Genomic DNA, 72,089 nt, shown 5'->3' on the forward strand with positions numbered 1-72,089 from the left:
CTGCCATACGCACAATACGCCTGTCATCACGTGAAGTGGTGCACTGAGGTGGATGCGATCGAACACGTAGGTCCGTCGTACCCTCCTGCATCCAACGATCACATATCCGCATTACAGTTGTTTGGTTTCGTCCAACACGACTACCGATTTCCCTGAAAGATAATCCACAATCTCGGTAGGCCACTATCCTTCCTCTGTCGAACTCGGATACTTGATCAAAAGATGATCGTTTTTTTGAAAAAACCACAAGAAAAACACAATTGCCGTACTTCAAATCGTCGAAATCTCCAAGCCTTAAATAGCGCTTTGAAGTGGCGCCACAGGCGCGCGTGATGTGCGTTTGCGCTGAAATTCTAATCATTTGCATATCTCACCTCCGCTAATGCATGTTGTAAATTTCATATTATTTGCATGCTTCCTTCAGGGTGTTGCATTTACGGTGGCCAGCAGTGTAATATGACCAAATTTCATACACATGCGAAATCAAAAGGTTATATTTAAAGTCCCAGATAGATGGCGCTAAAAACAAAACTGATTAATTTAGCACACACATAACGAAACCAATACTTCCCAGAAAAGTTTTTCCACTGGAACGTATTAAAAATTATGTTAACCGATATTTGACTATCAAATTTTTATATAATTAAGTGCAATAGTATTCAAGTTTATTAAATAATAATCAAAAATATAAATTTATGTAAAAGAACAGCTATAATATATTGCTAAAATATGCACTAATTCAGAAATTATCGTTTTAAGTTAACGGCAGATGTCACTAATATTTCTTATTTTTCTTTTGAAATGCGCATCAATTGAAACTAAAATGGTTATGCAGTCGGGCAACTCCATTGTAAGCATTTGGATGGTACAGGTAGGGCTGTCTCAACATCACCATGGGCCTACCCGGCAAAATGATATTCAGGGGTCTGTAGTTAGCTGAAAGTTACCTGCTTATAAATTTCTATACTTTCTTTTCTGAAAATCGCAGCATCAAATCTCGTTATTACGAGAGCATCATCCCCCTTTTGCACTTGAGCCCCCGGGCCGTGACCGGGTGGGCTCATGCGTTAAGACGGCATTGGCTACAGGTCTGGCAATAAAGGACGTATAAGATACATAACACTGTATCAGTTCTTTCGATCATTTCCAGGGGAATTTTCTTTCGTTATAGTTCTTTGCTTGCTGATTGTGTGAAAAAAAAAATTAAATTAAATTTTTCCAATTTCTTAGTATATTTGGGGCCGAAAAAATATCATCCCGTAATACAAAACACCACCTGGGGGGGGGGGGGAATTTCTGTAATTAAAGGGAGGCTGCAATGTCTCCACTCAGCGCTTTATGCTACTAATGCGTGTTATAAGGAATTGGCAAGTGCGTTTTTGGTGTATTGGTTAGCGCACGGTATGCAATGGGATCCGGGTTCGATTCCCGGAGGAGGCAAATCATTTTTTCCTCTGAATATTCGTTCCGGAATAACATCCAGAAAATTCAATTTCTCTTTTTTTTTCAAAGTAAATACTAATATCGGGGGCGCCAACTTTTCACTGCCAACATAATCTGCAGCATCACGGACCGCACTAGGAACAACACTCCGATGTGTGAATCGCGCCATCAAAATGACCCGGAAAACCCGCAGATGTTTGCTCGCCATATGTAATATGGTGAAAAAACGGGCAATTTAGTCATTAAAATTGAACCTTGAGCCCCATTTCTTCATAAATTGATACATATCCATTTTTTTTTCCTTGTTCCCTGCTAGTAAATGCGATGCATTAAAAATTACTGTTGCTTTTGCAAATTGACGGTGATTTTTTGATGACAAAAAGAATCATCGTGTCTGGGTGTGGAACTCCCTTGTTCAACCGTCTAAGTATGAGCTCGTCCATGACACATTGTTGCTCTTTATTGGAGGTCTGCGTAGCCTATTCGGTTGCAAAGTTCGAGGTGTCATGTGAGTTAGCATCGAAAAAATGTCGACACTTTCACCAGAACATCAAGTATGCATTCAGCTACAAATACAAACAATACATACTGCACACGCACAAATACAGAGGAGAGATATTAAAACTCAACTTGCTCAACGAGGTGGCAGAAAGAAATTTGGTAAAAATTACCATGACAAACATTAAGAGCAATACGTGTGTACGAAAAGGCGGTGCACTTCGCGAATTCACCAAGGGTTTCAGTCAAAGTCCGAATCGCAGGAATGATTCTGATTTGGCTGGCCTTTTCGCGAAAGACCAAAGATCCCAGGCCAAAACTCGATATGCTTATGTAAGACTGCCCGGTAAGGACCAAATCCCTTTTTTAAAAAATCATCGGCGTGTGATTACATGTTACAACAACTATATTGGATTTGCTCTATATGACGGGAGAAAAAGTAACAAAAAGCGAAATTTGAAAGAAAAGCCCCATAAAAATAATTTTATATGTTTTTTTCTGCCAAATTTTAGAGAATGCAAAAAGAATTATACCGCATGCTGTCACAACTAACGTCGACATAATTATCACGAAAAAATACGCAGACTCTAGATGATCCCGAATCATGTCTTTTGTTATCGACTTTGGCCAGGGCTCACCATCACTTCACGAACTGGCCAGGTCAATATTTAACTTAATTGGCCAATTCGCGAAGAGACCGGCCCCATCGCAAATTGGTCAATTTCGGGCTTCGGCCGTAACATATCCAGACAAATACGCATCGAAATTTAAAGGGTCCACTTTAAAATGGCCATAAAATGGAAACTGCTGGACAAAATGTTATCAAACGTGGTAATAGTTTACAGGAGGTGATGAGATTCAATTTTCTGCAAAAAAAAGTTCAAACACACAGATATAAAAACTGAATAGATTTTTAAAAGAAAATGTATTTTTCATTTCACAAGAAATATTTTTTTTAATAAGAAATATTATTCCAATGTCTTCGATCATCTTTTGTATGAAAATTCTTCAGAAGCATAAAAGATGTGAGTGATTAATGCCGATCTGAGTGTCATCGTTGGAAAACATATATTTTTACATCATCGTCCGGAGTTTTCTTATTTGCACCAGCTCTTGAAGCTTCAGGAACTCAATTACGAATCCTTCTTTTTTACCTCCATTGGCTCACCTGCAAAAAATAAATTAAAGATATATTAATGAGATCCACTGTGTGTGTGTATGCGTGTGTGAAAATTAACACTTTCACCGGCAATCATGCATAACACCCAAGCATGATGCATCGTAATAAATTCATCTCACTCATGAGTTATTATGCATAATCATCATTTCGTTTTGGTAAATATGATATACCGGTCTGATTGCCGTGATAAAATTTATTACCTAGATTGCGAGCCAAGAATCTGAACCGGATATAATGAACTGTGATTTATCTAATTTTTTCTGAGCATCTCCAAAATAATTCTTATAATTAATTCCTGCTTGATGAATTCTGCAATCTCGATATAACGAACACCTATTTAGTAAATTTTAAGATCGTACACGAGATACATGGTGTTCTACATGTGGCATTTTCCTGGGTATATGACATTATGCATAATCACCTGTAGAAGTGATAAATTTGAAAAAAAAAGATAAATACAGTGAAGCAATTCTGGACGTGTGGGGTGTTGCATTGTCCTTCTGAAATTGTCCAAGTCCGTCGGAATGCACAATGGACATGAATGGGTGCAGGTGATTAGACAGGATGCTTATGTACCTGTCACCTGTCAGAGTCGTATCTAGACGTATCAGGGGTCCCATATCACGCCAACTGCACACGCCCCATACCATCACAGAGCCTCCGCCAGCTTGAACAGTCCCCGGTTGACATGTAGGGTCCATGGATTCATGAGGTTGTCTCCATACCCGTACACGTCCATCAGCTCGAAGCAATTGGAACCGAGACTCGTCAGACCAGGCAACGTGTTTCCAGTCCTCAACAGTCCAATGTCGGTGTTGTCGGGCCCAGGCGAGGCGCTTTGTGTCGTGCATCAATGAAATCTCAACAGTTAGAATAACATGAAACGCTGATGCTAAGCGATTCATACTTCAGGTTTTTTTTTGCTTGATGAATTATAATCAGAAACAACAAATGACCGTAATTTCTGGAACACGAATATTTATACACAGGGTGCATAGCAAACAGGTGGTACGGCATTTTACTGGTGATCCGCTGATGCTAGAAGTATACTGCCAGTTGGAAAAAGGTTTCAAATAATGTCTAGGATACTCAGGTATGTCAACCGTGTTTGTAGGGGTTGTATAGTTATTAAAATAAAAAATTAACTTTTTATAAAGTTCCCGTGTGCCCCAAAACCAAATTGAAAAGTTGTTGCCCTGTCTCTCTCGATGCCAACAAAAACAATTCCATGCTTCTACGTGCAATATTCACGGAGATATTCGAATTCAAAAATGGAGGAAAGTTGAGGGAAAAAACAGCGTTAAATGCACGTAAAACAGATACGTCATCATATTATAAGGGAAGGGGGTGTATAGTTATTCAAATAAAGGAATGACTTTCCATTTAATCACCCTGGCCTAAAATACCCAATTAGAAAGCTATTGCTCTATCTCACTTAAGGCCAAAAAAAATTGCGTTTCAGGGTGCAATTATTTCTGAGATATTTCAATTGAAAATTTTTAGAGAAAAGTTGGGGAAGAACGGCATAAATGAACGCTTATTTATGCTGTTTTCTCAATGTTTTAAATGCAAATTTCTCTCCGAACATTGCACTCAGAAACTTGAAACTATCTCTGTGGGCCTCATGAGAGACAGGACAACAACTACAATGTTTGAACTACGAAAATGTAAAAATTAGATCAATCCATTTATTCTATTTTCAAATCTAGAAGAAAAATTGCTACCGCAGGTAGTCCCACATCGAGGGGTTAGCGCACCAACCTCTCGATGAATGTAAAGAATAGAAGGCTGCTGTTCGGAATCGGAAATAAATTGTATGTACCGGTCTAACTAGCCCTCGCGTGCAGAAAATGATCGTTGTGCGACAAGAATGATCAAATCTAGAAAAATACTCCGCGAAAACAAAGGGAGCAAAGAAATTTTAGAAACGGAATATAAAAGAACCTCTCGATAACAGACATCCTTGGAATCAAAGATTTTATCCGCTAACGAGGAGTATATGTTTATGGATAGTGAACTACATGAGAAACCGTCGACATAAGTATAAAAAAAGTGCCCGTTAACGAGAGGTGTCCACTAACCCTTTATGGGATGTTGCACTGTTTTCTTTTTCTTGTTTCACTGTGATTCTGAAACATTCTAGAAAATAATGAGAACTCTTCCATATGTACAATCTGACCTGGTCAACCTCATTTTAAAACATATAATGATATGAGTGGAGCGTTTTAATTGCCGACAATTAGGTTTCACATTTGTCGATTTCATACTGGAAACTACCGCGAGAGCGAAGCTTTCTTTTTCCTCTGATTACATAAAAAGAACAAAAACCACAACTTGGCTGAAACTAAGAACATAAAAAAATTATTTTATTAAAAAAACGTACCTATAAATTTACCAAGAAGTTTTCCGACACTTTCCAGATCTTGCGTGATATAAATATCCCGAGGGACATCGATTCCTACTTTGACTAAAGAAGAGTTTAAGTGAATATGGTTCACCGATGATAGGAAAAGGGGAGCGTTTCTCTCTGCGTGCTTGGTCACTCATCTTGTAACTCGCCATACCAGAGCTAAAAGCAGGCGTTTTCTCCAGGGGATCATGATAGATAACTGTACCGTCTATTAACAGATTCATCGGTTTGCAAGAAACAGAATATTTCGAACATAACAACGAAGTAAAAATGGTGAGAGCAAAGATGAACGCTGAAACTGTGGAGCATTTCATAATAGATTTTTTTTTTTTGTGTAGTTCTCTACTGATCATACACGATAAATGCTTCCAAAATCCAAAATTTCCGTGGAATAATTACGAAAATTAAAAACTAGTGAATGAGTAAGTTTCAGAGTAGATATAAGGGATAGCGAAAAAATTAAACAATTATATATTCGCTGAACGGAAATCCTCAGCAAATCTTGAATAGAACTATGCTGTATTTGATTTCGAGATAAACAGGAATCGACTTTCCTGTTTCTGCATTCAAGGTAATCCCCGGGAAATGACATCATTAATTTATTGATGTTATCGGTTTTTATTAACTCGCTCCGCTAACTAAGTTATCTAACAGATGTAAAAATCTCAGTGTACAGTATAATCGTAATAATTATAGTGTAGAACGAATGCAATATTATACAAACACTAAATCGATACATCTGTGAAATTCACTTCCGAATCGGAAGATAGATGGCATCTCTACGAATATAACACACGTGCCTCAGATAATCATACACACAGTAGAAACTCACACGGATCTTAAATATTCTTATTATTTATAAATTAAGGGGTGCCATGACCTTTGAAATCGATTTCTCTAAAAATGGCTTTAAAAATATTTTATTCAATTGCAAATCAAATGCAAAAAAAAAAATTCATTTCAATTGATTGGTGTGCTTCTTTTTTTTTTCAAAATTAATAAGAGAAGTATTGAATTATAGTGTAATGAATTATAAGGAAAAAGAACACTTTGAACGTGATTTTCTCATATTGCAGTTATTGAAAAACAAAAGTTCTGAAATTTTGCAGAAATGTTTATTCGACCCGTGTTAGTGAAATGAACCTTAAAAGTGGATATCGTTACAATTTTACGAATTTTTAGAGTATGAAAAAAGAAGAAATTTCAAATACTTGAATTAAGCATTTCTTAAAAATACTTCTGCAAAGTCGTTTTTTAAAAATCGACTTCAGGTTTCGCGACACCCCGTAATACGAAATTTTAATTCATTATTAATCCATAATCTATTAAATAATATTCTATACTCTTTTTTGCGTTTCAGTAATCTTTGATAAATGTTTTATAATCCTAATTAGTTTTTTATATAAGAAAAATGTAAGTTAATTTTGATATAAAGTATTTTTTTTTTTATTTTAAACATTAAATAACTTAATATAATCAATCTTTCCAATTGTATATAATCCAATGTTATAAGATTTACCATGAAACTCTCCGGCACTTTCCTGATCTTTCATGAAACATAGATCCAGAGGGACATGGCATTCTAAATGCGATAGTCTTGGGACGAGAGAACAAGCTGCTGAAAGAATAGAAGTTCCCACCTTGACCTATGGTTGACGAGCGTTTCTTCCGACGAAATAGCTCTGTAATCATGGATCTTGGACTCTTCGCATCGAAAACCACTGTTCTTGCTTGGTTCGGAAGGGTATCGCCGAAAGTTACCACCCTATCCGATAATAAAGACTCCGCTTCTTTACAAGATACCGGTTTGGCCGAAAACAACAACGATGCGTTAACGATGAGGATTCCGAGGAATGCCGGCGCTATAAAGCTATTCATGATAGTAAAACCCCCTTTGACTCGGTTGAACTCGACTGGATCACTGTTAAAACGTGCACCATCTGAAGGACACGTGGAATGCATCCTCTTCCCATTTCCCTGTCTTCTTAAAATAGGGGAAAAAGGGAAAGTCGTCTGACGGGAAATTCCATCACTTCCTCAGGAAATGTATTCCACAAGTTTAAATCTGCAGGTATAATTACCATAAACTACAACGCGATCTTCTTCAAAAACTTATGCAAGACAAGGAAGATAAGTTACAGGAAGATAATTGAGATCGCAAAAACCATAACGAGTGCGTAATAGAAATCCTGAACTGAAAAATAAAGTAAATCTGGTCGACGGGAAATGTAAATTTTCATTAAAAATGAAGAGTAACGGAATGACAAGATTCAAAATGAAACAGGGAAACGGAAACTTCAAGGGGAAATCACACTGTATCCGTAAAGATTCCCCTATAGATATGACGCAAATAATGTTATAGCTCACGAGTTATGACATCGTTGGGGTTTTCGTTTTCTGATAAGGATTGGGTTTCTCCTTGAATGAGAAACAGGAATTTTTTTTTCCCACGGGGTAGGGAGAGATGTACCCTAGATCCGCCTTTCTCAACCTTTTTAAGCCCAAGGATCAGTAAAATACCTGAAACAATTCGACGGAACACTTGTGTCCCGTATTACGGGACATTCCAGTATTTTCAGTTGTTCCGAATTGTTTTATACATTTGTCCAGTTCTTTCACGATGCTTATTTAAATTTCTAATGTTTACTGAAATAGTGAATAAACAGCGTTTTCATATTTTTCATGATAATTATGGCCATAAATACGAATATTCATCTTACGCATTTTTGTCAGGATCAACGTTTATTCCTCAATTTTTCAATGATTTCAACTACAATTAGGGATTTTACCGAATCGTGGCAACGTTTCTGGTGGCAATTGACGACGTCCCGTATTTTATCTTATTTAAATTCCAAGTTCTCCCTTATTTTTCTCAATGAAATATGAGAAAATTATTAAAGCTAAAATAACATCGTTTGGCTATAATCAGTGATATCTTGCATTTAGGATCGTAATTTCCGGAATTTTCCTTGATAAGGCATGGTGAACCTAAGTATGAAGGTACAATTTGAAGATATGGATTTGAACCCATATGGATATTGATAATATAAATTACAGTTGAATAATTTTTCATTCTGTTAGAATTGAATTACCAAGTCTGCCTGCGGACCACCTATGCCATCGTCGCGGACCATAGGTTGAGAAACGCTGCCCTAGATCAGTTAGATCTGAGGTTTCCCGCTCCATGTAGAGAGTAGCAAATGATCTCTACCTTATTTTTTCTTGTGGAAACCACGACTCACATTAATATTTTCTTGAATCTGACTAACTACTGATATTTCATGTGGCACATTGCACCAACTAATGAAAAAAAAAGTTTAAGTTTTAGAATAGAAACTCTCTCTCCTCTGTTTCTTTCACCTTCACAACACACACACAAACATTTCCCCATTTTCTACTAAACGCGTGTACACACACACACACACACACACAATTCTATGCATTTCCTCTGTTCACCAAATCCGCATGGTGTTGTCATATTGAAGGAGAACCAGGAGGAGTCTTCAACGTATGTCCCCGCCGGCCACATTTGGCCCTTGGAGCTTTTTGCTGCGGCTTGCCGATCATTTCCAAAAAACTGTTGTAAACATCCAAAAACGATTAATTCTAGAATTAATGAAAGAAATAATGTCAGAATTGGCGAAAAAAAACTTTCATTAATTCTAGAATTAATCGTTTTTGAATGTTTACAATAGTTTTTTGTTGTAAATTTATTTTACTATATTATTGTAAATTTATTTTACTATATTATTGTAAATTTTGCCAGCAAAATAAGAAATAATGTCAGAATTGGCGAAAAAATACTTATAAGTCAATGAGAGAAATACATTCGTAATTTCTGATAGAAATTTCACAATTAATAAAAGAGTAATTGCGTAATTATTGAAAGAAAGGAGTTCAGGATATGTTGAGACGGAAAATAATGTCGGAAATACCATAATAAATGATTAAAAACTCATTTCAAGTGGTTTTAGATAAAAATCAATGTCGGAATCAATTTAATCAGTAATTAATCAAAAACTTTTTTTTCAGAATTAGTGAATAAAATCATTTTAGAACCAATTAAAACTAATAATAAATAAAAGGAATAATTTCAGAATAAATAAAAGCCTTCTATTATTTTTGTCCCCATTCAATCGGGCCTCATTGGCCCCCCTACTCTGTTAAGACATCACTAAATTACATACATTTTAGGAAAAATTTAGGGGGTATGACAATTGTAGGCGGGAACAAAGAGCACCGTTATAAAATTATCAGATTTTAAAGTTGCGGAGGTGGCAAAATAATGTTTGCCCCGGGCGGCTAAAATTCTAGTTACAGCACTGTTCCCAATACATTATATATACTGTTAATATGACTGTAAAAAAACAACGAATTAACATTCATTGAAGGACCTACTGGTCAAATCAATAAATTTGTTTATTATTATTCAGCAAAGTCAGTTAAATTAAAATATCGTTTTTTCTGTAAATATTCAGTGAATCCGACTTCTCAAAGGTAACTTTTTCTTACAAACAAATCATAGAAAATGAATACATGCATCGATTACTTTTGAAGAGAGCTACTATGGATTTGAATATTAATTCATTCAAACAATTCATTTATAGATTATTCAATTAACAAAACTAGCATTAATTTTATTGTTACAAAACGAACACGTCAATGTCCTGATGCTCCAGTATAAGCAAAACATCGTTTGAAGCAATCAAGCAGAAATTTTTATTCCTCCCTCTCTATTTTTCAAGGTTGAATATCTTATTCAAACATCGATGGATGTATTTTGGATTCCACCATATTTAAGGTATCTAAAAGAAGAATCGACGTCATTCGCGGAATTAAAGCTTTTAGTACCAATCGCTTCTACCTGCTTTTCATTGAATTATAGTATTATTTATGCATGAAATTATTTTAATTATTTTTTAATAATTATTTTAATTATTAGTAACTTTTACATTACACCTGTCTCTTATGATTTGAAGAAAAAAAAATTGAAACATGTGGCATTTACCATCGGCATCGTCTCCATCTTTCTCTGTACATGTAGTTTGGAGGACATCGACGACCCTTTCTCAGTCGTTTCCCTATCATGCGACCAAATCCTCGCAACAAAGGAGGGAGTATAATGGGAACCAAAGGTTGAATCATTGCAGCAGAACGTTGCTTGTTACCGAGTTGCCCGTCGACCTTCGAAGTCACGAATCCCTCATCAAAAGCATACACTCTCCCTAATTCTGGTGAAAGGGATTTCCCAGGAGCAACGCCGCCATCCAGGAATGAATTTATCTCTTTGCAAGAAACTGGTTCCATCCAAAACAGCAAAGAAGCATTAACGATGGCAACGAAAAGCGAAGCTGTGAAGCCATTCATGACGGATTCCTTTATGATGCGGGAAGTTTCACTTTAAGATGGCCCATAAGTTCTTCGATGAACTTTGAACAGAACAGCAGAGAAAGGGCATTTAAACAGGAAACAGGATTGTAATTTTCTTGAAATAAACGGGAAACGACATCTCACATCCGTAAGAGACATCCGTTTAACGTCAGATTTAAAACTATGCTCAAGTACAAACTAAAATATAAGTTGCCCTTGAAATTTAATATCCAATGCTATCTAAAACGAAACTTAATTTAACACTAGCTAGTACAAACCAATCTGTAAACCAATCTGAAAAAGATTCATTTGCAGAACCGGAAAAGCTGCATTGCAATTCGAACTTCCTTTGAACTGGGAAAAACCTGTCGCCTTAACAGTTTTGAGTAAAGCTCCGGCAAGTGTCGATGACATTTCGCGGAATATCTCAGCTGCACCAGGAAGGTGACAACTCCGAAAAAAGTCAATCCTAATTGAATCGTCAGTTTTAAGAAAGGAATAAGTCCAAAAATCGAGTTTTTGAGAAATTGAAAAACACTGTATGAGTGGTACATTAACTGTAAACCTTACGCTTCTTCAAGGTCCTCATCTTCTTCAAACTATATATGCCACTCCCAGGATTAGTTTTTTTCTTATAACTAAAGTGTACAGCGAAGCTTGGAGGTACTTTGGAGTATAAAAAAAGTAATTTTGCCAATTTTGATCTTTATTTACTTCTAAAAAATGACGATTCAATGTACGATAAAAAATTTAAAAAACAATAATTCCATGAAAAAATTTGAATTATCCAAAGAAAATACCTTATACACGTTATGTTAATCAATTTCTGTTAATTAAAATGCTTTTAAAAATTGGTAAATCAAAATTTCTCCGGAAGAAATTTTTTGTGCCCCACCCAGAAGCCTTTTGTGTCACCTTCAAAGGTCTATCCTACGTACGCCCCTGCATATGAAGATTTCCTCTTCTCCAAAAATGGTCATTAGCCCCATCAACTAGGACCATGATAGTGATAAGAACCGAGAGACATCGATTCTTATATACTCTGTCATATTCGGTGATATAACCACATTGCCCCAGGGAACTTAACCATTTATTAAGCTTCAACAAGATATACTAAGATCAGAATAATTAACCTGTTCCATCCAATATACAGCATGAGGACGTTGGGGTTTCCACATAAGTTTTAATCATATTGATCTTGATCACATCGTTTCAGATCTGGGTTGCGCTCACCTCCAAAATAGGAGCCAAACGTGATCTCAACGAGCGAATAAAGGTATTTAAGACTACTTATACAAGGATGACGTCACTCTCCGCTACCATACGAAGGTTTTTTAACAACTGGCTGTTGCGAAGATATATTTTGGAAAGAGAGAAAATTCAACTGCCCCTGCGGGGAATCGAACCCACGCCCTTTCACTTTCCGGTTGAACGCCCTAGACCACTAGACTACAGAGGCACCGAATCTTTCCTTGGAGTTCGTGTACACTGAAAGGGACCGTACATGAACGGTCGGACTCAGGCCAAGCTCGCAACTGCTGACGCTGCCACCAGATGGCGACTTATACAAGGACTTATACAATTCCAGTTCGGAAAATGCAAGAAATTTTCAGGCACGAACGAGTGAGAGAAAGAATGAATAAAATTTTATTTACTATGATGCAGATAAAAAGATGGTTTGAATGCGCAAATTGTGTAAGATTCGTGTATTTGGCTATTATACGTGATATGCATAATTAAAATTGGTTTCATAGATTGAAATGAGATTTTGATTTTTTCTCAGCCCAATAATGAAGGAAAGACTTTTTTGTGGCTATTTTACCGCTTGCCTCTTCATAATATCCAGAAAAAAAGTCTTTCTTCCATAAAATTGGTATGTTCTGAGCTGTCTACAGCCTAAATTAGCCATTAGAAAATTATGAACTTTTTAGAGCGTCATAATAAGAAGAAGAAGTTATGAAGTCAGTCACACATCACTTATTTTATCAAGAATTTAATTTTTAAAATATCAGTCAATCATTCATAGATGATTTTGAAGTTCATGACTAAAAATTTGTTCATTTGAGCGGATGTGACCAATAAGCTTATTAGTTCCTTTTCAAGTTTTGTAAAAAATCTTTTATCAAACTTTTAACGTGTCATCCCCGGCCGTTTATAGTATAAAAGTTTCATAAAAGTTATTTTATAAAACTTAAAAAATGTAGCCAGTAAGAAGACCGTTGCGTTTGTGCGATACGTAATGTAACTGGTACGATTACTGGTTACATTACAAGTTCGGTAAAAGAACTTTTATCAAATTTTCATAGTGTAATCCCGGCCTTAAATACAAATGACTCTCTCGAAATTGTAAAAATATTTTATTGAATATCGTGGTTTTTTTTTTTGTTTTTTTTTGCTTTTGACAATTGATTACGAAGCGATTGCAAAATTCATTTGAAATATGTTATTTTACTTTCATTTTATAAATTAACTTTTCACTTAAACAAAGAACTATATTACTCATAAAATATTTTGAGAAGTTATATCTAAACTTTTTCCCCAGGAGAATTCGAGATGACTATAAAGAATCGCTGTTCGATCAAGTAAGACATTAGAGCTCATTTTTAAGCAGTACACGTACAAAGATCGTAACAATCTTTACTATTATCAATAAAAGATAGGGTTTATAGCTTTGCGATTAGAGGTCTTGTGCCTCCTTAATGAACCCGACCTTCAAGCACATTAGTATTCGAATAGCGACGGATCAATGATATCAGGTTTTCCACCGGGTTTTTCCAAGCATTTATTATATTAGTTATGTATTAATTACGTTATCGATGCAATGAATGCTTATATACTACGTATTATCTTTCTCCCTAAAAAAATATACAGTTTTGGTCTATAATAATGATAGGGGTTTTGAATTGCAATAATGCTATCGGGAGAATTCCTAGCTCCGAGGTTATATTGGCAGAATCCGGGAAAACCATGTGTAAATTGATATATCAGTGATTCTTTTTTTTAAGCTGTTATTTGTACGAGTAAAGTTGAACTTAGTTAAGAAGGCTAAAAAACGTCTTCAATTAAATGTACGTCTTTAATACGTATATCTATTTATTTTATTCTTGTTCTCTGTTGAACCAATTGAGGGCGATAGCTTTCCTAATGAAAGTAAAAATTTTAGGTATTGTGATCATTGTAATCTATATAGGGGCCGTTCAAGTATTACGTCATCATCGATGGGGGGAGGGGGTTTCCGATTTGCTGACTTTTGTTGACAAGGGGGGAGAGGGTTCGGATAATGCTTACGTCATCAACCACCCTTTATGAAAATATGAAATATTCTTAATGACCTCTTACTCGGTGCGCCAAAACGAGGAAAACCTTTCGATAATTTGTGGGCACTTGAAGTAACATTCCCCCCTATTGATAAGTGCCCTACAGAGACACTTTAGTGATCTTTAAATATTTCGCGGATCCAAGTGATCTGGAAACGTGTACGGGCCGGTTAAGTGCTCTGGAACTGTGTCACGCATCACTCAAGTGATACGTAATTAGATGCCGCGGATCACTTAAATAATCTGAGAATGTGCCGCGGGTAACTTGAGTTCTGAGACCCGCACTGGGGGGGCCACTTAATTGCTCTAAAACTACGTCACATGTCCCTAGGGATCCCTAAATGTGTCACGGATCGCTTACGTGTTCTGGAACTGTGTCTCAGGTCCTTTAAGTGATCTGAAAATGTGCCACGGGACACGATCTGTAGATGTGCCGCTTAGTTCAGTTCTACAAAATTAGGTTTGAGGAGGGCAGGCCGCATCAGATAACCCCCTCCCCGGGCCATATTTGGTACGCGGGACAAGGGCATTTATGCGATTTATCATTATATGGCTTAGAGGGTGGGTCGCAATGAATTTATTAAAGGTAAATATTGAGTTCATAGCCTTCAAATAACATTAAAATTAACAGAAATTGATTATAACATATAAAGGTATAGTCTTCCGAAATTTCAAATTAAAAAAAAAAAATTTTTTTTTTGTATTAAAAAAATAATTTTTTGAACGTGTACGTCTCTGATCCCACCAATATGCGTTAGGATTCAGAGGGGCAGAGCTGGTGACAAAATTTTGCTGACGAGGGGGGGAGGTGTCAAAAATGGCTGAAAATTTGCCTACGTAATATTGAACGGCCCCGTATATATAATTGATTTTCTGTCTGTGTGTCTGTATATATGTTGTCTATACAAATCAAAAATTTTAGATCTACCAAAATTTTGCATATATATATATACCAAACGGGACCCGTCTTGAACGATATGTTACTTTAAATGTTTGTCAGAGGTGAGCAAATGCCCGAAATGGGCCAAAAACTTTCGGGCGGCAATGGTTACTGGGCTTCAGCAATCACTTCCGCAATGCTTACTTAGATTACTGTGGTTCCCTATCAATGCAAATACAAATACAAATACAACGCCACAACAGGCAAAATGCCCAACGAGGTGGCTGATAAAAAGATGCCCATAAAAATATGGTTGTCATATGTTTCAAAAACACAGCAACCCAATTAAAAATGCAATTAACACAAATTACAAACACTATATACACATGAAAAAATATTATACAATGCCCATAAAGAATACTTATGGTTGTCTTATTCTAAGAATGGATAGCTTCTCGATTTACCCCAACATGTTTATCGTATTTCTTTTTAAACGTGTCAATTGTGTTACAATTTACTACCTCCGGGGGTAAGCTATTCCATTTATTAACAACCCTATTGGAGAAAAATTCCCTGCGACACCATAACCTTGCATTGTCCCTCACCAATCGATACTGGTGTCCCCTTGTAAAAGCAGTCGATTGGCGGTGTACTAAAAGTTCATGGTCCATCCTATCCATCCCATTGAAAATTTTGAACACTTCGATCATATCTCCTCGACACCTGCGTTCATCCAATGTAAACATATTCAAAAAATGAAGTCTTTCTTCATAACTCAAGCCCTGTGTGCCAATAAGGACACGCGTAGCTCTTCTCTGCACCCCTTCAACCAAGTCTATGTCCCTCTGTAGGTATGGTCTCCAAAACCTTACAGCATACTCCAGTCCAGGACGAACTAAGCCTCGAAAAAGAGGAAGAATGACTTTAGGAGAACGCGAAGAGACCTTTTTGAAAATGAGACCAAGCATTCTATTCGATTTTTTGACAACCGCTGAACAATGTTCAGAAAACTTAAGTCGCTCGTCAATGAGAATTCCCAAATCGGTGACTCTAGTTGCATCCGGGATAGTGACACCATTCAACTCGTAAGAGAACCGTGGGTTGTTCGAACCAAAATGAGCGACCATGCACTTATCTACGCTAAACGTCATGCTCCATTCATTTGCCCATGCTGCAATCTTGTTTAAGTTGGTCTGGAGCAACTCCCTATCGCTTTCATTCCCGATTACCCCCATTAGCTTCACATCATCTGCGAATTTGCTAGTAATTCCATCGATACCCTGATCGAGTTTATCGATAAAAAGTGAAAAAAGTATGGGGCCAAGGACACTTCCCTGAGGAACTCCACTTGTGACGTCTGTCCAACCAGAGAATTCCCCGTTCACCATAACTCGTTGCGACCTGTCTCTTAACCACGATTCTATCCAATTCAGCAAGTTGCCCCCTATTCCAATCTCGTGTAAACGCTTCAAGAGTTTGCCATGTTGGACCCGATCGAATGCCTTCTGGAAATCAAGGTAAACAACGTCGACATTTTTGCTCTTACCCAAAGCCTTAGTCACGTAATCATAGAAGCAAAGGAGGTTAGTTACACATGACTTCCCCTTCCTGAACCCATGCTGATTATCCGACAATACATAATTCTCGTCTATCCACTTCACAAACTGCCTTTTGATGATAATTTCCAAAATTTTCGAGAGGGAGCTCGTCAAACTCACTGGACGATAATTAGACACCACTTCTCTACTACCCTTCTTAAATATCGGAACAACGTTAGCCAGTTTCCAATCTCTCGGGACGATACCCTCAGCAACACTACTCCTGTATATCTGTGCGACTGGTCCCAACAATTCATTAGCACCTTCCCTGAGAACCCTGGGATAGATATCATCTGGTCCTGGTGCTTTGCTTGCACATACATTTCTTAGAAGATTTAGGACCTCCACGTCTTCCACTTGAATATCGTTGAGCGTTTTATTACCCCATGCAACACCCGTATATCGAATATCATTATCTCCATTAAAAACCGACGCGAAAAAGTCATTGAAAGCACTACACATGCCTACATTGCTCTCTACTTTTGAGCCTCCTATCGAGAGGGGGCCAACTGTCCCCTTACATCCATTATTGACGTATCGAAAAAATGATTTTGGGTCAGAGCCAATGTTATCTGCCAACCTAGATTCAACTTGCTTTTTACTATCCCTTATCGCTTTCTTCAACAGTCTTCTTTTATCAGTAAACAATGATAGGTCACCTCGTCCACTTTTATACTCTCTGAATGCTCTTTTCTTTTCAAGATAAAGGTTCCGCACGCTATCCGTGAACCATAGAGGGTGTGATGTACAAACACGCTTTTTTCGAACAAAGGGTATGACGTCGTGCAAAACAGAGGACAGCTTCGTACTAAATTCTTCCCATTGACTTACCACCCCTACTGATTCCAACCGGTCTTTGAAAACTTCCGCTAACCTTCTTCGCAAAACATCAAAGTTAGTTCTCCGAAAACAAGGAACCAGTCTTTTGTTATCAACCTTACCCGAGGAAAAGTTACAGAGAAATCTGACGATACGATGATCACTGGAAGAAAACTCTTCCCCCACCGAAACATGTTCAACTAGATCCTCAGAACTAGTAAGAACTAAATCCAAAATAGCAGTACCCCTAGTGGCTTCTGATACATGCTGATACAAAAAATTTTCGAGCACCAACTTAAGAAAGTCTCTTTCATACTGATTTCCAGATGAAAGGTTCTCCCAATCAATACCCGGGTAATTGAACCCTAGTATGAGAACCCTCTTTCGCTTACACATGTAGGAAATTTCATCATGCATTTTGGCGATATAGTTTTGATCCCTATTCGGTGGATTGTAACAAACTCCAACAATAAGCTTATGACGTCTTTTGTTCTCAAGTTCAACCCATATGGTTTCAATATCACTTCTCTGCACGTTACACTCTCTAGCCTTCAAACATGATTTCACGTATATCAACACTCCACCCCCTTTCCTATCAGATCTATTTCTCAAAAAAGTATCGTATCCGGAGATGTGTAAGAAAGATTCATCCCCATCGCTTGCCCAAGATTCTGTAATGGCTATAAGATCCAAGTCCTCCACAACTATCATAGTTTCTAAAAAATCTTTCTTGTTACCCAAGCTCCTGGCATTTATTAACACACATTTTAATTTGCCCGGTGGTTTGTTGTCAATCGAGAAGCCATCCAAGTCAGAGGTGGGTAATTCCCCGTCAGTACTGTTGTGATTATCATTAACTAACCCGCATTCCCGACTACGTGGTCTGGGAGTAAAAAACCTGACCTAAGACTATCGTAAACCTCCCAGACCCCTCTCTTATTTAGATGGATCCCATCCGAACGAAGCCACCTATCGGTAAATGCGGGAAGCTCCAAGAACGTGACCCCAAGTGAGGAGCAAATGTCCTTCAGGCCTATATTGAATTGGTGGATCCTACTCCTATATCCCCTACTACCCCTTGGCAGCACTGGAATCACTGCCACATCTGAACCCCCCTCCCTAGCGGATAATAGTAAATCCCGGTATTCTGACAGAGACTCACTAATATTCGCTCCTACCTGATTTGTTCCCACCCACAGAATCACCCGCAAGGGCAACTTTCGGCGATGAAAAACGTCTCGAACGTTGCCAATCTTCCCCCCAGGAAGACAACAGCGCTCGAAACCCCGAAAATCCCTACACACTCGGTTCCCAAGTTCCCTAACCATAGAATCGCCGATGATTAAACCCCTATCACTATCCCCCTCTACCTCATCCACGACCACCCATTCGCCCTCTAAAATGTCGTTGTTCGTGGAGATTGCTTCTTCATCAACAGGTGGCTCGACGACCAGAGGGTCCGTTATAACCGGACCCTCTAGCACCCTAACTTTTTCCCGTAAAGCTTCGACCTCGTGTTCCAGCCTTTTTCTATCCAAGCACCCTTTACAATTGAAACTATCAGCTACTATACCCCTAGACCAGGGAAACCTCCCGTCGCAAGCTCTACACAACACTAGTCGAGGTCGAGGCATACTAACACTATTGCTAAAGCTAGATAATAATAATAATACTTAACAATACGAAAATGAGAAACGTTAACTGGAAATTAAAATAATGTAAAATACATTACTATGCAAAATATACGTAAGAGATTATACGAAAAAATTACGTAAAGTAGAATGCTCAGCACTAAATCACGAAGAATAAAATAAATATGTATATAAAGAATACAACACCCTCTAAAAAAAGTATTAAGCTACGAAGTACAATTTATACTTATTAGAATTAGCTAACTATCTCAAAACACTAACACTACAACAATAGGCCCAAATGGAAGGAAAACAACGTTATTGAGAGTACCCGGGAAAAAGTATACACTGTTTGCTAACACTAACGTCCAAAAACCTACGAACTTATATCAAAGAAGCGAGCGAACCTGGCGAAAAAACAACGAAAATGAAATGCGAACGAGAAAAATAAATATAAGTCGATCGAAAATACACAACGACAATTTAAAAAAAAATGAGAGCAATATAAAAAAAAAAAAAAAAAAAAAAACACTTATCTCACAATCCAACGTGCGCTAAAAAAAAAAGAAAATCACCGCAGAATATGACCCAAAAATAAACAACACGCTAAGTAAAACTCACGAGAACGAAGAAAAACACAAAGAAAGACACAAGATGGCGCACTGGCGTGTCGGTGAGCGGAGCGCGATAATAGCACGTCCGTTCCCAACGACGGCGAAGACGATTATCCGCGTCGATTAATGCGTTTCATATATATGTTTATTCCTTTACAATGGTTTGCCACTTTTTCAATCTTCCTAGTAATTGAAAACCGAGCCGCGCCGGGTATTATAGATAGTCTATATATATAAAACTGGCTATAATACTCGGCGTTGCCCGGGTTTTCTTTAATTTGTGGGAGGATTGAAAAAGTGATAACCCACTATAAAGGCATATGCATGTCCGAAACTCATTGCTAGCGAAACCACTGTAACCAAAGTAAACATTCCGAAAGCGATTATTGAGGTACAAGACCATTGTTACCTGACAGTTGTTTTTGTTTTTTTTGCCCATTTCGGGCATTTTCTTAGCTCTGGCACCCTTGTAAAGTAGCCTATCGTTCAAGTTGGGTCCCGTTTGGTACAGATGCAAAATTTGGTAACGATAGATCTAAAATTGTAAATTTGTATGGAGAACACACACACAGAACATCATGATGGGTTGATTTTGTGTGTGTGTTCTTTATACAAATCTACAATTTTAGATCTATCGTATTCAAATTTTGTATGTACTGTATATACAAAACGGGACCCTAGTTGAACGGCTACTTTACAAGTTTCTCAGAGCACGGCAAATGCCCGAAATGGGAGTAAAACCGTCGGGCAACAATGGTTTCTGGATCTCAACAATCACTTTCGGAATGCTTACTTTGGTTACCGTAGTTTCCTAGCAATGCGTTTCAGACATATTGTACATGCCTTCATAATGGTTTGTCACTTTTTCAATCCACCCAGTAATTGAAGAAAACCCCGGCAGCGCCGGGTATTATAACTATTTAAATATAATTTTCATTTAATTTTTGTTGTCTGGTTTATTCGAGAAGCTTTATCAATATTGGTCCTTCATCAGTTTTGAACATACAACCTATACCAACGTTACAAAATGGCAATTGAATTGTTTTTCACTTAATCGCATACCGAAAAAGAAACCGATGTTATGAAACTATTATGAGCAATATTTATTTGAGAAATTATGAAATAAAAGTGATTGAGCTTGAATAAACATTCCAAATATGCAGTTCTGAAAATTCTTTGGTTCTATGTATTTATATGCATTAATGCTAAAAACGGAATCAAAATATGCAAATGTTTCACAGGATTTATCATGTTTACCAATGATTTGACGCTTGGGTATTATGCATAATCACCGTTAAAAGTGAGAAATTTTGAGAAATTTAGCAAACTTAACAAAATGCTCGGCGATTGTGTGTATAGTAACCGTTTTATTATGTATAATAACCGCATTTATCATATTTACCGTATCATATATATCTTTTTTAAGCTCATATAGGTGATACAGCTTTTCGTAACTAAAAAAAAATATATATATATAGATTTACCCGGAAACCTTTCGGCATCGTCTTGAACCTGAGTGGTATGCAAATCCACGTGGACATCCACGGCTGTTGTTGCACGAACGAGCAAAGCACCTGAGAGAATAAGCACGACCATGTCCCCCACCTCCACGCCTAAATGCTCGTTTCATCCTGTGAACTTTTTCATCATTCTTGAATCTATCACTTTCATCAACAAGCCCCGTTCCCTGACGTTCCTTCCATTGAGAATCAGTTGGAGCAGCGATTCTGTCTTGCAGCGAAATATCCACATCGCCCGAAACTCGTTCTGCCGAAAACAAAAACGAAAGGATAACGATGAAAACGGAGAGAAATGCCAAGGTCCTGAAGCTCTTCATGGTCGAATTCTCTTATAGGGTCTGAGATAACATGACAAAAGTGAAATTGTGGAAACCCGTTAAATCCCGTGAAACCAGTAAAGCCACATTTCGTGTCTTTACTGTGCTAGACATTGAACTTATGTAGCCAGAGTCATAACAAAAACCTGAATTACATGAGCTAAAATATGGTGGAATATGCACTAGAAAACGGAAATAAATCTTTACTTAAATATGCCATGAAATCAAAAACATGTGGGAAAAATGAAAACAAATCCATTTAATACTATGTATGGGCACAAAAAATGAAAAGTATACGTCAAAATAATAAAAAAATTATGCATTTAAAAATGCCAAAAAAAAGGAAAACTTCATACTAACAAGTAGTGAAGACTTTCTTTATCAAGTCTAGAGTTATCATTCTCCTCTTCACAGATCAGACATTAAAAAATTTTGGAAAGAATTATAAAAAGATTTTGAATTACAACATTTCCAAAACCATAGCTTTGAAAACTTATCCATTAGTATTATTGATGAAAAGGAGGTTGATAACTCTGGACTTGATAAAGAAAATCTTCATATTTGTGAATATAAAACACTCTAACCTTATGGGATTAATAGTAAAATTACTGGACAGAATTTTCCAGATCTCGGTAAAACCTGTATTTACAAAACCTTCAATACTCTTACTAATGTATACATTAGAAGAGGCTGCAGAGGAGAAAAAGGCTAAAGAAAAAAGTCGACATTGAAAGCATTTTTGATGAGATTAATTTCAACACCTTTTCAATCGTGAATCCATTTTTACCATTCGCAAAAAAATCTTTTCTATGAAAAATAAACAAACTATTTGGTTTGCTAAGAATAGGTTATAACAATAATAATTCAATAATGAATTGAATAAATCGATCATATATGACTTAATCAAATACAAACTAAAAAATGACAATTTTAAAAAACCGTTTAAAGTGCCATTTAAACAGGATGCTGAATACTGTGTTGTTTCATTCCTTGATAAAAAATTTCGACAAACTTAAATTGCCTTCCATTCTTCATAAGCATAAAGATATTTTTCCTCTGATTAAAACACGTACACCAAAAATAGCATATAAATTCACAAAACCTATTAAAAGCATTGTTTGCAATTACAACTTCTTAAGTAAAAATCTCAAGAGATAAAAAAAGAACATTGCTTTTGTAACGAAGAAATATATAGACCATACATTGACGAAGAATACAAACATATTGTTACAGGAGATTTGTCTATTATTGAATCTGAATATCTTCGTAACATCATGAATCTTGGCACAAAATTCAGATTAAGTAAGAAAATTTCGAAAATTCGAATTTTAATTTCATTATTATCTCTTATGAAATCAATCAATTCATCCATCTCAAAGGTATCTCGAAAGTATGTATGGCCTATGGAAGACTGTATGGAATGGAAATTTCACATACTAAAAGATATAAAGACATTTTTCAATAATCGCGAAATTTCATACAATAATAATTTTGTCGAGGATAAGAAACTTCTACGAGAAATCAAGCAACTCAAAGAAAAATTCATGATTTCGGTTGTGGATAAAGCTGCAAATAATTTTGCTATTATTTGCAAACTGCTTACTTATGTGAACGAGTATTCTCTTAACAACACATCCACTGTAATTGGCAGACCTTCCAAAGTGTCGCTATGGTGGTCGAGTGGTCATAGTGGCGGCCTGGCCTGCTATATATAATGGCTACAGGTGAAATAACTTATTCAGTGACATCACGAGCTTCGCGCGGAGGCTTTCTGCTATCAGACGGCAGTAAAAAAATGGTAGACTTGCAAGGAAAACAACAAAACAAATATTCCATCAACTATACTGCATGCGGAAAATAGAATTTGAAGAAAAACTGATATCAAATATTTTATAAAATTCTCAAGCAAATGAGACATCACATCCGTGAATGAAAATCATCCCACTTTTAACTTTATCATAAACATGAGAGCAAGTTTTGAATATGAAAACATATACAGGGTGACTCGTGAAATGGATCGTGAACTATTCGTTATAGAAATATACTTTTATTTAAAAAAGTATTCAAATAAGAAACACATTGCACAGAGTGTCCCACAATCGACTGACGGTTTTCAAATGGGATAGAGCAAGGAAACGGTGAGAGACAATAGTCATTCTTGCGGAATATAAATGTGCAAAGTCACGAATGTCAGCTTCTTCATTCATGTTGCAAGGGGTTGTATAATTATATGAAAAATGAAAAAAAATACTTTTTATATATAGACACCCACGCCAAAAACCCAATTAGAAAGTTGTTGCCCTGCCTCTTCTGAGAATAACAAAAAAGTCCCATGTTTTTAACTGCAATATTCGTCGCAATGCAAATGCGTCGTAAGGACGGTATTCACCGACATGGTTTAAAATACAGTCACAATTTTTTGATAAGAGATCGACAGAGGAATATTGGTTAAATTCAGGTTTTTAACCAATCTATGTTGATCTCTTACCCAAAAATTGTGACTACAGTTTAAACCATGTCGGTAAATACGGCCCTAAATGATCTACTGACATATGGTAGTCACAACACTTCAAGCGGCGATTAGAAATCACTAAACCTCCCTTCAAAATGCCATATCTTTTTTAATGAAGAGTGGGCGTTCTTCCGACTTTTCAGCAGGTGCAAACTACGGGGTATAGGGAAAATTTTTCCATTGAGAAATCAACTCTACAAAATATCTGGGCTTGTTAGTGATAAAATGAGAGGCTTTTATGAAGATGAGATATCTCGTCAAAACCGCTTAAATGGTTAAGTGATCTGCTAATATACGGTGGTCACTTAGGCGATCTGCAAATAAGCCGCGGGTTACTGAAGTGTTCTGGGAATGTGCTGCAGGTGACTCAAATGATAAGGAACTTCACCACAGGTCACAATTTCACTGAACGTCGGAAACTTTGTAATCGTGAAATACGGCGGAAGATTATTCTACCTTGGCAGGATGAATAAAATGTCTGACTCGGAATTCGAAGTTACATGTATGTAGAAGGAAGAAAATTATTGGAAGTGACCAACGAAGAGGGCAAACTTTGGTACCCTGATACGAATTTGATGAAAGAAAAATTCAATAAAACATCGCAAATAAATGAAGAACTTTCAATCTTTTACAACTTCCCATTACCTTTATTTCAAACAATATAAGCTTAACCTTTTCAGCTTAATCCTTTAATCGGTTTTTAAAATTTTCCCGATCCGCATTATATATAACTCCCTCATAGAAAAGAAATTTCAAGTTGAAGTTAGTTGAAAGTTGCAGACCGGGTGGTTTATTGTATGTCCATGCTGTGTTGGCCTCTGACCTGGACGAGGAGGGTTCATTTTCCAAGGATGGGAAACGGAGGGAGGAAGGGAAGAAAAAAAAACTCGCTAAAATAGCGTAAAAGACGCCAGCGGAAAATACCAACCTGCTCCTTTTCCCTGCGATCTTTTTGCCGAAAGAACATAAATGGAATCGCCCATCGCGCGTGACGTTTCATGACGTAGCCAGAGGCCACCTCAGCGTGGCTATACAATAATTACGAATCTTCAATTCTTAGTTCTCTTAGAGGAATTAGCACGCAGTGGTTGGTTACCACGAGTAAAGAAGATAGTAAAACGTCACGGGGAAGGAGTTGGGGGGGGGGGGGTGGAGATTTTTCGGTACTGCGTTCCACCAAAGAACTTGCTAACTTTGATACTGCGAAACTGAAAAATCTTGCGTATGAATGAAACAATGTTTTTGATAATACGCGGTAGTATATATATAAATTCTTCACTTTATTAAATTTTTATACGTTTGGAAAATATCTGAATTTTTTGACTGTTTTTTGCGGTTTTATTTCACCGAGAGGTTGAAAGAGAAATATTGTATTTGTAAAAAAAACTATAAAGAATAGTTATCAATTATTTCTGAACAAAAAAATTAAATTCCAGTGGAAAAATCGAAATTTTTCTCTGTAAAAAAACATGGTCAAAAACTTCTTCCATTCCCCAAAATTTCACATTTCTGGTGAATGATAAATAATCATCATGTAATGAAAAGTTTTTTTTGTTTTTTTTAATGGCGAAATTCATGTCTCCGAACTTTATGTAGTCATGGATTAGTCGCAGTAAATTACCGTTTATCTATTAAAATTTAATGTTATAAATTTCATGGATTTTTTTAAAAGATCCTTTTTACATCAAAATACAGTTTTTGTCAGTTTGAAAGTACTTATCTGTTTAAAAAAATGTTACGATGAGGAAAAATAAATCAAAGATCGTCAAGAAACGAAGATGGAAGGGAGGACAAAAAAAAAGTAACTTGAGTTAATTTTACGGGTTTCGGCTTCATCGTGAATGAAGTCTTATGCACTACCTACATCACAGTAGATATCAAATTTCGACTGCAATTAAATAAATTAAAAAAGAAAAACACCGTTCAACTTAGCTTCGTAAAATAAAATTTCACCAAGTACTTTTCGGCAGCACTTCGCGGTGTAAATTTAGATAATTTAGAACGATCCAATAGTATCACGCATTCGAGTCAATGTGTAGGACCTCCTTCAGTATTCTTGCTATTCCATTTTGGTAGCAAGTATTCTTTAAGAACTTATTATTGAGGGACAAACATATAACTGGTTTATTGCTATCAATCATGAGACAGTAAATTCCTCTATTACACCTGGTATATATCTGGGAATGGAAAACTTTGTTTACAAGTGACTGAGTGCATTAATGCATCAGAAAAATTACTTTTAAAACTGGTGTCGAACTTCAGGTATAAAATCATGACCGTCTCGGTAAAAATATAAAATATAAAACAAGCCTTGGGAAAATTGAAAGTAATTTCATTACATATAATGTTCTGATCGAAGAATTAATTGTTTACTTGATTATCACTTTATAATCTTCTCACCGTCTCAGCAATAAAATCCCGGGTCCGGGACTATGCTCGAATTTCAGAATTGTGCATTTTTTTTACAGAAAATCGCATAACTTCGAAATTGCGCAACTCGGGGTGTTACTGTAACCGCATTTAAACTACGGATGGGCAATGCGTTTTTGCGGTAGGAATAATGACTGATAATAGAGATACATAAAAGCGCCATATTTACCTAGTCTCCGGCACCGCTTCGTAGTTGGATCGTACATATGTCCTGGTAAAGAACACTGCACCTTCCGGCACTTCTTCATAAACGGATCGTACGCTTGTCCCGCAATACATGTATTCGAGAATAAAGTTTTTAAAGAGTACCTGATACCTAACTTGAACGCTAATAATGAAGTCGGTCGAACACGTTCACTCGAACGCGTGACCCTATGGGATCGTTCTAACCATTTTGAATTTCTACCGAGAAGCACTACCATCTGTTCTGCTGGAAGCAGTAATGAAACAAGGATGATAAAAGAGACGAGGATATTCGAACCTCTGCTCATGATTGATGTTTTCTACTGTCTTCTTACCGAGCGAAATAATGATAGAAAATGGCGGAAACAAGTTCTCTGGTTCAAAAGGTAGACTTACAGGGGGAAAAAATATGCTATTTAATTTTCACGCGGAAAAGGGAATTCGAAAAGCAGATGCAAGACAAGTAAAATATTTTGTGAAATTCTGAAGGAAATGACATCACATCCGTGAATAAAAAAACATCCAACTGTTTTCTTTATAAACATAAAAGCAAGTTGTACATATGAGAACAAATACAAGGTGAATACTCAAGTCCGTTTCAGCTCAAATAACTCGTGAACCGTTAGGTATAGAAACATAATACAATAAGAAAAAGTATTGAAATAACATATTAATTTTTTTAGATATATTACTGTATCTATTTAGGAATACCGAATGATAACAGAACACATGATTCAAAAATCATTAGGCCTATATTTACAGAGTTTTCGGAGCCGATCTGTGGTAGGATCGTGCATACCGTATATACTCGTGTATAAGCCGAGTTTTTTTTTTTTTGAAAAATTTGTCCTTCAAATCTTTGTTTCTCAATGTTTTTTTTTTGAAAGGGGGGAGGGGACGGCTTATACAAGGACCAGTTTCTCAGGGAAAAAATATCGAACCATCGAACCCCACTCTTTACCAAATCATATAGCTACATGGCTTAAGTAAGTCTAGATTAGACGTCCGCGACGTCATTGGACGTATAGATGCGTTACTTATCAGTAGAGAGATTCTTGTAGCTATGTTCAAACCGATGATGAGAAATCCAAAGCAGAAAAAAAATCTAAAGCGTCGCTGTAGCTTTGATACCCGGTGGACAAACATCAATATTACAGCCTTCAGATGTGAGCATCAACAAGACTTTCAAAGATTATTTAAGGGGCCGTTCAAGTATTACGTCATCATCGATGGGGAGGAGGGGGTTTCCGATTTGCTGACTTTTGATGACAAGGGAGGGGGGGGGTTGGATAACGCTTACGTCATCAACCACCCTTTATGAAAATATGGGTTAATATTCAGAGGGGAAGAGCTGATGACGAAATTTTGCTGACAAGGGGGGAGGGGGTCAGACATGGCTAAAAATTTGCTTACGTAATACTTGAACGGCCCCTAAGGCATTTATGGACCGAATGGATTACTGCAATTCCGAAGGTGAAGAAATAACAAAAACGGTGCCTTAAAGAAACCTGACACTGACCTACAAGGTGAAAAATTCTGTTTACACCGAAATCATCGAATCCTTTGAAAAGTGTTGTATCAGTAACGCGATGAACGGAACTGAAGACGATAGCCTCTTTTGAAGTGACGACGGCGATGAGAGCACAGTTTACGATGGAAACGAACATGCCACAAGGTATGATGACTAGGCCTTTTCGATGTAGGGCTCGGAGAATCATAAGGAAAAATGGATCAGAAAATTCAAATCATTTTTCATTGTAACTTTTATTGCATGAATGGTACACGTTCTTCTTCTGGACTGCTTTTGGAATCCCTAATTCATATTTATCTTTACTTTTATCCTCAATTGAAGAGTTTTACCCAAAAAATTTCCCTTAGCAACTCCAATGCTTTCTACAGATATCTATTCTTCCTTCTACCAAGAGTTAACAGTTCTAATAACAAGACCTTCACATCAGCCGTTTTGCAAGTTCGCTGTTATTTTGTACTGGGTTGCAAAATGACCGTGGTGCGACAAAAATGATCGAATGAGAGATGCAAAGAAAAAAAAAAAAAGATTTTTTAGTCAATTTTTAAGAAACATTATGACAAAATATTGTAAATAAAAAATTTCAAAAAAACCCATGTAAACACAGAATCCCATTATAACGAACTCCAAGAGCCGGGAGAAATCACTTCGTTACAGAGCGCCACACATTACAAGCATTACACAGTAACAAACCTCATGTTAGCTGCACGACACGTGCATTCCAACTTGTACCGATTCGTTAAAAATTCCGCATGAGAATATAGATGAGGTTCATGTGTGGTTTAGAAGTAGTAGTAGTTTAACCCTTTCACTACCACATTATGAAAAAATGAAATGATTTTCATGCAAATATTCATTGTCATTTTGGTTCTAATTAAAGCCTAAAAACAAAACAAATATATATATTAAAAAAAATTGTTTAAGAAACAAACAGTTAATTAACCTGGAACCTGAAAGTTTCATCAGCACCATACGCTTACAATAAAAATTAAAAAATACCAACTCAAATTTGTTAAATAAGAGATAATGAACATTTATTTATTTTACCACAAAGAAATCAATAATTTGTTTTATACATTGTTATTTTTTAGGGAACATTTGCGGAAGCAGGGTGGTTTACTGCATCACACAAAACTGTAATGCTATAAACATTTTTACAGGGGGAAACATCGAGCTGAATTTTATTAATTAATAGAGCCCTGAAGTTTAGGTACTAAAAATGGTCAATGGCAAGCAAAAAGGCACTAAAATTTACTAAAAATGCTTGAAATAGGTACTAAAAAAGCATTTATAATTAAACGGCAAAGAAAAGTAACTGAAAACTAGGGTATTAAAGGTCCAAAAACTGGGTAAAATCCTGGCTGCGCTCATTGAATCTACGGTTTCAATAATATATTATAATAACTGCATCATTATATAGCCTAGTTAGTTTGATATTATCATGCCAAAGAAAAAGCGTTCGTGATCCCTCAGTGTTAGGTCGGATATCGATTAAATCGAATACTTGATATGTAGTTAGCTAACATGCAAAAAAATCAGTTCTAGCTGAAATCAAAGAATAATATATCAAAATCATAACGTTTTCAAATGGAATTATTCAAAAGAAACCTTTTTATGAATTAACTATATTTTTTTTACTATATTAAAGTAACATATTTTTCTCAAAATTTTTAAATATTGAGCTTTGTATTCGGTCGGTCTGCGTCGATTTTAGATCTCCGAAATTCTAGACCTGATTTTTACGCACCTGAAATAACTCGACATGATTGATTGCAGTTCATGGACTCTATTGCTTGAGCCCTGTCAGCTCCCATCCCGCCCTGTTGTTGTTAATGATATCAACCAATGGGATATTAGGATAGTCACCGGTCAACTAATCAACTGAAATGCTATCAACACATATATATATGGAAACAAACTTTCCTAAATTTATTCTCAGCTTTCTTATACTGTACACTGTTACTTTCGTCTAGAACTCATGCTCTTGATGCGAATTCGACGGTATTTTAATTACTATCTGAAAGCTGCGTAAAGCAGGGATGAAGTTTTTGTCACTTCTATGCCTAATACGAATTTTCCTATCTCTCAGGCACTTCTGTCTGTTTGTGTCTAATTAAAGAAGGAAGGCTTTTTGATGAAAATTAATACTATTTAAGTATAATTTTCGAGAGAGAGAGATTTTAGAAAGAGAGATTTTTTCTTTTTTGAAGTTCCCAATTTCTAAAAATATCTACTTCTGCGGAAATTTGCCTCTAAAATTCACGAATAAACATTTAAAAAAAAATATCGAAACAGGCATTTACTGCAGAGAAATCTCGAAAAAGGCATTTTTACCAAAAAGGTTTGATAATAGGCAAAAAAAACAATATATGGCATTTCGCCTGATTTTCCAAGCTCTATTAATTAAAATATTTAATAAACTGGTAATTCCACACACACTTGTGCTGTCATCTGATAATCAGAAAGTAGTTACACAACCTTTTTACACTTCAAAACACCAACACCCAACAACGTATGTAAGGGATGTTACGGTGGTGAAACAATTAATGGCACTCCAAAATACCTTCAGTAATGGAAAGGTTAAAAAAAGGGTCATAATTACCTGCTGTAAGGCACCGCCTCGCTGTGGGATTATACATATACCCCGGAAGAGCACATTCGATTTTCCGGCATCTTTTAAAAAAAGGGTCGTATGAGTAACCCGGGGTACATCGAGACTGATCCTTTAACGAAGTACTACTCGAAGAATACGTTTCGCGCTTAGGTGAAAATAAAATCCCGTATGACAGGGTAAGCCGACTATTAGGGGCATTATCGAGATGCACTTCCTTCTGTAACGAGACAACAATGATGACAGCGAGGATCAGTGATGCTGTGGAGCAGTTCATGATCAAACCTTTCCCCTGTCAGTCGAGAGAAAATTGATTTTTGTTAAGCCTAAAGCACTGTATTTCATTGGAGCTACGGAAATTGTTTTTGTTTTTACTTCTGAGTGGCAATATACTGGATGGGAAAAAACGTGGATCAAAATAAGTTCGGAAGCAGAAAAAAAATTGTTGTTGCATAAAACAGGAAAACATTTCGCTGCGAATTATAGGATTCTATAAAAATCGTCAGGAAATGATATCACGTCGAATGAAAAAAAACCAATGAGTTTAACTTTCGATCTGCTACGGGTCCATGTATTTTATACTGCACGAGCGGAAAAGGATATCCCAACACGAAGAAAGACGTGTTGATCGCATGAAAAAATTCGGGAAATGTATCGTATTCGGTTAAAATGATTCTGTAAGCAGCAGGGCCGTAGCTGAGAGTTTCTGTGAGGGGAGAAACATGATGTTGCCCCTCTGTGTGAAATCATATAACGGTAATTTTCCTCCACCTAAAATTTGCCGTCCAGTATTTATGTACATTTGCCGCTGTTACATTTTGTCTCAAGATGCAGACGTCCTCTTTTCCCTGATACATGGAATAGAAACACGGATGGCATCACCAGCAAAAACACGAAACAAGCACACCACACTGGCAACATAAATACGGACGCACAACACATTCCGACATGTACCGATTCGTTAGAAATACTTTTTTGTTGAGACACCTTATTTACCAAAAGTAAAGTATTGCACTTCATATTTATACAAATTCATTTTATCAAAATATCCTTTAGCTTGGGAACCAATTTTTTTTCCATGATCATGGAATATTTTTAAGGAATCACTACTATTGACCCAAGTAATGGTGGTGAATTTTTACATATACAAATCATCTAATTTCTATTGATTGATAATGACTTCTTTTAAAAATATATTAAATTTGTCAAACTTTCTAGTCCTAATAATATAAAAATTTTAATGAAAATTGAATTTTTAATGAAAAATTCTGAAAAGTCTTAGAATGTTTCGTCTTGGTTTCAACTTCACTAGGGTTGTCTCAATGCCAGCTTTAGTCTTAGAGGAAATATACACATGAGCAAATCTAGAGCTTGTTATGATTTTACAGATTGCTAAAAAAAAAGGAAGGGATTGAATGTAGATTAGTATCTCTGATTAGGCTGAACATATGCACGCATTTTCCAGGACAGTCCCGTTTTTTTTTTCTCCTTTCCAAATTTTTTGAAAAATTGATTGTTTTACCCATTTTTTATAGTCGAAGTTTTCTTGAAGTTGTTATTTACTTAAAAACGTTGATACACGGGTAATTTTCAATGGATTGATAGAATGCAATATTGTTATCATCGTAATAGATGTGAAATCGTAACTACAATTTTTGCCGCTCGGGGGCAAACATGATTCAGCCGCCCGAGGGAAACGTTATTTTGTCGCCACTTTGTTCCCACCTAAAATTTTCACCCTCTAAATTGTGCCTCCCAAGGCGGTTGCCCCCCCCCCTCCTCTAGTTCCGGCCTTTTATAGATGTTCCGGAAATTTCATGAATTATCGCATTTCACTTGGAAGGGTGATCACTCCGATCGACCCCCCCCCCCATAGATCCTTTACCCTTATACCTCCTCTGAGGCTCTAGTAGGGTGTTGGTTCCGTACACAGTGTGTAAAATAAAAAGATCTTCAGTACCGCATCAACCTGTAAATTCTCATTTATCCAATTTTGAAACTAATCATTTCAGCTTTCGGTCAATTTTGGTCTTTTTTTTGAAAGCGCACCTTTGATGTTTAAAAAACTTTTTAAATTTTCAGTCATTTGTGGAACGAATTAAACAAGTTCACGTAGAAACCTATGGTAAATCGTGTTGCGGCTAACGAAGATTTTGGATTACGAACTTGATTTCGGAACGAATTTATCTTCGTCAGTTGAAGTATCACTACAAATATAAAGTGAATTTAGGTTTGATGTTTTACCTCAATACTCAAACCTGCACAGCAATGATTTTTTTTTTGCCTAAGATATAGGCCGGGAGGATGTGCAACTCAAATTATGTCCAATGCATATTCGATTAGCGACAGGTTACAACAGGGGCGGCTCAACAATAAATTCACACTCGTTCGAGACATCGTTTCGGTGCCCCCACCGGTGTATATAAGTAGCACCATTAAAATTACATAGGATACTTGCACCTACGTTTCAAATTTTAAATGCCCCCCTTCTAATTTTTCTAATTAGAAGTGTACATCTACGATGCATTTTACTACCGGTTAATGCCATAGCCTGCCTATGCACTCTGTATATATTGTATATATACGTGTATATGGATTGGTACAATTTTCTCCGACACGGTGCCTCTCCTTGACAGGGGCAGTAACTGAATTGGCTAGACCTTGGTCACGTTTGGTTAAAAAAAAAAGTCACTGCTAGTGTGTTCTAGTAAAAGTTTTGCTATTTCCGAAAAATCTCATTTTTATCTCCTCTATTACATTTTGGGGAACTTATCTTCAAAAGGGAACATTTCCACTTTTTTTCGAAATGCACTTTTTAACGGTTTATGAATCTTTGGGATAAGTTCTGTCAGATTATGCAATCGGGATTATTCGAACGGAAATATTTTCGGTAAAAATTACAATGTAAAGTTAGTCGTTTCTATCAAAAAGGAGCACATATCCATCTTTTCACACACCTAGGTATTTTTCACTTCTCGATATAACGGACACCCAAGTTACCGGAAATTTTTTCCGCTAATGAAAAGTGTCCGTTAATGGAAAGTAAGATACATTGAGTCCCATCGATGTAATTCAAAATTGTGTCCGTCAGTGGAGGTGTCAACTAACGGGAGTGTATCCGTTATGGGAGGTTCTACTGTAGGATGATCGCATTTCTTATGTTAATGACCAGAGGACAGTAAAGGTACCTTCCTGGGCAAGTAAAAACCTTCTGGAATCAAGATGCGGAGTAGAAATTTCCAATTTTCCCAGACTTGACCAGCTCGAATTTTAATCAAAAGGTAAACATATTTCCACTAATTTTCTTTCAAAACGGAACATTTCCGAAATTCAAATGTGGATAACCCTCCAATGTTGACTTAAAAAAAATAATATTTGAATATCCTTCTACCATTCTTACATGTTGCCTGTTGGGCTATTTTCTACCTTTGTAAAGCAATCGTATTCCGGAGGAATTTCTTTTTTTACTTTTACTGTAAATTTAGCAAAAGTGGGAATGTTCATTTCTGGAAATAAGCTCCTCATTTATTATTTGCATATTTTTGGAATTTAATACTAGTTGTAGGGAAAATTAGATTTATGGTATATACCAAGAAATAGCATTTAATTCAGTTTTTTAGTGCGATCGATTTCATCTAAATTGATCATTTCTGACGAGTAAGACTTGGAGGAATCAGCCATTTTTAAGTTATTTGATTTACCTAAACTGAATTCAGAAAAATGTTATCTATTTTCTTGATTAAAATATACCATAAAGTAATATTACATCCATGTGCAATAACGAAAAAAGAAACATGCTTCAAAAGTTAAAATTTCATCAATCATGTCCGTAGTAATCAAACACAGAAACAGAAATGACTCTCAAAAATTAGAAAATAAATCTTTACTGTCACCAATATAATGTTTATTTTGAAGAATATATCTTCTGACTAAATTATTCATCCGAATCATGCAACGTGACGAAAAATTTATTAACATCTTGGAACTATATCAGTGAGAGCAAGTATTTTCAAATAATTCTTTCTACTGTTATCCAATGGCTTCATGAAAATCGCATAGCTATGCGTAGATTAGTTTGAATTCATCAGATATACCTGTAATAAAAATGAAAATAATATTAATATGAGAACAGATTGTGCACGCACTTATTTCCTCATAAATACCGTCTAACACAAAAAAAGTTTACGCGATGTTTAACAAAACGTGTCAAAAAGGTACAGAAATTTTATTATTTCCGAAATTAACGTAAAATATGACAAAAATATCAGCAGAAAAAGGGAAATTCAGTGATGGTGACATCTTCGTAAAATAATAATAGGGAAAATATATTAAAATTGGAATTTTTAGATTCCTCCCCCCCCCCCCCGATAGAAAAAAGGTTCGATCATAGTTAAATTTGTGTCGTTCTCTATTATAAAAAAAAAATTAAAAAAATTTATAACTTGATCCTCACGTATACCGAAAGAAATTCATTTTGTAACGATTGAATGAAAATTCGCTTAGATAACAGTTCCTGAATTTAAATAAATCATTAGCTAAAATAATCGACTTTTCACAGGACATAAAAAAAATATATAAATTATTGCTTTCTATCACCGATGTATAAGCAAATTTTCATTCAAATTTTAAAATTTCTAGCTTTGAAGCCGAAATCCTTTTTGAAAAATAGAGAAAAGCAGAAATTTTATAAGATGACATTCTGAATAAAAATTCCATTTTTTTCTCCATTTCGTGGAAGTGCTGCTATCACAGACAAATTGAACTTTATTTTTCCAATATTTATTCTTTAATTTTTACTCTTATTTTGAAATCAACTGTAGAATATTATTATTTCTTTAATTTATTAAAAAAATTTTATTAATTCATATTTTCCGGATCATCATGAAATACAGTCAAACCTCGTTAATGAGTCACTCTTCGGAGAGCAAAACTATGACTTAGTAAGCGGGGTGACTCGTTAAACGGAGTAAGCCATAGCTGTGCAAATTCCTACCTGAGGACAATTATAACTTCCAAAAAGTGACCCGGTAAGCGGAGTGACTTGTTAACCGGATGACGCACTAACGAGGTTTGACTGTACTCCGTACACCTAAATATTATACTAATGAAGGGAAAATGAATTTGTCATTAAAGTTTATTGCCAAAACATACATATATTGACAATTCTTTGATGGCGACGGGAGGAAGTTTTTATTAGATAACATTACTGAGCATCCTTGTATATAATCTAACACAGTTCTGCATGACTTCCAAAACAAATCGACTGCATAATAATAATATTTAATACAACAAATAGATTTATTGGATAAAAATGCAGCATTTTGAAGAGTCTTACATAGCATTATGTGCATTGTTTACAGCATCGAGACAATTTTTTTTATGTAGAGAAAACTGGTTGAGATTCGTTGATTATTTTCACTAAGTTATTACGTTAAATTTTAAAGTAGGACTAAAAACATATAAAGGATGGGTTTTTTCCTATTCCTGATTGTGAAATAATAATTTGCGACGCAAACAGGATCAGGACTAGATCAAATGAATTTTACGAAAATGCATCATTCAGCAAGCAAAGTTTACTTTAATGGAAACATTGTCGAAAATTGTAGCCCTAGCGCATTCATCTCTTTCTGGATATCAAACTTGAAGAAAAACTTATTTCAAAAAATAAAATTAGAATGTGTTGAAGAAAGGTAGAACTTCATTATATAACGTACAAACAGGGCAAAGTTTGTCAGTTTTAACGAAAGTCCGGTTTATTAACAAATAATTCTTATAGATGCGTAATGCAACAGGGTGAGCATCAATTAAAGTATAGTAGTTATCTATAAAAGTGTTTATTATACATAAAATAAAAAGTCATCAATGTAGGCAGGGGCGTCGGAAGTGTTTCGAACCTGTGGGTGCCCGTCTTGAGATTCATGTAGGAAATTTCGATTTTTGAATCGATTCTGTGGGTGCTCGGACCCGTTCTACAAACTTCCGTGGGTGCTCGAGCACCCACAGCACCCTCTGGTCCGACGCCACTGAATGTAGGTTTGATTCAAAAAGATGTGTGCGCGCGTATACACTGCATCAGTCTTAATTTTTCCGACTAGCGAGCAGTACGAGTCATGCAGCGCATCCATGATTGATTTGAAATGTTTTTTAAACAAATTAATACTTTTTAAATGCTTAAAGTGGATTTTAAACTCGTCAGATAAAAATAAGCATAATTTATTATATAGATAAAAAATAAGCATTCATATATTCTTGATTATTACTATTACATTTTTTTAACTGTCCTTTATAATGGGGTTCTATTGTATTCAATGTGTCGGTTCATATAAATACGGGAACTTTATAATTTGAAACTTATGATGTATTCGAAAATACTTCATTATTTTACTACCGGAAAGAATTAGACTATCCGCGTTTGAAATGGAAAATGCTAGCAGATTAACACTCTCACCGGCATTGACGAGATAACTTGCTTTGTCTAGGGAGCTTTTTATTCCAGCAAATGACAAACTCTGATATTTTGTAAAGCTGATTTTTTTTTTCTCAATGGGAAACATTTTTCTATCCCTATCTTTGCATCTGTTTAAAATCAGAAGGGAGCCTATTTCACAAAAAAAAAAGACATTTTTCAGGTTATTTATCGATTTCTCCTTTGTTACAGAAACGGTTGAAAGATGATGCTGAACTGAACAAACCAAGCACGACCATACTCTGTCACATTAACGATGTAAGCTCAATGCCCCGGAGGGTGCAGTCATGTCGAAAACAAAATTCCGGTCGGTGAAGACAAAAAAAAAGAAAAATCAAACAAAAACATTATAACAGAAAATAACAATATTTTAACTACTTGCGTAAAACATCACAGAGCCTTGCAAGGCTCAGTCCAAAATGGTATCAGCAACGAGGAGGGAACGACCCACGCGGGCACGCAGTAAGGTAGAAGAAAAGCCGGTGTTATTAATTTATTCCACTGAAAACAAATTAATATAATTACCGTGATTAGACGATTCAAAGAAAAAAATATTATTTAATGGCAGTCGACGAAAAAAAATGCTCAATTTTGTTTCCTAAAAAAATATTATATTATATATTATTAATTATTAGTTTGTCCTTTTCGTGATATATTGGGTTGTTGTATTATGTTTATATTATTAAGTTTATATTTGACATCCATATTTTTATGGGCATCTTTTTCAGCCAAGTAGCACTGAGCAATCCGCTTGTTGTGAGTCTTGATTTGCATCATTATTATTATTTATTTATTTATTATTATTTTATTTAATTATTATTATTTTATTTTATTATTATATTTTATTTACTATCTTTCTTTTTAGAATTAAGATAAAACGGCATATTCACCCGGAAACTCCTAGGCATCGATTCGATATATAGAAGCGTATACTGTATGTCCATGTGGTCATCCACGACATGATTTAACAAAGCACCGAAGAGAGTATGGGCGACCTCCGCGATGTGGCTTCCTCGTACCTTGTCCATATTTTGGTCTTTGAGGAGAACGTTTCATCCTAACGATTCGTTTATCAGTAAAAATTGTCTCGCTACCACCAATAAATAGTGCTTTCCGTTGTTCCAAATGAGAGCCCAAAGAAGCAACGACCGCATCTGATAACGATGGTTTCGGTTTGCACGAAACTAATACCGCCGATGACAGCAACACAACGCAAACGATGAGAACGGTTAAAAGTGCAAAGGCACTGTAATTTCTCGCGGTCACCATCTCTGCTGATGTCTATTTCAGGAAGAGGACTAAACGTTTTTAACGCGGCGATATAGTAAGGTGAAACCTGTGTCTATGAAGAAAGCAGTACCTCTACACATGAGAAAGGGAGAGAATTCCTAGCTTCTTTTCTTTACCTTGTAGAAACGAGTTCTCTTCGCTGTTTACATAGAGAAGTGAAACAAATTTCAACGATCGAGAGTGCGAAAAAAAACAAGAAAAAAAAACCACTTCTTGATAACGGTTACTAAAAACTCTGTTGCTCCATTTTTCCCTAAAACAGCATACGTAAAACTAAAAATTTATCTTGAATTGAGGAAAAACGGCAGATTTTTTTTCAGAAACTCTCCAGCATCCATTCGATCTTTCGTCTTTGTATATCCATGATTTAACAAAGCATCGTTCTTTCAAATGATAGCCAGAAGAATCATCGACTGTGCCCGATATCGAAGTTATCAGTTTAGAACGATAGAACTATAGAACCACCGACAACAGCATGAAAACACAAGCGATTAGAACGGCGAGAAATGCTGAAGCTCTGTAATTTCTCTTGGTTGCCATCTCTTGTGATGGCTATTCCGGAAAGATGAATGTACTTTTTCTGAACGCTATGATTTATATCTAATAGAAATGCGTTTAAGGGGCAAATCTCCCTCTATTTATAATTACAGTAGGTAGCACCTCATCTCCATATTTACTCCTAGTTCCTCTTTATGACCCTGAATAAACGAGTTCTTTACCATGGATTCGAATACATCGAAAGTAAAATAAAACTAGAGTATTCAAAATGTAATGAATTACAATAGAGGAGACTTGATAATAAACATTTACCAAAACTTATGCTCTAATTGTTTGCTTCGTCATAAAAATAGAAACTTGTCCTAAATTGAGGAAATAACGGTAGATTTACCCAGAAACACTCCAGCATCAATTCGATTATATAATCAAGTGGTCATCTCCGCCATGATCTAAAAGTGCACCGAAGGGAATATGAGCGGCCTTTCTTATGTGGCTTTTTCCTCCAGAATTTGGTCTTTGAGGAGAACTTTTCATTCTAACGATTCGTTTAATCTGTGTAAAAAACTCGTTAACACCAGTTAATAATGCTTTCCGTTGTTCCAAATAAGAGCCAAAAGAATCAACACTTTTGTGTCATAACAAATGCTTTCTGTTTTCACGAAACTAGTACCACCGATGACAACAGCAAAACACAAATGATTACACTACTCAGAATTACTGTAGTAGCGTAGTTACTCGTGGTAGTAATCTCTTATTATGTCTATTTCAGAAAGAAACGGATAACTTTTCCAACGTATGATAATATCTAATATGAAGGTGACAGAAATCAGCACCTTTTTATCTATAAAGTAGATAGTGCCTCCGCACTTACTCCCAGATTCTTTTTATTTGGATAATCAATGGGTTTTATGAAAATAATTATAATAATAAAGGACTTGATAAAAAAACAGTCACTCAACTAATATGCTCTGATTTTTCTTTTCTTTCTTCTTTTTAAAAAAACATGTAAAACCAGACATTTATCTTCAATCGAAAAAAAAAACCCCGATAAATTTTACCTAAAAATTGTCCGGTATCAGATCGGTCTTTCAAGGTTTACGTAGTGTATCGATGTGGTTATCCCCGGCATGATCTAAGAAAACAGCTAAGAGAATATGGACGGCCTCCTTTAGGTGGTGTCTTCCTCCTTCTTCCTCCATATTTTGGTCTTTGAGGAGAACGTTCCATTCTAACTGTTCGTTTATCTGTATAAATAATCGCGTTACCACCAATAAATGGCACTTGCCGTTGTTCTAAATGCGAGCCAGAAGAATCACCGACTGCGTCTGATAACGAAGGTTTCGGTTTGCACGAAACTAATACCACCGATGACAGTAACAAAACGTAAACGATTAGAACGGCAAGAAATGCTGGAGCACTGTTGTTGTTTGTCGTGGTTGCCATCTCTTCCGATGTCTACTTTAGAAAGGGCGGAATAACTTTCTGAATATACGATAATATCTAATAGAAATGCAACGGAAATCTGTATATCTACCGATAAAGTTGGTAGCTTTTCCTCCTAACTTCCAAGAAACGAGTTCTTTTCGTGAATTTGCTTACATCGGAAATGAAATAAAACTCGATCAGTAAAAGTGGGGAAAAAAAGAAGGTTGGGTCAGATCAATTGGGTCAGTTATTGATCAATTTATAATCGTTGTTCGAAATTTTTAGTTGAGTTAATCATTCCGATTTAATTTCGGTTCATATTTTCATTGAAATTTTGTAAATTAGGTTGATTTATTTGATGAAACCAATTAGATATATTGCATAATATTTCTATGCATAAAATTTTCTATTAAATGACGACAAGAAAAGAGAGAAAAGTGTTTAATAAATACTTTCATATTTACTTTTTCAGCATCGTGAAATGCAAGTCGATTCAACGAAAACTGGTGATGACTTTAATTTCATATTGGGTTTGATGAGAGTTTTAGGAGACGAGGCCGAAATTTATTGTCTCCAATGGGAACAACAGTTTTCGTATTCCGGAAAGCATGGGTTTACGTCTTACATTTATGAGCAAAAGCACGCCTTAGATATTTTCTTACAGTATCTAACGGAATTTTTAATTATATAAATACAGGGTGATTATAATTAAAGTTTCCGTAGTAGTTTTTTCTCAAAAACTGCTTATCCGAATGCAGCGAAATTTTTAGGATATCTTAATGAGACCATGGGAAAGAGATATGTGAAATATACAAGAATGGTTCAATTTTCGACCACCAGATGAAAAAGGATCACTTCTTTATTGAATTTTTATAGTTTTTCATGGTCCATAAGGCGTATATAAAACTATGAATACGTCTACTAGAATGGGCGCTACATGGGTCTTACGCTATATGGTCCATGGGGAAGAAGAAAAATTCAATAAAAAAGCACCAATTTTTCATCTGATGGTTGAAAATTGAACTATTTTTTTTATTTCATAAATATTTCTCCCATGGTAACATTAAAATATACTAATAATAATACTAATTTGGCTGTGCTCGGATAAGCAGTTTGTGAGAAAAACTACTCAAAATAGGGGAAACTATTTTTTTAATAACGTGATCCTCATGTATTTCCCAAGGGATCAACATAATCCGTCCAGAGAATTTGTTAGTTTCAGTAAATATCCATGTGCCCGAACCGGGATTCGAACCCAGACCACAGTGAGAGGCTAGCTCCCTAACCACTCAACTGCCAGGCGGCAAAAAACTTACTTAGGATCAGGCTATATATATATATATATATATATACATATTTATATGTATATACTAAATTGCTTCAAGAGTGCGGTCTTTTGATTCCACATTTTTTCATATCTGAAGAATAGGGGCGAGAAATAAATAAAATATATTTTTATAGCATCCTCTAATATTTGTTACCAATACTACGTTTGTTACAAATGGTTGGCATTTGAAAATAATCTATTACTCAGACGATTGATAGATCAAAATTTTTCGATTAATTAGTTAAAAATTTCATCGATTCCCGGCCTCTAAAGAAATATATATATTACTTGATAAAAATTACCAAACCGATGCTCTCTATTGTTTTCCTTATAGAACATAACTAAAAACCGAAAACTTGCTTTTAATATACTTGAATTTTAGAAGAAAAAAAATTTACCCAGAAGCTCTTCCGTATCGATTCGATCTTTCGCCGTATATACCGTGCATCCAAGTTGTCATCCGCGGCATGATTTGAAAAAGCATCCCAGAGAATATGCGCGACCTTTAATATGGATAGGGGTCATCCACTTCCTTCGTCCTTTGTGACTTCGTCTTTGAGGTGAACGTTTCACCCGCAAGACTCGTTTACCTGTATAAAAAATATCACTACTGTCAATGGATGGTGCCTTCCACTGTTCCAAGAGCGAGCCAAAAGAATCAGCAACTCCATCTGATAACAAAAGCTTCGATTTGCCTGAAACAAGTCTTACTACTGACAACAATAAACCACAAACGATTAGCACAGTGAGAAATTTTGAGGCACTGTAGTTTCCCATGGTTGTCGTATCTTATGGTAGATACATACTTGAGGAAAAGGGATAATTTTTTTGACTGCTACGATAACCTCATATAATGAAAGTGAGGTTGTGGAAACATCGGAAGAAGAACGGGTCCTCAGCACTTCATTACTTCCAAAAGAGTTATTTTTATGGATTTTAGGCTGACAGAAAAATATGTGAAAGAAAAGGAGCTCATAGACTGACAAACGATTGAGAAAAATCAACGACTCATTAAAAAAAATGATTATGTAAAACACAGTTTCTACGTGATTTCCTCAACTTTTTTATCAACAGTCAAACTGTTCAGCGTACATCGAACCAAACGATGGAAAAAGCATGATGTGGAAGGGGAAACAGGAAAACTAAAATTTCTTCGAAATGATGCGATATATCCGCTGAAAACATCTTAATGCTTCTAAAAATTTCCATCGATTACTTAAATACAGAAAAAAACAAAAAACAATAGAGTGATTCTAAAGAAATCGGTATATCACGTTTATTAAGGGGAAAAAAAGCAGAACATCCAAAAAATATTGCAATCGCGAATACCTGTACCAAACTTTATGGATCTTGTTTATGATTGATTCCGTAAAAATACCGCGTAACGTGAATGGAATTCAACGTAAGTAAGATCACAAACGAAAAAAGCAAATACATGGAAAAGTACAAGTTCCCAATGCATTTCGGCAGACTATGGGTGCCGTTTACAGAAGAAAAATGTAACTACTATCACGCTGACAGAGGATCCCACTTGGGCTGCTTACCACAGCTCAACTCCCGGTTGCTCAGCGGAAAAAATACATCTGTTCATTCACGCCAAACGTCGTGGTCAGAATGAAGGCCTTACCATTCGTTTATTCCGACTACGAAGACATGTAACGTTTAGAAGACCCAACGTTTGACGTGAACAGACGTATTTTTTTTCGCTGATCTACCGGGAGTAAAGATTTGGTTGCCAATCCAAGTGGAATACCCAGTCAGCATGACAGTAGTTATATTTTTCCTTTAAAGACCACACCTATAGTGTGTCGAAATGCATTAGGAATTTTTTACTTCTCCATTGATTTGTTATTTCGTTGTTGATTTCTGAGTATGTCTCAAAATCCAACAGATCTTTAAAACTATGTCACATTTTTGATTTTAATCCTGAAAATGAGCTTCCAAATTACACTCCAGGTCAAATTTCGCCGGTTGGGATTTCTTAAATTGACTTTTAGATCACTTTATAGTCGTTTGAAATCATTTGAAGCCAGGTTTACCTGCAACTGATCCTCAAAACGCAGCTTTCAAAGCAATCTTTCGATATTAAATCCACATACATTTTTCGAGACCTGTATGACACAATTACACTTACCTTTAATTTTTTCGAACGCATCCTCTCGATGGATGCCTTTTGTATCCACGAAGACACGGCATTGGACTACGTTGTCTTTTCTGTCTATGATTGTGTTTAACGACCTTGGGATTCCCGCTTCTACCGTTTACGAGAAGTGTTATCCCTTGCTCCTTCTTGAAATCAACTGAGACCACGGGTCCCGTAATGTAAGAAATATTCGAATTTCCAGTAACTATTTCTACCGAAAACATCAACGGAATAATGACGATAACAGCGGCGAGAACTGCGTAGTTTCTGAAACAGCTCATGGTGAATCTTTTCTGTGGTCTGCTAGCAAGAGAAATGATTGATCCTGGTATCCAAATGGGGAAGGGGGGGGAGGGGTATTAATGTAAAGAGCTTGAAAAAACCAGTTTCCTCAAACCGAAAATAAACTCTTCAACTGAAGCTGACGTTTATAAAACTCTTGGTCATACATGTTGGTTAAAACGAAAATATCTTACATGTGTACTACAGAGGAAATACGTGATCAAGCAATTATACGTACATGAGAAGAGAAGCTGCAGCAACCTGTTTCTGAATTAGAACAACTTATTATTGCTATTTAAAAAGCAAAATCGAAGAAAAATAATGAGAAGAGATCATTCAAATTTACCAGATCACCTTTTGATCATTATAATTTACATTTTCAGGAAAAAAAAAGCCAAAAAACTTTGGATAAATGTTTAATAAAAAGTCAAATTTAATTTTATATATCGTTCGATCTCTCTTCTTTCAGTTTTTGATTCTTAAGTTTTTATTCATTAGCTTTCATTCGTTCTCATTTCTAAATTCACGTCTTGTTGTTTTGATCGATTTCATTCATTTTTATTTAAGTATTTCTTTTCCTCACATGTATTTGTTTGTCAATTGTCTTTCCTTTTCTTCCATCACTTTTTATGTTTTCTTTCGTCAATTATTCTTCAATCTTTATTTCTCGTTTTTCCCTTTTTTTCTAGTTTTTCTCATCGGTTGAGCTTCATCATCATTCACTGTTTATCGCATTCATCAGTAATTCACATTTAAATTCATCGACATTTCATCGTTATTTTTATTCATTTTATCCTTCGTCTTCATTCGAATTATCTTTCCACTCGAAATCGGTAACTTATCTTTCATTCGAAATCAATAACTTAGCTTTCATTCGAAATTGGTAATTTATTCTTCATCCGAAATCTGTAATTTACTCTTCCATTCCGAATCGGTAATTTATCGAATTTATGCGAAATCGGTAATTCGTCTTTCATGCGAAATCGGTAATTCGTCTTTCATGCGAAATCGGTAATTCGTCTTTCATGCGAAATCGGTAATTCGTCTTTCATGCGAAATCGGTAATTCGTCTTTCATGCGAAATCGGTAATTCGTCTTTCATGCGAAATCGGTAATTCGTCTTTCATGCGAAATCGGTAATTTATCAATCAATTTTTCAATTAGCAACATTTCAATTATTAATTCATCTTTCTTTTCAACCATCAATTTATCTTTCATTTCAACCATCAATTTATCTTTCATTTCAGTCATCAATTTATCTCTCTCTCTTTCATTTCAATTATTAATTCACATTCATCAATTCCTTTTTCTTCTCTTTCGTTTCAATTCTCATGAAATCTCTTCTTCTCACCATAGTTATAATTTTCGCACGAACAAATATTCATTATATATTTTTTCAATCTTTAAAATTTATAATTACATTAAACAGTTTTCCACAAGTTTCATCGATCACAGATTTCCGTTTTTAATTTTCCAATTTGATTTCTTATTGCAATATTCAAATTTTAATTTTCTTTAAAAACGCTTATTATTAAAATCAAGGTTAAAATGGTTCAGATGAATTACTTTTCATGAATATTTGTGATCAATATACTGTGCGTGATCACTTCACAAATTAGTCAGCAAATGCAGCACGGAAAAAAAAAATCCCTGTACGTGTACGAAATTCTACTGAAAATATATTGACACACCCCCCCGTATGTCGATACCCTTTAAAATGATAATCGACAGTATATGACGATATTACTCTCCGGTCCCATGGGATCTATATATTTAATTTGTAACAATATAAATCCTGTTTTTTTCTGATAATTTTCTCCGATCTCTTGAGCATCATGTATATCAAATCGTTTTCACTTGAAAACAATGGCAATAGAACGGAACTCAAAATAAATGAACACCGTATACAGGGTGTTCTGTAAGTGCTAATGCGGCCTGTAGCTCATCAACCTTCCGTGGTAGAAATATGATTCCAATTTAAAAAAGATGTTTAGAAGACGTTCAAAAATTACCCTGTACCAGTTTTGAGAGTGAAAATACAGTTTCAAAAAATAAAAAAAAAATCTAAATTTTTATACGGTACACCCTTGTCCTCTAAATTATCATTTAATTATTTTTCGTCGCACCATGGTCATTTTTTGCACACGAGGGTTAGACCGGGACCTACAATTTATTACCGATTCCGAACGGCAGCCTTATTTTAATATTCACCAAGAGGTTGGTGCACGACCCCCCCCCCTCAATGTGGGACTCCCTGCGGTAGCAATCTTTTACTGCGTTCATGTCACCGTTTATGTTGTACCCCGGTGTCAGGAAAGTTCCTGACAAGGACGAACAGGGTATCGAACTCGCGACACTTCTAAACATCCTTTGGTACTTCAGGCGAGTATCGACCTGGGCTACCGCGCCCATGAATCAAAGCGCCCCCAACATGTAAATTATCAAACAATACAATTAGGATTTTATTTGAGGGGGTTGAATTGATATCCACTACGGGGGGTATATGACAGCAGAAAGATTGGGAAACACGAACACTTGTTTACAGTGTATAGTTGCTTAGTGAAGAAATTACCCAACCAGTTTAACAGTGACAAGTATATTACAGATTTTTGTTGGCTTAGTTTTGGAATTTACACTACAAGCAAAGAGAGGGGAAAATAAAGTAAAACAAATTAGTGAAAAAAAAATTAATTTTTTGAAATCAAAATTATTTTCATTCAAAATTTAAAGAATTGTGGGTGTACCGAGTATAAAAAGAACAAAAATTGATATTAAAAAAAACCCACAAAATATTTCATGGTAATGCTAGTTATTCATAATGTTTAGAATGCTTTATTTCATTTTTTTAGAGGCTCCTAACATGAAGGTTCGAATAAGAAATCAGAAAATGACAGATCAGTTCATTAAGTGAGTGTATGTACAGGGTGTTCTGGAAATGCTTATGCGGCCTACATCTCATCAACCGTCAGTCGTAGAGGTGTGATTCCAGTTTATAAAATGCTCAAAACGCGTTCAAAAATTACTTTTTACCAATTTTGAGAGTGAAAATACAGTGTGAAACAAAATAAAAAAAAAATCTAAATTTTTACGGCTATCCTGTCTTCTAACTTCCAGTAAGAAAGTTGCTGCTCTGTCTCTATTGCGGCCAAAAAAAATCCAAGTTTCTAAGTGAAATATTCGCTGAGATATTCCAATCGAAAATTCTCAGAAAACTTGGGAAAGAACAGCATAGACGAGAGAGAAGAGCATTGTCTCTTGGTTTTTGCCGTTCTTTCATATCATTTCCCTGATATTTGAATTCAAATATCTTAACGAATATTGCACTTAGAAACTGATTTTTTTTTCTGTTCGCTTCAGAAGGACAGAGCAACAACTCATAAAAATTAATATTCCCCCCCCCCCTACAAAGTACTACATAGGTTTAGAAACACTGCTATAGACCATCTGATCTATCATCTACGCGGATTATCATCTGTCGCCATCATAGCAGTATGGTGACGGTAAAGAAAATAAATAATAATCCACAAAAATATCGTGAAATTAATTAAAGCAGCGGTTGCATCATTAGGAGAAATATTTGAATGTCCATAAACTATTACGCTGCAAACAGCAACGAAAAAACAAACTGACCTACTGTCTCGAATTAGCAAGGTCAGGGGGAGACTAAAAAAGCTCATGGTAGATTCTTCCTTTCTGTTGCCTCTAGAGAACATGATTGCTCTTGATACGGGGTTGCTTGTATCAAAGTCTAGAACACTATTTTTTTTTTTTGCAACTCGAAGGTTAAACTAGTTTCTTCAATTGTACGTAAGACTTCATAATTGTACACTCGTACTTGGAGTACATTGTATACGGTAAGAGGTATGGAATAAGATAGGCACATAAATGTTGCGGTGATATTTCGAAAACTCTATACAAACTATCAGTCTGATCTCGAAAATTAAAATAGATTGCTCGTTTACCGAGAAATATAAGTGTCTATTGGCACTTATTAACTTGAATTGCAATGCCGCATGGAAAAATACTATGTACTTTCTATTGAAGAGATCTTTACTTCTTAGATGATAGGGAACTCAATTTTTTCTCATGAGAGTTTAAATTCGCAACCAATTTCATTGTGAAGATATATATTCATGCCAAAATGTTTAGTCTGTCTCTTCTTTACAGACACCTACGTGTCTTTGAAAGAGCGTGTGGAACACTAAGAAAACAAAGAAAAAAACTTCAAAATTCTTTCTGTGCAAAAATTGTAATATGCCTCCAAGAAGTCTGAAATTTTGTCCAAAAATTCGTATATTTAATGTTGGTAATGAAAAGTTGATACTTACCCAGACAACCTCCGACATCTTCCAGATCTTTTGTGATACATGTAACCCCTGCAACACTTTCTCTCGGATGGTCTGTTGCAAATGCATGCATTAGTCGCGAGGCAAGCTAAAGAGTATGAGATACCTTTCCGATTGATAATGACGGGTGGTCGCGATTGTTTACTGATGAATACTCCAAATGGATGCCTTTCCCCGACAGGTAATTCTTCATTTAACGGATACATCGACAACCAATTGTTCGGCTTGCATAATACAAGTTCAAAATTCAACAACAAAGATATCCCAACGATAAGGGTAGCCACCGTCGTTATAGCGGTGGTAAAACTCATGACGGAATCGAATCCTATACTGTATCTACTGCTGGGTAAGGTTCTGTCCTTGCGCAATTGTTTTCGCTACCAAGGGTATTCCAAACGAGTTTCTCAAAGTTCCATCAACTCTTCTGCTTGGGGAGAAATTCGCCAGAGAATGGAATAACTTCACCGAGGGAAATCTATAATTTGCGTTTCACATTCTTATTCTCATCATTACTTTTTTAATGCGTGTGTTGCATACAATACAGGAAACCCTGACACATAATCAATTTTTTGACATCGGGGGCTTAACGACAAGAAATTTCAATGTCTCACGACGTCATTATTTCGTCATAAGTGTCTACGAATAATCTTCTTTTTCCTAAATCGAAAGAGACTACGACTTAAAATGGACGTATAAATAAAGGAAGAAACTCTGCATACCAAAAGAATTTAAGCACCTGCGTTTGTCGAAGAGAGAAAAATGATGTTATTTCACAGCGCAAGTGTAATCGGGAAACAATTTCTGATGCCCAAGGGGATTCTTCCATATACAGAGAATAGCTAATGGTAAAAAAATTAACAAAAAGAACAAAGAAACTACGCAACCAGTTTCCGGTCAAAAGTCGTCGTCAATGTCAAGGATATTAACTTTGGAAAATAAGTAATCTATATTCAGTTTTTCAAAAGTAAAACAAAATAATACCGGATATGCAAGTTTTATACGTGTACGTGCGGAAAAAATATAATAATGAGCTGAGGGTTTGAGTTCCTGAGACATTATGAGCCTTAACTTCTTAAGTAGCCCTTGATGTAAGAATAAATGCAAGATAGGAATCTGCTTTCGTTTTCACGGGTAACCTATTGTAGAGTGTAGAGAAAATGGGCGTGTATGAACTAGGAAAAGGAAGACAGTTCCTGGCGATTAGCAATTTACAGCTACTCAGTGAAGCTTCTGGAATTTTTTTTTCTTGAGTCACGACGATGAATCAAATTATGTGTCATTATGTCACTAGAAAGTTGGATCATTCCGGAGTTATTGAATATAATAAGTTTTGAGCATCTCGATAAATGCAGTAGGATCTCGATTATCCGAGCTAATGTGGACCGGACCTACCTCGGATACAACTAACCTTGCACAATTTTGAGGTTACATAATATGAATAAAGGTATAAATTGCGCAGAAACTATATTTTCACGCTTTTCAATGCAATAAAATAAAATGCAGTATATCAAGTATTTAAAATTACAGTATATAAATGTTATAAATATCGCTACACACATGCATCAGATATATTGGAACATGTGTATAGCGGCCCAAATGAATTTACAGTTTACAACATTTCCAAGATTTACTTTGCATACCTTGCTTCGAAAAGTAGCCTTTCAGTCATTTCTGTCATCGATTCATGTCTTAAATGCCTCATGGTGGTCGTGAGTATTAACAGATTTAAGTTGTTTGTGTGGTAGAGGGGTCTTCTTTATTCATTTACTTCATCGACCTCACCTTGTCAGAAAAAATAAATCCTTATCGCGCTCTCGGCTAAACCAAACTTGTAAGATCCTATATGTATAGCATCTTGTATCATGTAGTACCATCCCATCTGTAACTTCTGCAGAAGATGCAACTGACCTGATTAGTGGCATTGTTCCCTCCCTAGGGGCGGTATCGTCCATTGTTTGAGCCCGTGAAGCTCTCGTTCGTGCTGCAATAATCTGTGAACAAGTTTGTAGCGACAAAAAAGGATTTTACAGCACCTAATTCCTTTAAAATCAATTCAAGAAAAAGCTCTCCGTATTTCAATGCTCTGAGGTTCATTACAATTAAAATATGTCAGAAAGGATTCTCACATATTGAAAAAACTACACAGTATGCCGAAAAAAACTTGATAAAAACTTTCATTTCTCCATATTAGCATAGCACTTGTGTTTTATGTGTAAATACATACCGGCTGGATAATATCGACCGCCCAATAATTACACACGCGATTCTGCGATTCCTTGTGAAAACTAATATAGAAAAGTGTTCTTTGTTTTATGCTATAGGATCGGACGAATAATTACGGATTCTTAAAGTTTTGAATTGTTGTGACGTGTCATTTTTGTAACGGCCAGTTACACCAAACAGTGCGCCAAACACCCAACGGAAGTGAATCTTTTCCGCAGAAGAGGGTTGCAGACCTTTTCAAAATGAACTAAAATGTTAAATGCCGTTAGAAGGGAAGGACGGCCTTCTTCTTCTTCTTCCACGATTGGCGCTTTTTCTCTCCATGTTTCCTGATGTTATAACCTTGTTATTACGTGTTAGCTTCGCCCACTATATTAGCAAATTTATCATCATATTCGTATATGAGATCTATTTGAAAATTTGTTTTCTTAAAATCAGTACTTTTTGACAAAATGTGGAAATTTGCTCCTCTTCCTTGTTAAGTGATTTTTTTAAGGAAAGGTGCATGCAATGCATAGTGTTTGATACGAGATCGTTTTTTTTTAAGTCGTTTTAATCAGGTCACATGTTGCTATATTTTTTGCATAATTTTAAAATATCACCTAAGCTGTTACGAATAAAAAACTTCAATGAAGAATGTAAAAATTGTAGTTTGACAAACTGGTGGGAACAGCAAAATAATGAGAAAAGAATTCAAAATCAGAAAAGTTTAATCTAACTAGTTATTTTATGAATATATATATATATATTCGATATAATTAATAGTGTAAGAATTTTTCTATCGATCGCGCGCGCGCGAATCACATTTTTATACTAAATCTTTAAGATTTTTAATTTCCTTGTGACTGCAATTGGTTTTTATCACGCTAAAATTTTGTCTGTTCTGAAATCTCCGTTGACTTGATAAATTAACTTTCTATTCTTACAAGAAATATTTTGACCTCGAAATTCGTTTCAGTCTACATGATTCGCTCAGAACTTGGTCATTTTTTCAGATGAAGTTTCATGCAGTAGTGGTTGCTTCAGGCTCCTGTTAGCAGAGACGTACTTAAGGTTCTCGCCGATTTAAAAACTTCAATTTTTTTTATATTTTCATCAGCAGGATCAACGCAATTACTTGATATTCCATAGAATGGCTCTGTTCGTTATGATGAATATATCAGGGCTGAACAAATCTCCAAAAATTAACATGCCTCGTCAGGCATGGGACTAAAAATATTAGATGCCCGAAAACTATTATCGCTGGATTCACTTAAAAAAATAAAATAAAAACAAATTGATTTATTTACATAAAAAAAATATCGAAAGTGATAGAATTTTTTTACAATACTGGTAATCGGAATTTTGAAAGAAATACAAAAATTTAAAAGGAATGTGAAACAATTAAATACATAAAATAAGTTGAACCACTAATTGTAGTTTTCCGTTCTGTTAGCGTCTTAAGAGAAGTCACCACAATACAATTCGCCTGACAAGTTTTTAGTTTTTTTTCTTTTGTCTATTATAAGTTTTTTCTTTTTTCCAATTGTAAATGCGTTTTTAGTGCATATTTTGAGTATTTTTTGCGTCTTTTTTGGCTGCCTAATTTCACAGTTTTTATTGCCCAGACCAGTGGTGCGGAAACCGTGGTTCGGGATCCCCCGAACAAGGGAAATGACATGTGAAGGTTTACTCTACCCATGTTACTCTATGGAATTTATTTTACTAAAATGTTCGTGCTATTGAAACGTGTGTTTCAATAGGGATACATATTGGCGTTTCAGGCAGAACTTGGATAGCAAAATAAGGTATCCAAACAGCTGATAAATAAAAGGACCTTTGTACATTCGTGTTTCTCGTATGGGGTGGACGATATCAAGTCAGTACTTTTACAGGGTGACTTCGAGAGAATCAACTGATTTCAAAATTGTATATTTCTTAAAAGTGAAAAACGCAGAATAGAATGATAAGTTATATATGAATATACGGAGGTAAATGTGTCTACGTTTTATGATTGATGACTACAATTTTTGCTGATGATCGATTTTAAATGTAGAATCATTTTGAAATGGGATGATTCTTTCTTAATCACACTGTATATGAAAATCAAGGACCATACACCTCACTACATTTCCATCTTGCATAAGGGACGCTAAGTACATCAAAAAGAGAAAGTAAATATGGAATGGGATATTAAAACAATTAATATCTTTGGAAGTCAATATATCACCTAATTAAAATCGAAACTAGAGTTCCGAAAAGTGCTTTCGGGACGGGATATTTTCTGGCAAAAAATCGGAATGTCCCGTAAAACCGGGACATGTGATCATCCTATGCAAGGGTCACCGATAATTTCTTTTGATCAAACGGGAGTCCCGTTTCGAAAAGTTTGCGCACCACTGGTCTAAACTTGAGGGGACCCTACCATCCCCCCATGATTACAAAAGGATATCCGAACTGAAGTGTCTAAGCGCTCGCGATTACTACAGGTGTCCATTCTGCGAGCGCATGCGCATTAGAGGCAAATATATGTTCGAAAAATGGTACATTTAATCATGAACGGCGAGCAGCGAGTGTTGAGCAGTTGGTACGACGACGGAACAGAATCGAAGGTGAATGAAAGGTTCATGGTTCGGCTCTCATTCTCACGGCGTTATTTTTCTTCCCGATCTTACTTTACTTCTTCGGATGATTCTTTGGGTTTTCCATAAGAATACACGGGATGCTTGTTCAAGAAGTGGAGTGAACCACTGACTGATATTCAGATTACGGTATTTTACAAATAACAAATACAAATACAACGCCACAACAGGCAAACCGCCCAACGAGGTGGCTGACTTAAGAACATCATGGATCCCCGAGCCCCTACCTACTACTGCTACACCACACATGCACCCCCCCACCGCGGAACCCCCCCCCCCCAACGAATCGGTGAATGCGGGAATAGCGCTGGCAATAGCGTTGCGTTTGTGAAAAATTCATTTTTTTATATTTATTTTTGAGGAAAAATAATTTTACAATATAATCACAAAACCTCAAAAACTTTCATTTTAGTATGCGAAAACTAATACAACATGTGTGGGGCGGCTGGCTGATACGCGCCATTCCCCGCATCGTGACCCCATACACCTCCAGGAATATCGGCACGTTTAATAACAGCTTTGAGTACAAGTGAGGAAATAAATAAATGAATATAATCATTCAAAATATTAAGGATGTAAGGTAAATCGGAAATAAATGGCGTTATATGGGCGGGATTCGAACCGTGAACCTTTCGGTTGCCTTCGATTCTACGTCGCCGTACCAACTGCTCAACAGTTGCAGCTAGCCGTCCGTAATTAAATATACCACTTCTCGAACATCTATTTCTTTCTAATGCGCATGCTCCCTCAGAATAGACACCTACAGTAATCGCTAGACACGTCAGTTTCTCTCGGATATCCATTTATAAGTATGGTGGAGAGGATGGTAGGGCCCCAGGTCTCTAATTAGATCGACTCAAGCTCGATAGGGAAAGAACTTATCCTCTGTGCGTTTTTCAAAGGATCGATCCCGTGAACCTGCGGTAGCTTTATAGTTGAGCATCTTACCACTGTGCCAAATTATTAACGGCCTGGGGATGGATTCTATGTGGGAATCACAAGTATAGTCCTATATAAATCTGTTATGTGATTCTAAGAACGAAGTAAACAGAAACCTGATGACCGTCGACGCTAATAGAGCAGAACATAATTGACGGTTTGACTAATTTTCGCATTTTAATAGATCACTGTATGATTTTTGAATTTTTTTTATACAGTCGAATCCCGTTTTAACGAATACCGTTATAGAGAAAATCTCGTTTTGTCGAACACTTTTCTAATCCCCTCCCCGAGATAAGTTTACATAAGAAAAATGCTAAAACCTGGAAATCCTTCATAACGAAATTTCGTTATAATGAAGTGCGGTCTCTTGAAGTTCGTTACAACGGGATTCGACGGGATTCTTTTTTTTTAATTTCGACTTTTTTTCATGCAAATATATATGTCATCGCCAAAGTCCGAAGTGCGGCTAATTGGTGAAACGGCCGAGAGTTTTAGTCTAAGTCCGAATTGCAGAAATGATTCGGTCTTTGGCTGGCCAATTCGCTAAGTTGCTTGAGATCCCTGGCCAATGTCCGGAGTTCTGATGTAGACGGTTTGGTAGGTGCTATTTTTCATCGCCAACGTGCGATGCAGGGCTATGTATAGTAACTACATTGGATTAGCTCCATGTGACGAGACAAAAATAGAAATTTCAGAGAAAAAACTATTTACAAAATGTATATAGGCATGTTATATTGGTAGTTTTTCTGTCAAACTTTGAAGATAAAAAAAAATGATTACCACAGTCACTGCGATATGAGGGATTGCAATAGCTGACGTGGACAACTGTCACGGAAAAATACACCAAATGGCGACGACCCCGAATCATGCCCTTTATTGAGAATTTGGCCTGGGATCTCCAGTCACTTCGCGAATTAGCTGGCTAGCCAGAGTCCGAAATTCGGACATTGGCCTGGTCAACTTACAACGAAATTTGTGGATTCGCGAACTGGCCGATTCCTGTGTGCCTCTGGAAATATATAACCATATATATATTTATTTATTTATTTATTTAATTTTTGAAGTAGATCTAGTAATAATATTTAGTTACATTTTTGAAGCATGTATTATTTCAAGATACACACACACACATGCCTGATGGGGCATCTAAATTTTTGAAGATTTGTCCCACCCTGACACACACACGATATAATTACGAAATTGAAAATGCCGTTCAATCTCTCGTAAAAATAAAAATTTATTTCATTTTCCAGAACAGTGTTTTGAAGTCTTCGGTTGTCTTCAGGCAGTGATATTGTCCGAAGGGATAAGTTTACCAGCATCCATAAACCATCACATTGTTACAACGCGTTTTTCACCTCAGGCGGCATTCGACGCAAAACGTAGCTGTTATCCATGAAACTTTTCGGATTATCTGCAAGAAAAAAAATGGAGCCACTTTAAACGGAGCTAATCAAAAGTTCTTCACTGATATTGGTAAGTGCAAAATACCAGCTATATAACAAAATGAACGAGAAGTACTGTACAAATTTTAAAAAGGAATAAAAAAAACAAAGTGATGTAAAAAGGTATAGTTTACAATAAAATACTTATCATGAACTAGAGTTTGTTATGATAAATTTAAAAAAAAGTTCAATTTTTTTTCACGGAGGGGACCGTAAAACAAAAAAAATTCACATAACACATAAGATGCAACGCAAACGGTGTGCAGGGTGTGGTGTAAGTGCTAATGCGGCCTTTATCTCATCAATCGTCCGCCGTAGAAGTAGGATTTCAATTTAAAAACAGCTGAAAAGGCGTTTAAAAATTATCCTGTGCCAATTTTTGTAGTGAATATATAGTGTGACACAAAATAACAAAATTTAAATTTTTATACTGTCCCCTTGTCTTCTAACTTCCAATGAGAAACATATTGCCCTGTATCTCCTGAGGCCAACTAAAAGACTCCATGTTTCCAAGTGCAAAATTCACTGTGTGAGATATTTTTAATCCAAAAATCTAACAGTAAAAACTAACAGACAACGCTCTTTTCTCCTCATTTATGCTGTCCGTTCGCAACTTTTCTCGATATTTTAATTCGAATATCTCAGCGAGACAGGGCAACAACTTTGTGAAATAGAGTGGGGGTAAGGAAACTTCCATTGAGAAATCAGCTATTACAATATCTGCGCTTGCCATTGCTAAAATGAAAGGCTTGTAAAAGGATTTAAAAAAAAAAACCCTCTCACTGGCATTGACGGAATATCTCATCCTTCAATTATTTTCATATATTTTACTTATTTTTTGCAAAATAGATGAGCGCCCCCAACAGTCAAACTTTTCAGACAATTAAAGGTCTATTCTTTTTATTCTTTTATCCCTATAGAATTAATTTCAAATAACCGGTCCTAAATATACCTACGAAATATTGTCATGTTTGTTAAAACCCAAATTTCAAGAAAACTACATTTTTATACAAAACATGCGTGTGCGTGTGAGGGGAGGGGGAGGGACAACTTATTGGCTGAAACTAGTTCCACTGTATGGCTAAAAAAATACTGCGCTAAAGCATAGAAATGTAAAAATTATATGCAAGATAAACAGAAAACTGGATGTTGTGAAGATATTTATTTTCTGAGATGTTGATTTTTTTAAGGAAGGAAAAACTTTCAACGGTTCGACTCCCGGTAGAGGCAGAGATGAGTTTTTTCCGTCCTTAAAAAAATCAACATCTCAAAAAATTAAATATCTTAATCATATATTTAAATTATATCAAAAACTGATAAAGGTGTTTTAAGAAGAGTGTTCGGGAAGATTAAAAATTCGATGGTTGGTAAAATGAAACTGAATTAAAATTTAATTGTACATCAGCAAAAGTACGGTAATCGCGCTATGACAGCTTCCTGCAATAATTCAGTAATTAATAATTTATACAGCCCCTGATGAAAAAAACAATGTAAGTTTTGCGCCTCTATATCAACTACACTGAAATAAATTTATTCCGTAATATTTTAAAGAGAATTTATTGAGATTATCAATAGTTAAAGTTGTTTATTCCGCCGGTTTTGAAAGACATTTCCGTTCCGTATTTTGAAGTTGTTTTGTCAATGTTTCAAAAATTGAGAATTTCTAACTCTACAATATCTCGAGAAATTTTCATTCAAATGTTAAAAATACGAATACAAAGCCGCAACAGGCAAAATGTCGATAACAAATATGGATGTCATATATTTCTAAATTAATGCAACCTGATTAAAAATGCAATTATGAAAACTAAAAACTATATATACATGATGAAATATACAATGCCAATAAAAAATATTCATGATTGTCTTATCTAAGAATGAATAGTTTCAATAGTTTATGGGAATCACATCTCTCGGAATAATAGATATTGGCTTGACTTTTATTAATTGGCTTTTTTTTTCCTGTTTTGGGCTGCAGAAAAATTTACGGGATACATTTTTTTCTATACAGGACAGCTAGAATTTTATAAATTGGCATTTTCTTTCTATTTGGGGACCCATAAAAATTACTGTATAAATTTATTTAGATATAGTAGAGAAAAGAGCAAAACTTTATAAATTGGTATTTTTTTCTATCTGAGACTGCATAAAAATTTGATTTTTTATATTCCTGTAATTTTCAATTTAAATAAACGAAACTAATATAATTAAATTTATTTTTTTCTGAATATTTTTTCATATTTTAGATTCAATTCTGTAATAATTTTTATTCTTTTCTCACACTCTTCTTTCAACTCACTCTTTTACGCAACTGATTATAATGTTAGTTTGCGTAGTGATCGCATCATACCAAACTGAAGATAAAAAATAAACAATAAATTCGCTTCCACTGCTATTTTTCAACCCGACTAAATTGAACAAAACGGAGAAATGAATATCAGATAATTGAATTTACCCGGAATATTTTCGGCACTGTCTCGCTATTGGGTGAAATATATATCCTGGAGGACACTGACGTGAACGCTTCTGTCTATGAATTTCAACGATTTTGGATCCTACGCTGCCATCATCGCGATCAAGAACTGTCCCTTGCCCAGTCACGAAATCCTTTAAATGCGAAATTTTATCCACTGATGAGCAACAAGCAAGTTCCGTTGAGCACATCAACAACAAAACGGTAACTATAAGAGCAGTGATGACGGCTGAAATTTTAAAACAGATCATATTTTCGATCCTTTGTTGTGTTTCTCCTAACCAGATGGGAATGAACATTAGTGTTATCGGTTATATCACTAGTTATATAATGAAGACATAGAAACCTGTTTCCTCAAAACGAAAGTAGTGTTTCTCGAACTAGTCAAGTCAAGGTTTGTTAACTCACGATTGCGTACGTGTGATACAATATGACAGAATGGTAGAGGACAGATATCTTCACTGATGAACTTCGAAGTCATTACGATAGCCTCGGGGAGAGAACTCTAAAATGAACTGTTTTCTACTTGAAAATGAAAGTGCATTGCTATCTAGTTTCATTTTCAAGGAGAAAACGGTTCTTTTGCGAGTGGACATTTTCCTCTCTATAAATGACCAAATATGGGCTTCATGGTTTATTTTGAGGTCAAGCCATATGTATCTCCTTTTTAAGATTTTTATGCGTTAATATGGGGTTCATCAACACCCATGGCTCGCGGGCTAAATGTGGCCCTCCGTGCTTTTAGCCGTACTTCACCAACCATTTTGAGAAAATAGCTACTTTACATGGAAAAACGGTTAAATTACAGAAAAAAAATTAAAAAAGCTTCCTTTTTAAGATGAAGTTCTTAAAATAGCGTACGCATATAAATATTCTAGTTTATTATTATTATTTCTGTATTTACTAACAGATTTACTTATACTATGTAGGATGCGTGTACATTGTTAAATAGTGGGAGAGAGTGCTTGTGCCTGCTACCGATCTCTATTTTTTCGGCGATTGTGGATTCGAACCCACATTCTTTGTTTGTATCGCAATTTTTTTTTCCGTTCAATCATACCGCAAAACGGAAGAAAGACTGAAATAATATTTCATTTTAGACAGGTTTCCGATACAGGTATACAGTATCCGTCATCATACAATATCCATCATAGATAGGTTTCACTATATTTGTAACGTATAAGTTTGAGTGTATCTATCTTTTTGTATATACATATATTTTTATCTTGTAAATTATGTTTTTATCTTTATCTTGTATTCATATATGCAAACTGTAACTGGGATTTTGCCTGTAGTTTGTATTTTAAATAAATAAATAAAAGACAACTAAAAAATGGTATATATTTTTACACTGCCGTTTTTGCGAGAAACATTTCTCTGACCATTCCAGCAGCCTGCAGGTTAAAATACTCAGTGTATTTCATAACAAATTTAATTACAAAAGTTTTGAAAATCGTAGTTTACAAATGGTGGCTAAATTCGGACCAACTGTGTAATATATTTGTAGAAATAATTAAAAAAAATCAATTAGAAACACATCCATCCAGCATTCAGAGTATTTATTTTCTCCTTCTTCTTAGCAACACTTCTGTTGAGTTTGAGGCTTCCAGGACAGAGCCCTCTGCATGGAGGCCCAAAATGTTGTTAAGATAGCCTTTTATGAACTTCATATGAGTGTAGATAGAAATAATAGCAACCAGAGAGAAGCTTTTGTATTTAACTCTTTAATTGACAAACATTGGAGATAGCAAACAAAAAAATGTTTGAGGAGTTATATAAAGCGAATCAGAGCGGTGTCTTGCATGCCATTATATGGTGAAAAAACATTATTGCAAATATTTGAAAAAAAAATACTGAGTTTATTATGTTTTCGGCAGACTCTGACTCACAAGCATGGCCATCTAAATAATAAATCTTCTTACTGCAATGACACCGATTTGTTATAAATATTACGGTAAATGTGATAAATGCGATTATCATTCATACTTACCAAACAGTTTGGTAAGTTTGATAAATTTCCCTAAATATATCACTTTTACTGGTGATTATGCATAGTACACAAGTGTCACGTCGTTGGTAAACATGATAAGTCGTACTATATGATATACTATATATGATAATTCATACATGTATTGCATTATTATATCGGCGTACGCTCGCAAAATTGTTACCATTATATTGGGATCCGATTTTATTCATCACACACGGTAGGCTCACTTGGATTTTTTCACCCATATTTATCAAATTCACCAATTACACTTGGATATTATGCATAAGCACGGATAAAGGCGACAAATTTCAAGTATTTATCAAATTTACCAACGACACTTGGTTATTACGCATAACCACCGCTAAAAGTAATAATGTTTTCAGTAATTATCAAACTTCCCAATGACGCTTAGGTATTATACATATTCACCGGTAAAAATGATAAATTTATCATATTTACTTAGATGATTGGTAAGTATGCATAACAAACGGTTATTGTGTATAACAACTGATTTATCCCATTTATGTAACATATGTAACAAATGTCGGTTTGAATAATAACCGGCAAATACGATAAATTTCGTACGAGATTTACCGTGTTTACTGAAACTGTTTGAGCATTACGCATAATCGCCGGTAAAAGTGATGAATTTAGAGAAAATTATCAAACTTACCAAAATGGTCAGTGATTATGCATATAATAACCGAATTTATCACTTTAATTTCGTAAGATATGTATGCTAATTTCTTTTCTTTTCATGTGTTCCAGCATATACAGTACATAAAGATAACTATTTTTTCGGGGTTCGCAACCTGGCTCTTAGCTCTAAAATATTTTGCATCTACTGTCTTGTATTTTGATAAAATGAATAACATTATCTTGTAAGTAAAAAGCTGAGTTCCGATTTTCAACAGAAAGTACTTATTGCAATTTGATTTTTGCACACATGCGTGCGTTGGATACAAATCAATTCCAACTTTTTTTTTTTCGTCGATGTAACAAATAGATAAGAGCAAAATCGTTTTAAAATCATGACATTTACCTATTATACAAATACAAATACAACGCCACAACAGGCAAATTGCCCAACGAGGTGGCTGACTTAAGAACATCATGGATCCCCGAGCCATTTTTTGGAGGCCCTACCTACTACTGCTACACCACACCCCCACTTTTTTCAAATGAGAGACCGGTTCGCATTCGCGCCTTCGGAAGGTGAAGTTCGAAAACCGCAGGAAAAAAAACGTTCTGGGATGATAGAAAGGTCATAATGGGGGTTCAAAGGTTACATAGAGAAATCACAACGAACCGGAACCTCTGAAGTTATAAATATTGCGTTTGATCAATAGGAGGATTCAAATATACGAGTGGGTTCGAAGGTCATATGAAGCAACATCGCTGAGCCGAAACCGCGGCTCAGCTTTTCTTTTGAGATTACCAAATTCATGCGAACTAAGCCGCTGGTAATAACTTCATAAGTAATTAATACTTCATAGGTGAAATAATTACTTCTTATTAGTAATAATTACTTATCATAAGTAGTATAATTACTTCATAGGTGAAATAATTACTTCTCATAAGTAGTATAATTACTTCATAGGTGAAATAATTACTTCTCATAAGTAGTATAATTACTTCTCATAAGTAGTATAATCACTTCTCATAAGTAGTATAATTACTTCATAGGTGAAATAATTACTTCTCATAAGTAGTATACTTACTTCATAGGTGAAATAATTACTTCTCATAAGTAGTATAATTACTTCATAGGTGAAATAATTACTTCTCATAAGTAGTATAATTACTTCATAGGTGAAATAATTACTTCTCATAAGTAGTATAATTACTTCTCATAAGTAGTATAATTACTTCATAGGTGAAATAATTACTTCTCATAAGTAGTATACTTACTTCATAGGTGAAATAATTACTTCTCATAAGTAGTATAATTACTTCATAGGTGAAATAATTACTTAACGCTGAGAAATTGAATTTTCTGGATGTTACGCCGAAACTAATATTTGGAAAGAAAAGTGATTTGTCTCCGGGAATCGAACCCGACCCCTTGCATACCGGGCAAGTGTGTTAACCAATATACCAGAGACATGCTTTTCAATTCCTTATAACACGCATTAGTAGCGTGAATCGCTGATTGGAGACATAGCAGCCTCCCTTAGTTACAGCAACGATTAACTTAACTACAACAATTAGCACACTTGCCCGGTAAGAAAGGGGATCCGGATTCGATTCTCCGGAGGAGACAAAATCACTTTTCTTTCCAAATATTAGTTTCGGCATAAACATCCAGAAAATTCAATTTCTCAGTATGTTTCGGGCCGAAAAAAAAAAAATACCATGTCTTAATGCAATTACACCACGCATTCCTCACTTAATTAATGCACTGGAAAAAACTAAATTAAAACTTTACCCTCTGGACCTGCGACAGCTCCTGTTTCTCCTGTCGTAAAAGTAGTTATTACAGCACTTTCTCTCTCTCGGCCTGTTGCAGCTACAGTGTTTCACGAAGCAGCTTAAAGGGTATTTGACGCCCTGAGTTGAAAATGTACCACGTTGAGGTGCGGGGGCTCGTTTCACCCTGGAAACATCATGCCCAAATAAATGCCCTCCACCAATAGGCAAATGCTTTTCATGTTCCGAACGTGAATAAACAGCGGACAAAATTTTCTCCTTCAACAAGACACTCTGCTGTTCGCAAGAAATTAAATCAAAACTAAACAGCAAAGTTAGCCCTGCGATGAGGACGGCCAACCCTTTCACAACGTTAGCGCAGATCATGACGGAATCTATATGAAAGTAAGTAATCCACAAAAGAGTGCGTACATCTTCGTTTTTACCCCAATATGAGAACTATCCGAACCAACTACTTTTTTGGGCCTGTTTGCAACCGGTTTCACGTGGAAAGAAAAAACCTTGGAACGAGCGTTTTTAAAATATTTGGCATTTGTTTTGTACGGCCTGCGACAACTGTGATGAAGCAAAAACATGACTTCAGCATGCGAGGCACGAAATCGACGATAGTTAGATAACGACGCTTCATGTATGACAAGCATTTTCAACCCGTTGCCCCGCGAGTACCACGGTGCTCTCTGAAGTGCCCAGAGTGCTCGTGTCTGATTTCGTGCTCGCGAGCACTTGATCAACAAGTGCCGGTATTTAATCCCGTAGCAATTAAACACCGTGGAGGAATTGCATTCAAGGATTGAAATCATCGTGCATTCATATGTTAAACTTTCCCTAAGGGTGCTCTTCTTTTGATGATGGGTACGGGTAGTGTTCGTGACTGGGAAAAGGTTGAAGACCTCTGGTATATGAGAACGTTGACAGCTTCGATCAATCATGATGCCCAATCCCATTAAAACACATATTATTGCTTTCCCATGGATTCTTATCTCCCTCGTGGGCCCCTTACGAGGCTACTTCAGAGATAAATTCGTTGATTACATAAATTTATGTTTAATGTAATACAGTGTTTCCCAAAGTGGGCAATATCGCCCCCTGGTGGTCGTTGGAATGGTACGGGGGGGGGGGGGCGATAGAAGCTACGGATTTAACATAGGATCCTATGGGTTCACTTGAGTTGGGGGGGGGGGATGAGAAGGAAAAATTTTCTGATGAAGGGGGCGATGAAATAAAATTTTGGAATATGATTTAAATATATTTAAATATATTTAAATATATTTCGGTCATTTAAGGACAATCACATGCAACAAGAGGAATTTTCCAGTTTTTTTACTACTATTGATACAGTAAAACCCTTCTTAATGGACACTCATCAACATGGGCGGAGATACGGGGGGGCCCCATCGAAAAAGGTGTGGAGTCAACAGATCTAATGTATATGCGTGTATATGAAGTGGCATCATCATCATCGTGTAGCCCTACCAATAATGACTGTGCCCCCCCCTACTTCCAAGTCTATCCCCCCTCATCCGCCTATGCCCCTCAGCCTCAGAGCGATCACCCGTCTTTTCTTACTCTCTTTGCGAAATAAAAATTTCCCCTTGTATAATAAAAGTATGCATTTCAAATCCCTGATTAACGGTCACCCCTCTTTTATGCGCGAATTTTTTTATCCTATCGGTGTCCGCAAAAGAGAGGTTTTACTGTACTAGTCTACATTCCTCTATGGAACATCTAACGAATTGGTGCATGTTGGAATTTAAGCGTATGTATAGAGAACCTGAGTGAGGTTTGTTTCTGTGTAATGCTTGCTATGTTTAGCGCTGCCATCTGCCATCAAATTTTTCCAAGTTTGTTTGACTGAAACTCGTGATAATTAATGAAGTACAGCCAGAGGCAGGTTTATGATTTTGCAGTCTGCGGACTACACATCTTGCCGCCCTTCTCCCATCCCATTCTACTCTAATTTTTTTTTTGACCAATCACTTTTCAAATTCGTCGCCCTGGGCTATGGGCCACTTGGCTTCAAGAAATACGACTGTGTCCCAAAATCACTCGTTTTGTCCACACTTCCTGGATCGCTCTTTTGGTCGATCACTGACCTCGTTCCTCACTCTTTTGCTCAAACCCATGCATCACTAGGAGCACAGCGTATTTCCTAAAGGGATGGGAGGATGGTCGTCCTTTACTTCAAAAAAAGTACCAAAATCCCCCACACTTGATTAACCTCCCATTCCCAGATGGAAATGCTTTTCCATGCTTGCACACACTCTAGGGTCACTCCCACGCTCTCTAGGTCAATCTTTGGGCCATTCATGTCCTTACATACGTTATAAATTTCTCTTTTGGCCTCCCTGTGGTCACTCACATTCTTTCTCTTTCACCAACCAAGCCTCTTTCTCTTCAGGTCACTCTTTTTGGTCACTCACACATTCCTACAAACTCTCTAGGTCACTAATTGTACATTGTAGACCTGTTGCTCTCTGTGGCAAGACTTTTTAACGGGAGAATCGACTCGCATTTGCACCTCGAAGTTGCTAACCACAGAAAACCAACTTCAGCCGGGAAAATAGCCAATCAACCACCGGGAGACTATAGCACTTGTCAGGGCTACATTGTATACTGGATAAATACTAGTGACAGCGATCACACACCAACTGTCTATGAAAGACCCCCCTGCCTCTTCTGAGGTAACGGAAGTAAGTTTCTTTGTATCAGTCCGGGGTTGTGAGCGGTTCTCTATCTATCTATCTATGAAAGATACAATGGAGAAAAAACATGATCGAAAGCAGAGGAGCAACAAAAATTCCAATTCGGTTGATCAATTGCATGGAAGAAGCTCAAAAAATTAATTATTCCTTGAAACATTGTTGCCGTCAGTAAAGCAGAAGACGGAGACGACAAACAACCATCGACAAAAAGGGAAATACCCGGAAAGATTGAAACGCCGATTTAATTGTTTGAGTATCAAAACTAATAATTAGTGATCACAGGGTCACCAATATCATGGTGCTCACATGTATGCTACTTGATTATACGCTAAGTGGCAATAATATTGAGGTGCTTCGAAGTGGTTTAACCCTTCTGATGTTTCTGACGTAATATTACGTCGGAAGCTCTTTATAAGACAAACCATAAATATTTTTGTATTTTTATACTTTGTATTATTTTATATCATGTAAAATATATAGTATTTAGTTTTCATTATTGGATTTTTAATTTAAGGTTGCTGCATTTTATAAATATACGACATCCCTGTTTGTTATGCGCATCTTTCTCGCAGCCACCTCGTTGGGCATTTTGCCTGTTGTGGCCTTGCATTTGTATTTATTGTACAATATCATGAAGAGTTTGCGATGTGATTATAAATTCCGATTATTCATTAGTGTGGTGATACTGCGATTTGTTTGTATCCGATTGTGTATGATATTCACTTAGTGTATACAGTCTACGCCGCATAATGGGATCAAATTGGGATTCGGAGTTTCTGAAAACAATATCCGATTGATAACTATATCCAAAAACTCCCGTTTGCAAGAAGAGTGGCCATGCATTCGGTTTGGTAGAACGGGACGATTGGTAAAGCAGTTTTGGTTTGAAATGGGAAAACTCTTTTTTTTTTTTTTCTTTCTTACGTAATTGGTTGCAAAATGTTCAACTTTGTATCTTTTTATTCTATTCCAAAACGGGACTTTTGCTCTTACACAAGTCTTGCACATTACATTTGTGTTATCCAGCCATTGTGAGGGTTGGCAGCAAATACACATAACAAGTATTATACAGAAACAAACTTCACGTTAGGTTCACTATACGTACACACACATTGCAACATGTACCAATTCGTTAGAAATTCCCAGAGGAATTTGGACGAGGTACATGTATGGTTTAGTAGTAATAGTAGCCATTGTGCGGCGTCATAATGCAACCGTCTAATGTATATCACGATTACGATATTATTTGTTAATGTTATTTGTTAATGTAATGTTATTATTTATAATGTTAATATATATGTATATAGTATCCTTGTAGAAAATCTGTATCGTGAGAAAGTCTTTCAAAAAAGAAATTTGAATCTAGGCAGTTAAAAGAAGCTGATCAAGAACTGTGTAAAAGGACTTTTTTTTCATACATTTTACTTTACAATGACTTTCATGGATCACAGCGAATACTACGGACTGATCACGACATTAAATACGGAATTGCTTGTCAACAACAGAGGGGAGAGATGACACCCCCGCCTTGTAACCTCTTACATAGTCTTGCAGTCTGATGACAATAACTTACGGGTGGGGGGGGGGAATGTTTGGTACAACCTAAGCATCGGAATGTGCAAAAAGAAACTTTCGGCGGAAAAAAATAATAATATAAATACAATTATAAACAATAATTAAACCCATATATATTATCGACACAAAATTGCGCATATTTACCCGGATTTTCGACATCGTTTCGATCTGCTGTGGTAGACATAGCCTTTGCAGCATCTTCTCTGGGATGGTTTGTTGCAACTGCATCTATCACTCACGAGGCATGTCAATGAGTATGCGACACCTTTGTTTCGAAAGTTGATTCGAGCGTCTCTCTTCACCCTGAATAGCCCAAACGGATGTCTTTCGTCGATCGGCACTTCCCAAGGTAAAGGACTTGAGGATGCGATGAATCTGCTCGACAGCGAACTCTCTGACTCGCTTGAGACGACGTGATCGAATGTGAACAGCAAAGACACGCCGGCGAAGACGAGAGCCGTCATCGTTATAGCGCTGGTGTAAATCATGTTAGAACTTGATTTGAAAATTTCCCGCTGAATTAGTTCTTGTCCATTTATTTTTACGAGGATTTTTCCACAAAAAAATTCATTCCCCTTCCAATGGATTATTTCTTCTGTAATTGTAAGTCACGATTCTTAGAAAAAGTATAAGTTGCCACCATAACGGAAAACCCCGACGTCCCGTCAATTTCTCATATTAAGCTTACAATAGCCGGAAATCATGATGTCCGAGAATGTCGTTATTATTGCAAGCGAAACCGGATTATCAGCATATAATTATTCTTTGTAATTGAAAGCAACTGCGTGTTAAAATAAAACAGCTACTATAGAAGAACAATCTGCATAACGTCTGATACGAAGCACTTGAGTTAGTTGAAATGAGAAGGATAACGAAATGTTAATTTGAGAATGCCAGTGCTATAGGTAAACCAATCTCTGGTGTCCAAAAGATACTATTACACAAAGCACTATTAACCGTAAAACGATCAATTAGAGAAAAATTGAAATTCCCATTACGTAACCGGTCGTTCAATGTCAAAAATATAAACTATAAAATAAATCATACAAATACAAGGCCACACAACAGGCAGAATGCCCAACGAGGTGGCTGAGAAACTTTTTTTTAGTGACCTGTCCGGATTCGAACCCTGGATTTGCTGACGGAGATACTCACTCACCCACAAGACTACGAATCCGAAGATAGGAACTGAATTCGTGTTTCAAATAAAACAAGAGGGATTAAGATGCAAAAGGCATCGCTCTATCCTTATACGCCTTGATAACAATCATTTTTTACCTCATGTAAAACACGTGCTGAAAAGTTATTTCTGTTTTCGTGAATAATTTGCTATGACGTGTATTACAGGAAGTGTCCTTAGAATAATCTCCTTTGTACTATTGTCAGTAGGCGGTATTTCCCCAGTAAATAATAAATAAAAAAAAATCATGTTTTGTTGAATTGCAAAACTGAATCCACCGGAAATATCAATGGCAATTGCGACATTGGTAGCACTGATGTGACTTCTGTTCAAAAACTAAATGATTAAGACTGCGTATAAAAATACTATAATGTGGCAAATCCCTCATCTTTACATGCTTGAAAACAGAAGTCTAGTCCAGTAAATAATCGACACAGTCAATTTAGGTCCATATAGATGCATGGATCGTGTAATCATCGAAATGTATATAAAAAGCTATGGTCAGGTAGTCATTGAACAGGAGGGCCTGGACCAATATGAGAGAACATGTTTTTTTTTTCTTTTTGCAAACTATAGATGGGGCTTGTAATAAATTCTGACCTGAAAGGATGACAAAGAATCGATTTTATGAGTCAAGCTCCCTTTAGTGCGTGTTAATACGGAAATTACTCGTATTTCGTAAGAAAAATGAGGTAAAATGAAAGAAAACCCGATACTGGCAAAAACAAAGAACCTTTGAAGCAGTAATTTCCAATAACACGAGCACCTCGCAATATCCGGAATCTCGAAGTTTTCAGACTTGAATTATCGAGACTCAACTGTATTTATTCCATGTCTTTATTTTCAATCGCTATTCCGTTAACCCTTTCGCTTACAAGCTATTGGCAGCAATTTAGGATGATCTATATTTGACGAATCGGCGATAAATCTGATAACCTTGTCCAAACCCAACTACGCATTAGAAAAAGGAAGAGAAACAAAGAAAAAGTAGAAGAAAAGGAAGACAAACAGCAAATGAAAGGGGAAAACAGAATAATAGATAACAGATTAGAAACAAGAGAGTAGAGATTTCTCTTTTCGCCCTCACCCTACCTGTTCTCTTTCACTCTTACACGTATATAATAGAATATATATATATCATGTGTGGAAGGAAATCACTAACAGGAGTATAGATATAACGGAGAATTTTTTTTTCATATGGTTAGAACAAAGCTTTGCGATGATGAAAGAAAACATGAGTGGAAAGAAAACAAAAGAAGAACTTGTTTGAATTTATTCCACTGGCATTAGGACGCAAATTTCATTTATTTACTTACTCGGAAAAGCTCTGTTCAACAACGATAAAATCGCTGTACCAACATGAAATTTATGCATAAAAAATATGAGATGAGACTGGGTACGAAACGTTCTTGAAGCTTCACCCAGTGATTCGTGGCTGAGGTAAAACAAATTAACCAATAGTACTTTATCCACCTACGTCAATGCTACAATGAAAATCACAAGCACAAGAAACAGGAAAATTCAGAAATGAGCTGATAAATACGCACCCTGCATTTATAGGACTCTTGATTTCCATATTTCCTGTGTTTTAATTTCGTGCAGTGGCCTCTATCGACAAAAATCTCAAACGCAATAAAATTAATACCAGGTGTTTCACGAAGGACCCCTAACTTTGAAAAAAAATATGTTTATTTAACAAAAACGTAAGAATCTGATACAGAAATTTCAAAATTTAAGTTACGAACTGTGGCGATAGATGACGCCGCAAGCGGCATTACCATAAGTAGGCTGTACATGTACATAGTGGGTAATGCAAGCAGCCCTCGTTGCATTAACATCAAAAGCGATTAAAAATGTGCACCTTTCACACAACACACATGTCGCAAACGAAGAGCGAAACTGTCAGTGACTCTCTGTAGTGCACCGGAAATCGACACAAAAGCTTGACAAACAACCTCCTCCAGCTCGTCGAGCGTTAAAGGATTGTTGATGTAAACAATGTCCTTCAGTGTGCCCCCACAGAAAGTAGTTGCAGGGGGTGAGGTCGGGTGAATACGGAGGCCAGTCCGTGACTTTTCCCTTAACTGTTGAATAGTTCAACGCAATAACTCTATCATCGAAGAATTCGTCCAGAAAGTCAAAAACGGCTTGTGCACGGTGCGGGCGAGTCCCATCTTGCATGAACCACGCCGTGCATGGCCGATCGCTTGTTGAGTGGCGACAAATCGTTTCAAATTATGCCTTTGCAGGAGATTGCAGCCCAAACGGTAATTTTTGGACTATGGAGTGGTTGTGCGTGACACTAATGTGGGTTTTCGGTACCCCAAAAATTGCTGGATGACGTGATTCAGGATTCAGCTGCAAGTCTGCGGACAGATTTATTCGGATGACGCTCAATAACTGCAGCAAGTGCCGTTGCATTTTCAGGTGTAACGACGGAGTGGGTGGGACCCCCATTTCGACTAACACATCGGCCACGTTGCCTGTCTATTGTGGAGGTTTTTAAATAGCTCACGAATTGTTTTCCCATCTGCGCCTTTTGCGACTTGAAATCGCGTTTGAAAACTTCTCCTTGTGGCAGTAGCGCTGTGGATTTAATCGGTGGTACTCCAACACAATAAACATACGTTCCTCCATGGAAAAAATACCTCACTTCCGGAATTTATTTCACTATACGCTAATAGCAGTCACGTTTCAACGGAGAAATCTTAGACGACCGATCGTTCTCGGCGTCTGAGCTCTCTTTCTTGGAATTTGTGACTCCACCTGTGACGCCATCTATCGGCGCAATCGGTAACTAAAATTTGAGGATTCTTACTGATTTTTTAATAAACATACCACTGGTTTCGTGCTTCTAACTATCACCGTTTCCGAGATATTTATTTTCAAAGTCAGGGGTCCGTTGTAAAACCCCTGGTCCCCGTGGGCTAGGCAGCGACGAGAAAAATTAAATTGGGTCGATCGGAAACGCGATAAGCATAGACATAAGAATAACTCTCAATTATCTTACATCTATGGCGGTAAGCGTTATAAATAAATCAAATATTTGAAAAAATTCATAAAAAGAAAAATAGTTTTTATGTAGAAAAGATTGCGATTTACAAAAACAATGCCAATATCCGAAATTTAACTAACATTCACACTACTTAGCACTTTTATTGTGATGAAGTCTTGAATGGCATTTAAAAGACTCGCCGCAGAGAGCAAAAGGACTACAACGGTATACTATTAAATCATTGCATTTCATGCATAGTTAGAAAAATTGATGACAGATGGCTGCACTGTACATAACAAACATTATACAGGAACAAACTTTACGGAAGGTTCACTACAAGCATGCACGCGCATTCCAACATGTACCAATTCATTAGAAGTTCCGCAGAGGAATATGGACGGGGTGCATGTCTGGTTTAGTAGTAGTAGTCCTGAATGATATTCCCTTCCCCCGCCCAGATTATGCACTAATGGGTTCTAAATCAGCTGAAGATAGATAAGCATTATCATGTCTGATTTTGTCATCATTTGAGTGCAGTCAAATGATGTTTTATTATTTTCCAATAAAAACACACTTGCCTCAACAGTGAAGAATACTTTCGAGGCTGCGTGATGTAACATTTTTCACTAAATTCTAAAATGCCAGAACTTGAATAACAGTGCATTTAATATTACTTTGGGTGGTATTCGTCGACATGGTTTAAACTATACTCATAATTTTTGTTAAGATCGAGACGGATTGGTTAAATTCAGGTTTTTAACCAATCTATGTTGATCTCTTATCCAAAAATTGTAACTACAGTTTAAAACATGTCGGCGAATACGGTCCTTAGTTTTATTAACGTGTTAGCTTATTGAAGGTCCCCCCCCCCCTTC

General features: G+C 36.1%; 2 protein-coding genes and 1 long non-coding RNA gene across 8 annotated transcripts; all 3 read right to left on the reverse strand.

The window, feature by feature from the left end:
• Positions 1-2,851: 2,851 nt before the first annotated feature.
• On the reverse strand, positions 2,852-31,251 carry LOC149082588 (uncharacterized). Of its 3 annotated transcripts, none has more exons than XM_089235841.1 (3): positions 30,853-31,251; positions 21,245-21,527; positions 2,852-3,109 (listed from the first exon to the last, which is right to left on the reverse strand). In XM_089235841.1, exons 1-3 carry the CDS (start codon positions 31,136-31,138, stop codon positions 3,106-3,108), a joined length of 573 nt encoding a protein of 190 aa, XP_089091967.1. In that variant the 5' UTR covers positions 31,139-31,251; the 3' UTR covers positions 2,852-3,105. The 3 variants fall into 3 exon arrangements, with proteins under 3 accessions (XP_089091967.1, XP_089091966.1, XP_089091968.1); XM_089235840.1 differs by lacking the exon at positions 30,853-31,251 and adding an exon at positions 26,709-27,074; XM_089235842.1 differs by lacking the exons at positions 21,245-21,527; positions 30,853-31,251 and adding an exon at positions 10,540-11,152.
• Positions 31,252-34,729: 3,478 nt separating this feature from the next.
• Positions 34,730-49,363, reverse strand: LOC149082589 (uncharacterized). 4 transcript variants are annotated; one of them, XR_016193183.1, is made up of 2 exons: positions 44,002-44,430; positions 34,730-34,955 (listed from the first exon to the last, which is right to left on the reverse strand). XR_016193183.1 is itself a non-coding variant. In XM_089235849.1 (2 exons), the coding sequence occupies exons 1-2, from the start codon at positions 48,947-48,949 to the stop codon at positions 34,946-34,948; spliced, it is 339 nt and encodes a 112-aa protein (XP_089091975.1). In that variant the 5' UTR covers positions 48,950-49,363; the 3' UTR covers positions 34,730-34,945. The 4 variants fall into 4 exon arrangements, 1 of the variants encoding a protein (XP_089091975.1); XR_016193184.1 differs by lacking the exon at positions 44,002-44,430 and adding an exon at positions 40,174-40,828; XR_016193182.1 differs by lacking the exon at positions 44,002-44,430 and adding an exon at positions 38,218-39,993.
• Positions 49,364-55,641: 6,278 nt separating this feature from the next.
• Positions 55,642-63,394, reverse strand: LOC149082590 (uncharacterized). The gene is made up of 2 exons (XR_016193185.1): positions 62,761-63,394; positions 55,642-55,838 (listed from the first exon to the last, which is right to left on the reverse strand). It is a non-coding gene; the product is annotated as an uncharacterized LOC149082590 (long non-coding RNA).
• Between the last annotated feature and the right edge of the window lie 8,695 nt (positions 63,395-72,089).

Source organism: Pholcus phalangioides, unplaced genomic scaffold (genome assembly GCF_987345545.1).
Source record: "Pholcus phalangioides strain wild (caught in Gottingen) unplaced genomic scaffold, Ppha-v1.0 ptg000009l_1, whole genome shotgun sequence".
NCBI lineage: Eukaryota > Metazoa > Arthropoda > Arachnida > Araneae > Pholcidae > Pholcus > Pholcus phalangioides.

Bases quoted from the DNA above. Each gene is read 5' to 3' on its own strand.
- LOC149082589 (XM_089235849.1), bottom strand. From the start codon at position 48,949: ATGAGTTTTACCACCGCTATAACGACGGTGGCTACCCTTATCGTTGGG.
- LOC149082588 (XM_089235840.1), bottom strand. From the start codon at position 27,030: ATGAGCAGAGGTTCGAATATCCTCGTCTCTTTTATCATCCTTGTTTCA. The intron at 21,528-26,708 runs GTAAATATGGCG...TGTTTTCGGCAG, and splicing joins GAAGCGGTGCCGGAGACTAG to AACGAGTTTCGGGCGATGTG.